General features: G+C 33.9%; 4 protein-coding genes across 5 annotated transcripts; 2 read left to right on the top strand and 2 right to left on the bottom strand.

Moving 5' to 3' along the window:
* Positions 1–22,551: 22,551 nt before the first annotated feature.
* LOC129891916 (probable plastidic glucose transporter 1) lies at positions 22,552–37,041 on the top strand. The gene is made up of 12 exons (XM_055967399.1): positions 22,552–22,801; positions 22,890–23,019; positions 23,613–23,813; positions 26,555–26,654; positions 27,962–28,074; positions 34,471–34,564; positions 34,648–34,804; positions 35,509–35,655; positions 35,758–35,831; positions 36,231–36,319; positions 36,400–36,514; positions 36,642–37,041. Exons 1-12 carry the CDS (start codon positions 22,603–22,605, stop codon positions 36,843–36,845), a joined length of 1,623 nt encoding a protein of 540 aa, XP_055823374.1. The 5' UTR covers positions 22,552–22,602; the 3' UTR covers positions 36,846–37,041.
* Positions 37,042–49,692: 12,651 nt separating this feature from the next.
* On the top strand, positions 49,693–55,221 carry LOC129893277 (nucleobase-ascorbate transporter 1). Of its 2 annotated transcripts, XM_055968784.1 has the most exons (14): positions 49,694–49,931; positions 50,957–51,054; positions 51,198–51,374; positions 51,766–51,866; positions 51,949–52,024; positions 52,552–52,611; positions 52,691–52,878; positions 52,964–53,060; positions 53,427–53,513; positions 53,754–53,812; positions 53,898–53,989; positions 54,159–54,236; positions 54,312–54,472; positions 54,617–55,221. In XM_055968784.1, the coding sequence occupies exons 1-14, from the start codon at positions 49,850–49,852 to the stop codon at positions 54,827–54,829; spliced, it is 1,569 nt and encodes a 522-aa protein (XP_055824759.1). In that variant the 5' UTR covers positions 49,694–49,849; the 3' UTR covers positions 54,830–55,221. The 2 variants fall into 2 exon arrangements, with proteins under 2 accessions (XP_055824760.1, XP_055824759.1); XM_055968785.1 differs by lacking the exon at positions 54,617–55,221 and having other exon boundaries at positions 49,693–49,931; positions 54,159–54,232; positions 54,312–54,437.
* Positions 55,222–57,420: 2,199 nt separating this feature from the next.
* Positions 57,421–58,070, bottom strand: LOC129892611 (transcription factor MYB15-like). Its single transcript, XM_055968195.1, has one exon. It carries the CDS (start codon positions 58,044–58,046, stop codon positions 57,543–57,545), a length of 504 nt encoding a protein of 167 aa, XP_055824170.1. The 5' UTR covers positions 58,047–58,070; the 3' UTR covers positions 57,421–57,542.
* A 748-nt stretch (positions 58,071–58,818) lies between these two features.
* Positions 58,819–60,294, bottom strand: LOC129892689 (probable glutathione S-transferase parA). Its single transcript, XM_055968272.1, has 2 exons — positions 59,902–60,294; positions 58,819–59,175 (listed from the first exon to the last, which is right to left on the bottom strand). Exons 1-2 carry the CDS (start codon positions 60,223–60,225, stop codon positions 58,819–58,821), a joined length of 681 nt encoding a protein of 226 aa, XP_055824247.1. The 5' UTR covers positions 60,226–60,294.
* Positions 60,295–72,089: the final 11,795 nt, after the last annotated feature.

Raw genomic sequence — 72,089 nt, 5'->3', positions numbered from 1 at the left:
GTAACGGTTTGTTACTTGAATTTTGTTGGGTTTGAAAATGGAAGCTACAATATTTATGATCCCCAAATTTTATTTTTCACCGTCTATGATCCACATGTCAATCTTTGTTTTTGTTGATGAATGTTTCTTTTTTATTTTTTAATAGTTTTTCAATTTTAGTTTGTAACGTGATAATATACCGATACATTTAACGTATTTTAAGTTTAAGTGTATGAAATTTAAAAATATTATTTACTTTTTAAACTTTGTATAGGGAAACAAATTGAAACTAGTGAGTAGAATAGAATAGGAGTAGCCAACTTTAACTTTTTTTCTCAACGTGATTCTTGTCCCTGATTTTTGGGGTAGACCTCATTCCATTGTCATTTTCTTGAAAATAAGTACTGCACTTTCCTTGTACTACTGCGTAGTTGTTGGTTCAAAAAAGGAAAAATGCCAAAGAAGTTGGGGTTTCGTGATTAAAATTAGAGAAGAAAATTCATCTATTATACTCTTTAGAATGAGTTTGTTTGGTAGTTGGTTAAAACTATCTAGTAATATAGAGTTTAACTATTTCTATTTAGTTATCCTAATTCACGAGTCTTCTTTTCGAATTAAATTTCACATGCCTCATTATCACAATTCACATGTCATGTTCCGAGGTTCATGTGTGCGACTTATGTGTCAGAGTATTTACGACCCTCTAAAGCCCAAAGTTAGCTTCTTGTACACGATTGTCTCCGGGCTATTTTTGTTATGGTAAGGGTGGTAAATTGAGTCTCCTGCCATTATTTCAACATGTTCATACTCTTTTCATTAAACCAATGATGTTGATATCAATTGTTAGTTAAATTCAGTCAAGATATTTTTAGCATGACGTAATATTATTCATTTTAAGCTAAACCTATACTGTTTTTTAAAAGACCACACACTATTAATTAAAAATATCCTCATAACTTGTAATATACTAGCTTCATAATCTTTTCAACTACTAATAAGGAACTTTATTTGCACACTCGATAATTTTTTTTACTGTCAATTAGTAGTTCTTTGTGTTGTTAGTCTGACGTTTAAAGTTGCAAGAGGTCATCGAAATAATGTGTTAAAAGGTTGACTTTCATTTGCATTACATATTGGTGAAAAAACACTGCATTACATATGGCTTAATTTGCTCATATACATATGACCAAGAGCCGAACACATGTAGTCTATGGCTAAGGAGAATTCATAACTTTCAACATAGAGTATAAACATATATATGTAAAAAAAAATATAATTTGAATAAATATTATTCTATTTATTTTAATTTGTTTATCCTACTTCTTCTTTTTTGTCTATTTAAGAAAGATGTCTTCTTTTTCTTTTTGACAACTCTTTAAATTAACTTTTCACATGGCATATTTAAGAGGATAAAATTAAAGAATATTTTGATCTTTAATTTAAAATCACAAAATTTAAATCTTTTTTACTTTATTAAACTTCATGTTAAATTAAAATATGTCAAACATATTAAAATGAAAAAAAAAGAATAACCTCTTCGTTGAATTTATGCATGAATTGGGAGGGTAAAGAAAAGGAAAATAAATTGGAAGAAACATTCTATATATGTGCAAGCAAAATACATAAATGTATGTGGAACAATAATGTTATATGTACTTTGACCTTTTGTCAACAAAGTGAAAATCTACAGGCAAATGTTACTCGTTGGAAAGTTTTTAGTTGTAGTCCCCGCTTTGAATAATTTGACTGCTGCCGACACAATATTTGTACATATATTTATAAAGTATTCCTCCGTTTCAGCTTGATACAGAGTTTGAGAAAAAAAAAAAGATTTTGAATCTTAGGTTCTTAAATTAAAGATGTAGTAAATGTATCAAAATGTCTTTTAATGATCTTGTGATATTAAACATGTTAATTATGTAGAAAGTTGAAATTAAGAAGTTGCTAAAAAAGAAAGAACTACACTTTTTTGAAATGAATAAAAAAAAATAGGTCAAACAAATTAAAATAAAAACATGGGGTATTATTTATTTGAAACAGACTAAAAAAAATAGATTTCTACTCATTTTTTAGGAATCGGAAGACATGCTTCTGTTTTTAAAGAATTGACAACCTTGCATGTCGTCAATGTAGTATGTAATTTAAATTACTATCACTTACATATGGTAAAAATAAATATCTTTCTTACCAGAGAATCCATCATCAAATATATCTATATATGAGAAAAAATATTTTTTATATTTGATTTTGCAGGGGGGCGAATCTAGGAGGAGGTGAGAATATTCACTCAAACCTACTTTAACAAAAAAATACACAAGATTAGATATTATCTTAATTCAAGTACTACCTTGCTGGATCCGCTATATTCTTCCTTGACCCTCCAACAACCAACTAAAATAGTAGGGATTAGATTAATTAAACTAAAAAAATATTTAAAACGTTTAGAATCACGCATATACAGTACCCAAATAAAAAATTATGATACTATTTTATCTATATTTAAAACAGTTTCCTTGTATTTTTCATAACACTAATTAACTGTATGTGTTTTGTATGTATGCATCACGTTAATTAATAAATATATATTTAAAAAGATCATTATGAGCATGTTATATTAGTAAATATAAAACTTTTTAAAGAAGATAGCGTAAAGTTTTTAAGGTAAAAAATGTACTAAAAGATTAACATGATAATTGAAAAAACAATAATAATAATATATATATATATATATATATATATATATATATATATAATAGTTACATGTAATTCTATTCCGAACGAATGTCTTCTCATCTTTGTGTGTTACTTTCTTACTGTCTTTGAATTAGATATATAAAATTAATTGTTGACATGAAATTTAAGTATAATTACTAAAAAAAATTAAATTACTTGTAGTAAGGTCCATGTGAATATTTCAACGATCAATACGACTAATTCAAATCGAATATAAATTATGAATGACATTACTCACCAGTAAGATATTGAAAATTTATTGCAGCTTTTGGTAAATCATCAATTGTCGCAATCAACTCTTTTTTGAATTTTTTCAAAAAGACAGAGGTCATGAGTTATGCCATGAACCACGACAACATAAATCAAAATCATATTATTAACAAAAATAAAAAATCTAGTTAAACAAATACAAAACACAAAAAAAAATAAAGAATGCGAGATATAATACAGAGGTAAAAACTTCAAAATAAAAATAAAGCAAATCACCTAACCATAAACCATATTCAAGATTTTCTTATTTTTTATTTTCATTTTTATAAAGGTCATATATATAGATTCTATCCCTCAAAACAATGATTTACTTCTCTCTCTAAAACATCTATCTACCAAAAAGCTCTCATGGAAGGGCATTGTAGTCATAATCTCGAAATGGAGTGGGACCCACCTCCCAACATCGAAAAATTTCGTTCGAAAGACAGGATTGAAGATCTTGTCGATACGAATCTAATGCAAGTTACTACATTCCAAAATTCCAACTGCAGCTCATCCAATTTGAAAAATCCTAAAGCGATGGATGTTCATATTACTGAGGAAGAACTGCACCGTGCACAAAAAATCATTTTATTGCACAATTCAGGATTGATTCGAGTACAAAGGAATGCAAAATCGAATTTAGCAACACAAGGACTAGATGTGGTCCAAAAATCTCAGAATTTCATTGCCCCTATTGACAGCACTCAGCAGACGATTTCTTCAAGCATCGCAGCACACACGCACGAATTGCGCCTCCAAATTCGAGCAGATTCCGGCCATGTTCGTGATGGCGCAGTAGCAGGGGTTTGCTCTCCATGCCAAGATGAATCTTTGGGAATAAGTTTCGCCGGAGGAACCATTGCCGGCGAACATAGTGATGGCGGCACCGGAGCTCCGGTGACCCAAATCGAACAAGATGAATGCCAATATGTTCTACAAGATGCTGCGCATCTTCCCACCCATGAGCGCCATCTCAGTTCCTCACCAAAAGCTTCGAATATCTCCAGGAACACTGACAGTACATTTCTCGCCGAAGCTCCGACGAACTTTCCGGCACAACATCAACCCCAAAAGAAGCACAATGGGGGTACGCATCATCCTATCCAGGTAGGGAACTTCGAATCTTCCCCAAATTATTCAAATTCAAAAAGTCGTCAAGACGACTGTGGTGGTGCCGGAGCTCCGGCGATCCAATTGACTGGCGACCAATGCCAAAAGGCTCATCAACGTGTTATACAGCTTCCAAGCTATCAAGGGTGCCTCGAATCATTGCCAAAAAGCTCAAATTCAAAATGTCGTCGAGACACTCCTCAAGCTGAAGAACACTGTAACATGTATGTTCAAGCTGAAACTGTGGATGGTGTGTTGGTTCATGACCAATACCAGCAGAAAAGGGGTAAAGTGCACACATTGGAATGCATTGAGGATCATGATCATGTCCCAAAAGGAGGTGTTGATCAGCAATGCAACAGTAGTCCTACAGTGGCTCCTCCAGCTAAGGTCTCTACTGTTAGAACTTCTGATATGCAACTCTCTGTGTCCAAGAACTCTGAGGAAATGCAGGCTCCAGTTCAATATGTTGGTCTTGTGAATAAACACAATGCACAGGGGAATACTTCCACTGGATATGTGCAAAAACAACCTGCACAGTTGAGTGCGGGACCCAATGTGAATCTGCAACCAGTTCAATATGTTATAAATGATCAACCCCCTAGTACTCAAACAGTTGTTGCAGAGATAAATAAACAAAAGAGTAAGGGCCAAGTCCAAGAAGACCATGCTACTGTTCAGCAGCAGACCCATAAACAAACCAAACATACTCCTTACATTCCCAATAACCAACATTTGATAATTTCTAACAACTTTGAACCTGTAAAAAATAAGTCTGGTAGAACTGAACCTAGTAGACCCCATGTGAATAGAACTAGCCTTGCTGTCCCTAATCATATTAATCATGTGGTGCCTCAGGCCTGGGCTATTGGAAATAATCCTGCCACCAAAACCACCACCCAAATAAGAAATCCCAATCCTAATAATCCCATTCCACCAAATCCTGTGGTCACACATACTCTAGCAACTAGGCTTAGAGCCCAAGAACATGTTTAGAATGCTCCAATACATATCTCACCTCCTGAAATCACAACCAAACAAGGATACCCTGCAGTGTTGTTTACAGAGGAAGACTTCATGGTTAACCTAGCAGGTAGATGTAAATACACTCTAGTTGGAAAATTTACACATACCATGCCTAGAATGAAAGTAATTAGAAAGGAGTTTATCCTCCAAACAGAGCTTAAAGAAGGAGTGAAACTGACTCATTTCAACTCTAGACATTTATACATTGATTTGGAAAATGAGTTTGATCACTCCACAGTTTGGTCAAAAGGTAAAATGTATATCCAAGGCCAACTTATGAGATTGCAACTGTGGACTCCAACATTTAAACCAGAAGAGGAAACTCTTTTGGTTCCAGTATGGGCAATCATACCTGAACTGCCTTGGCACTGCTACTGTATGGAAGTGGTCACACCTCTGTTTTCTCCAGTTGGGAAAGTGTTGTTCTTAGACTTGGCAACATACAAGAAAACCAGAGGTAGTGTGGCTAAGGTAAAGGTTCAAGTTGACCTTACCAAGCAAAGACCCCAACATGTCTGCATGGGTTATGAAAAAGATGTGAATGGCAAGGGAAGATGGCAACCTATTCAATATGAAGGAGTGCCTGAGTATTGCCAGCACTGCAAGCACCAGGGTCACAACCATACTACCTGTACTGTGAAGAGAAGAGAAGAGGAAAATAGACAAAAGAATTCTCAAGCAGGAACTGCAGCAGCCAAGTCTAAAGACCATGAACATCCACAAGCTGACAGGATTCAAGTCCAGAACAACCATTCAGCAGCTAATATACCACCTCAACCACAAAATGCCAATGCTAATAGGGAGGAAAATGGTTGGCAAATTCAAAAAAGAAAGCAAAATAAAGGACTCAATACTGTTCAGCAGAACCAGGGCATCAAAACCACAGCAGCACAAGCCAAAGGTAAATATGTGCCAGTGCAACAGAACAACACAAGCTCAGGTAAGTTTTCTAACCCTAAAGCTATTTCCATTATCTCCAATACTTATACTGATCTTGTTCCACAAGATCATCCCACTAACTCAAATGCAGGACCACAAAGTACTCAAAAAGGTAATGTTATCTCTGAAGTTCAGAGACAACCCCATAGAAATGATGCTACCACCTCCCAACATCCAAAGAATCAAGGAACTCATGGTAATGAGATCACCAGGCATGCTACTAATTCAATTATCAATGTGGAAGCCAATGAAATCAATGCTACAAACCCAGGTATTGACTTAATGTTCCCACACCCCCATGGCTCCCCCACTACTTTATTGAATGTTTTATCTGCTGATGCTGCTGAAGTAGTTGAAGGAGGTAAGGAAGGGGGAAGTCAAGAGATCCCTACTAACCTACAGGAAGGGGGTACCAAGGGGAGGGAATCTAATTTGATTGACCATAGGCAAGACTATGAAACCCCTGCAACCACTCTTCAAGCTACTCCATTGCTCAGTCAACAAACAGATGTGCAACATACTACAGAGCAAAGTTTGCAAGTCAAGGTGCCAGATAAAGGGGATACTGAACAAAATCAGTGTGCAACACCTCATTCATTGAATAACAAATCTACTCTATCACTGAGTAAAAAGAAAAGGGAGGCACTGAAAAAGAGAAAGACTATACGACCACAGCTTGAGACTCAGCCAAGAGTAAATTATGTCCTGGTTGAAAACCAAACAGGGATTCAGGTGCCTTCTATAGAGCATTGTGAACTTAATCAGAAAACCATATCCGATGATTCTCAAGAAGAGTACTCAGTTACTGATCATGCCATACCTCTGCAAATTCATGATGTATCCAATGAGAGGCAGATGCTGAGTAAAGAAGGCAGTTCAGAAGACTTATCTGATGAATATAGGGTCACTCACTCTGAAGATGAGAAAGACCCTAACCAGGGGGAGGATGAACAACAAAAAAACCAACTGGAGGCATTCAGATCCACTATGACAGCCTCATTGCATAAGGAAAATCAGCAAGAAAAGGAGAAGAATGTGCCACCATCCAAAAGTAAGCAAGAAAGGAAGAAGAGTAAACAAAGTTCCATCAGCAATTCAGATAATGTTGCTGTCAAAAGCAACATCAACACAAGGTCTAAATCCCACAAGTTATTATGATTAGTACACTTTGTTGGAATGCAAGGAGTATTGATACTCAAGGTGCCTTAGACAGACTTCAAAGGTTGAAAAACTACCACAAGCTCTCTATGATTGCAGTGCTGGAACCTTTCTCCAACAAATCACAACTCCACTTCTACAGAATTCAGTTGGGAATGGATAATGCCATGTCCAACTCCAACAACAAAATATGGCTATTTTGGAACAAAGACTGTGTGTGCAATCTTGTAGATCAGGATGAACAGCAGCTTACCTGTAAGATCAGCCATGTAGCTTGGCCTAAACAATATCTCATTACCTTTGTATATGCCAAATGCAAAGACTACATGAGAAGAGAACTATGGGACAAGATGCTTCAATTCTCTGATAGGGAAGAACCTTGGTGCACCATTGGAGACTTCAATGTAATTACTCATGTTGAAGAGAAGATGGGGGGCCAACCTTACAACATGAACAAGAGTTTTGAGTTCATTAGTGTCATAGAAGCTTGTGGACTCACTGATCTTGGTTTTCATGGACAACAATTCACATGGTGCAACAAGAGAGATGCAGATGCCAGAATATGGAAGAGACTTGACAGGGCCATGGTCAATGATGCTTGGTTGGAGGTTATGCCAGTGAGCACTCTTAATCACCTGGCCTCTACAGGTTCTGATCACTGTCCTCTCCTGCTGGAATGTACTAAAAGACAAAGTTATGCTATCAAATATTTCAAGTTCTTACACTGTTGGGTTGATAATGAAAACTTCCTTGATACTGTAAGATCTTGCTGGGAAAGACCTGTGGATGGAAATTCAATGAGGATCTTCCATCAAAAACTGAAAAGAGTCTCTAATACCCTTAGCTACTGGTCTAGAAATCAATATGGTGATATATTTGCTTCAGTCAAACAGTTTGAGGAACAAGTGATGCAAGCTGAAGAAAATATCATCAATGACAATTCTGAAGATAATAGAGCCAAGCTAAATCAGATAAATGCCCAGTACATCAGGTATTTGAAGATAGAGCAGTCCATCTTGAAACAGAAAACTCAATTGCACTGGTTTAAAGATGGAGATGCCAATACCAATTACTTTCATGCCATCATCAGAGGGAGAAGAAGAAGGCTGTTCATCCATCAGATCAGTGATGAACAAGGAAACTCTATCCAGGGTGATGACAATATTGCAAGTGCAGCTTGTGCACACTTTGAGAGAATCTTTACTGCTGAGGAGAAACAAATCAATGAAGATGTGATTAAATGCATCCCAAAGATAGTTACTGATCAGCAGAATGAACTACTACATTCCATACCTACAAAGGAGGAGCTAAAGGAGGTAGTATTTTCTATGAGTCCTACTTCAGCTGCAGGGCCAGATGGCATGAGTGGCAAGTTCTTTCAATCATGCTGGGATATCATTAGTGATGATCTTCTGAAGCTAGTGCAACACTTCTTCAATGGTCACTGTATTCCCAGGTACATATCTCATGCATGTTTGGTTCTACTTCCTAAAACTGAACACCCCAACAAACTGTCAGAGTACAGGCCCATCTCCCTCAGCAATTTCACTAGCAAGATCATATCCAAACTACTCTATCTCAGACTTGCTCCCATTCTACCTCAGCTCATTTCAGACAATCAGTCAGGATTTGTTAAAGGTAGGAGCATATCAGAAAATATAATGCTGGCACAGGAAATTATTCACAACATTAAGAGACCCAATGTAGGGGAAAATGTAGTGATCAAGTTGGATATGGCTAAGGCATATGACAGGGTCTCTTGGTCCTTCACTTGTATGGTCATGAGAAGGATGGGATTTGGAGAAGTCATTATTGATATGGTGTGGAGGATCATGTCTAACAACTGGTATTCAGTCATCATCAATGGGGCAATACATGGATTTTTTCATTCCACAAGAGGTCTCAAGCAAGGAGACCCCTTGTCACCTGCCTTATTCATTATAGGAGCAGAAGTACTATCCAGGATGCTGAATAATCTTAACCAACACTACCTATATACTGGATTCCACATGGAAAGAAAGGGCCCCCAAGTGAACCACTTGAGCTTTGCAGATGATGTGATCATCTTCACTGCTACCAACAACTTGTCCATGATTCTTATTACCAAGACTTTGAAGGTTTATGAAACAACTTCAGGCCAGTTAATCAACAAGGACAAGAGCCAGTTCATGCTTCCTCTTAATACCAATCCAGATGTTATTGATAGGATAAGCAAGATCACAGGCTTCAAGTGTACACATGGTCCCATTACTTACCTGGGCTGTCCACTCTACATTGGAAGGCAGAGAATCATTTACTATACAAGTATGGTGTCCAAAGTTCTAAGCAAAATCAGAGGATGGCAGACTAAAGTGTTGAGCTATAGAGGTAGAGCAACATTGGTGAAATCAGTGCTGCAATCACTACCAATCCACTTGTTGTCTGCAATCAGACCTACTGCTACCACTATGAATCAGATCAGAGGCCTCATAGCTGACTTTTTCTGGGGGTGGGACAAGGAGAAGAAGAAATATCACTGGGCATCATGGGAGACCCTCAGCTATCCTGTGGAGGAAGGGGGTATTGGTATGAAGAAAATACAAGATGTGTGCTTAGATTTGCAATACAAACAATGGTGGACCTTCAGGTCTAAGAAGACTTTATGGGGAGAATTTCTGAAGGCTAAGTACTGCCAGAGGGCTCATCCTGTGATAAAAAAATGGCACACAGGTCAGTCTATTATGTGAAAGCACATGATGGCTAATAAAATTGATATTGAGCCACATATACACTGGCACATCAACTCAGGTACAAGCAGTTTCTGGTGGGATGATTGGCTGGGTAGTGGCCCCCTAGCTTATCATAACAACCATCTACCTAGACTCAACAATACTAGAGTATCTGAATATATTGAGAATGGGGAGTGGAATGTGCAGAAAATCAGAAAATATGCCCCTCCTCAGCTGGTGCAGCAGATACTAGATACTGAGATAGACTATCACCCTAACACAGCTGATCAAGCCTGCTGGAAGTTGACTTCACATGGCAACTTCACTTCTAAATCAGCCTGGGAACTAGTTAGGAAGAAAAGAGCCAAGACCCTGACTGATGGGTGCACTTGGCACACTAACATTCCCTTCAAAGTGTCTTTTCTACTATGGAGAGCTCTGAGACAGAAACTCCCTACTAATGATAATCTTGTCCAATTTGGAGTAGTACCAGCAGCATGTTCTTGTTGTTACAGACCAGGATTGGATAATGTAGATCACATATTTGCTTCAGGAAATTTTGCCAAGCATATTTGGCAACACTTCTCTAGCTCATGGGGGATAATGCAAGGGACCTGCCCCATGAGAAGCATCCTGATGAAGTGGTGGACTGCCAAGTCCAATAATGAGGTTCATAAGATCATGTTGCAGGCCACTCCTATCTTTGTTTGTTGGCATATATGGAAGAATAGATGTGCAAGTAAATATGGAGGAAAGAAATCTAGTACTATTAGAGTTAAATTCTCCATAGTCAAGGACCTATACATGCTGATAAACACTGCTTACCCTTACATTAAGTGGCCTTAGAGCTGGAAGGAACTGGTTCCTATGATAGAACAGTGCCAACAAGACATGAGAGTGACCAAAGTTATGTGGATCAGACCTCCATCTTCCATTGTGAAACTGAATACTGATGGGAGTGCATTAGACAACCCTGGAAAAATTGGAGCAGGGGGAATATTAAGAGATCATAATGGTAACTTAATATATGCCTTTGCTACTCCATTGGAAATGGGTACTAATAACCAGGCAGAGGTGCAGGCAGCAGCTATTGGCCTCAATTGGTGTCTCCAACATGGATATAATAGAGTGATATTGGAAGTTGACTCAGAACTATTGACTAAGTGGCTGAAACAAGACCTCAAACCACCCTGGAGCATTCACAGATATGTTACAAAGCTACAATCTTTGGTCCAACAAGTGGAACTCTTTCAGTGCAAACATATCTTCAGAGAAGCAAACCATCCTGCAGATACCTTATCAAAATGCAGCCACAGGTTCAATGATACACAACACTTCTACAACCTCCAGCAGCTACCACAGGAAACAAAGGGCTACATCAAGATGGACAAGCTCGGAATGACAAGTTTTAGAAGGAAAACTCTAAAAAAGATCAAACTATCTTCTTGACTGAACTATTTCTCAAATGTGTAATAGACTATCTATTTGTAATTTGTTTTACTCTTTATTCCACCTAGTTATCACCTATTGTAAGGGGAGAGTCTCCCTTGTTTATTACTTCAGTAGAAATAATAACACAATGCTAGAAGTAAAAGATAGAGTAGGAGTGCCCTCTTGTGTGGAAGCCTTGTGCAGGTACTCTACACATCTGCACCCTCCAAGAACAAGAACTTCCACCTATCACAACACTCAAGAGCATACAGCAACAACAACCCAGACCAGCAACACAACATCACACACATGGATCCACACTCAACAGCCATCAAAAAGGAAGCTTAAGTTCCAATTCTGTTTACTGTTGGGTGTCTCATTGTTCAGGTATTATGCAACTTTGAGCCATGTGGTGGTGTTGCAGTAGCTGAGCCTGGAATTCATGCAACACCTACCATCTACATACATACAACAACTCCACAACAGCACATGGAGCAACTACAGTACATCAACAGCAGGTGGAGGCTCATTCAACTCTAAGAGTTCCCTTCTTGTTGGTTTTAATTTTGCAGGAACAATGTTTAAGGACCAACAACCCACCATAGACCTGCATCAACTCAACAACATCAATTGCAAAAGCTCCATTAAATCAGCAGAAGTGAATGTCACTAATCATCATCAGCAGCAACCTAACAGCAACAGCAGAAGCCAGAGGCAACCACCAACACTCAACAAATACATTATGCAACACCAAAAGAACTCCAAATTAGGCAAGATTACAGCAAATACACCTCCTGTAGAGCCCAAGAAGTTTCAACTCAAATGGATAAGTAGAGACGTTAGTCGAGCGACCTTGAAAAAGTTGGCCGGCTTAAGTCTCATGATAGAGCAAGTCTCAATTTGGAACTTCCAACTTGTGGAAAAGTCCTCCAAAAGTTGCAGGACAACATAAAATACAGTAATTGCAAAGACCAAGAAGTTTCAACTCCAACGAACAATCAAAGACGTTAGTCGAGCGACCTTGAAAAAGTTAGCCGATTTAAGGTTTGTGCATGTTTGTTTTTGGTCTTGCTGGCTTGGTTCTATGCATTTGCAGATAGCTGGAGGTACACTAAAACATGTAACACTTGGAGACATGTTCACAAGCCACAACACACAACAACTCCAACAACATGCAGCATACAAGGAGAAACTACATGCCCACAATGGACATTCAGAACTACAGCACAGTTTTTGCTGTGTAGAAGTCTTGGAGGTACTTTTCTTCTGGTTCTTTTACTTGTGCAGGTACAATACACAATTGAAATCTCCAAGAACAAGGTCTCCAGCATACAACAACTCACTAGAACATAAAGCAACATCAACACATACCTGCAACAGATGGGCTACAGCAGCAGCAACAGCAATACTATATTTTTGTTCCCTGTTGTGTGTCTCTTTGTGCAGGTACAACTGCTTCAACACCAGTAAGAACATGAGGAGCTACAGTCTCAACAATTGGTCCATCCACAGCACCTATACCTTAACCACAGCAACTTGGGGATTTCCATTTCTGTTTGTGCCTATTGGTTTTTTGTTTGGTTGGCTTGGTTTTATGCATTTGCAGGTAGCTGGAGATACATTAAATCAAGTAACATTTGTGGATACAAGACACAATACACAACACCTCCAACAATATGCAGCACCCAAGGAGATTGCAGACTTGCAGGAATCAGCAGAATTACAACTCTTAATGGGGCTCTCTATTGCAGGATACCTCCTACAATGCATGCAAGTAATAAAGAAACCAACTAGAGCTCCATTATAAACTGTCTTTTGCTGGCTACTACAATCACAGCAACACTGGAGTACAACAACCTGGAAGCCCTCAAGATCATGCACACTGCTACTGCAAGATGCTACTTACTTGCTGAGATGCAATCTAGGGACACAAAATGCAGCCAAGCACTTGGACATCCCAGCTGCATCTCCAACATTGTGGATGTACTGCTTCAGCATTTGTGCCTCATTAGTTTTTGATTGCAGTTGGATCTCCAAGCAGCAGTTCAGCCACAGCTGCACCACTTACATCCGCTATATACAGCAACTCAGGACCATATCATCCTCAACAACAACTCCAAAGATGCTGACTGATACAGCTCCAAAGCTGCTGACTGTTACACTTCTTTCCATTTTTCATCCTCCATAGCTGCTATAATCATGATCTTGAAGTTGATGCATCCTTCCATCTGGACTCACTTGGTACGACAAGACGAGAAAGGGCAAAGATGAAAAGAGCTTCTTCACCCCATGCGAGATAGAAGGTTCATATACTTGTTCTTCTTCAACTTAGCTATGTATGGTACGTAGCATAGTTGAATAGGACTAGTGTAGGTTACTTTCTTGTCTTCTCATGGAAGGGGAGAGTCTCCCTCATTTATGCTTTCTTAGTCGACTTGTATTGGGAGGAGTCCTCTCATAGGTTTACTGCTTTCTAGTTATAGATAGCTCCTTTTGCTACGGGGATGAGTTAGCCGACCTTAATAGGTTAGCCGACTTATGAACCAACATAGGATCGGAGGTAAGGTTTATGTCCCCCTCCTTGTATTTTTCTGTTTTATTTTTATGTTAAGGCTTGGGGGTGATGCTCAACCCCTTACTGTGCACGAGAGGTGGGAGCCTCGTGTAGGGTCTGTTCCCATAAAAAAAAATCCCTCAGAACACATGGCAAATTAGGATTCTTCTTGCCGTGGTCTACTATAATTACTTTTTCATACAAATAAAAAAATAATTAATACACAATATTTAGTTGATTTAAAAATTCTAAATATTAGGAAAAGAAAAAATGAATTACTATTCTTAAATATATTAAAGAATTCAATATTTTTATTACATATATATCTTAAGAATACTATTTAAAACCCAATAAAAAGTGATTAAATTTTTCTTTTAGAAAAATAATAATTTCGTAAGTGTTTTCTAATTAAAAGGAATGAAAAGTGATCATAGACATACAGTTTAAACAAGGAAGAATTTAATATATAAAACCTAATTGATTTTGAAGTCATATTCTTCCATATATTTTAGGAGTTTAGTAAAAGAAAACTACTTATTTTTTCTTCTCATATATTTTAGGAGTCTACTCAATATTATAAAAATAATTAAATAGTAATTTGAAAAAAATGATAAAAAGAAAATTTTGTCTAAAACGGAATTCTGAAGGACAAAAAATTCAATCAACATTTTAAGGATTTTTGTGCTTTTAATATAGTATAGATAGATAGATAAGTCACTTCATCCTAAAATTCATATCCCATATTCAATTAGTACTATAGTACGACATAAACTAAGATTAAAATAAAAATAAATACGATACTACTTTTGTTATTTGTTAGTCAACCTTAGATTTGGAGAAAAGAATGTGTTTTCCGATAATTAGGACGAAGATTTAGGTATTTGAAACCACATTAGAGAATGAACCTTCAATTTTATTATTTTAACAAAATTGGACCCTTTGGTCAAAACTATAGAAGAATGGTGGACCTACTTTGATACAAAAGGGAAAAAATAAAGTTTTGATTGCAATAATCAATTAGAGATTTGGTAGTTACTACCATTATGCTGTAACTGTCTTTAGTTAATTAGGCCATGATGCATATGTTACTCTAGCAGACCAAATGATAACATGAGAAACCAAAAATAACCTCTGCTTTGATTTCAAATTTAAACTATAATACACGTAGTATTCCTTTTTCTTTAACAAGCCAAAAAAGAAAAGGCACATTTATTTTATTATTCTAATAAGAATGATTCGATGCTTAATATTAGTGCAGGCTTCTTAAATATAAAAGAAAAAGAACTCATGTTTCTTCTTTCGGTTTGCAGCTAATAAAGTAGTACACACTGCGGACATATTCAAACTCACCTTGAGTTACCATCCAAATTAGTAATTTAAAATTTAAAATACTAAAATATTATAATTAAAAATTTGAAACAATAAGGTGAGGATACTTTTAACCTTCTTCTACCACTATACTTGAAAGAATCTCATGTCAGGAAAAAAAATAGTTAACAACTTATTTATGTTATCGGATATTCAATATAGTAAAATAGAAATACTTTTAAAATGAAAAGAAAAGACAGTATTCATGTCCAAATTTAATCCACTCACTATATTCGAGATTCTGAATTATTTACCATGATAAAATGGATGAATTATTAAATTAAAAAAGTAGTGGTACCTCAAACTTCAATAACTTCAGCAACTCAAAGTCAGCAACGAAATCACAAAAAGACTCAAACTTTGTTTGTAAGAAAAAATATATACAGAAAAGAGAGAAAACTCGATGCAAAAAACTGAGAGAAAGCATCTCTATTTATAGCCAGCAACGGGTGCAACTCACCTATTCAGAACAGTCTCAACTGTTTAGAACATGTATAGTGTCGTTTGGCAAAAAAAATGTATGTTCGGAAGGAACAGGTCCTTTTCGGATTCAGGAATTTCAAATTAATTCCGTGATTTAAATTAATTCTATGAATTAATTAATAAATAATTCAGAGAATTAATATTAAGAAAAATGAAATTAATTAATAAGATTGATAAATAATTTTTGTCTAAAAAACTATCGATCAATCACATTTAAAGGCGAGCGACGACGACGGTGCGAGCGACTCATTCTACTTAACTCATTAAGGAGTCGTTGGGAACAAGTTATCCATGATTAATTATCTTGGGATAAAGTGGGATAATTTATCCCATCATGTGTATGGGATAACTTATCACATCACTATAGGATAAACGGTGGAATGAACTATCTCAAACTTGTCAGCCAAACAAGACATCAAAATTTTATCCTTGGACTAATTTTTTATCCCAAAATTATTTATATTAATCTCTTACACCAAACGATCCTTAAGAGCTAAAAGAAGTGTTTCCTAATATAAAAAAACAAAAAAATTCCTTTTTTCGACTTTTTATTTTTCTTTACTTAATTCCTCACATTTTTTTCAATTCTCATTAAAAAATATATTTTTACCTTATATAATAACTTAACGAAGGAGATTCAGTTCAACCCCTTTCCTTCTACGCACAAATTAGATACTCTTTCTGTTCCAATTTAGTTTGAATTTCAGTTAAAGCCATTGATCGCCAAGTGTCTCCAACAAAATAGTGATGCTGGTAGAAATGCCTTGGGAGAAAATTAGAAGAAGATGGGGGTCAACTCGTTTTAGTGACACATATCCATATCCACCGTAATTCCGTAAATTCAGGGGCCAAAAAGCTTTTTCTATTTTCCAAGGAGGAAAAAATGGAGTATGTGTTTGACAATTATATAGGGTAGTAATTTGTCTACATGCGTACTGCATTATTATATAGGGTAATTTTCCAAGGATAAAGTGAGTTTTTCTTTTTGACTATTTGATTATTATTTTTGGTTTCATAGGCTTATTTGTCCATAAATAATGTTGTTATTGTCATCTCATCTATTTATTGGATATTGAATGTGAGTCGTTTATGTGGACAGACTTGATCCAATTTATATTTAAGAGCTTAACTTGAAGGAAGTTAGTAAAAAGTTGAGCCACTCTTGTACAACTCTGATGGGGATATGAAATGGGAAAAAACTTTGGATAATTGTTTTGTTGTTTTAGGTTGTAATCCTTTAACTCACGATTATTATGTTGTTGTGTAATGACATGGTATTTTAATAACAATTATGTTGATGTTATTACATAGCATGCAAGACAAGATTACATGGAATAAAACTGAATAAATAAATTGACAAAAAAAAGGATATTTGTGTTTTGTTCTCAAAAATTAAGAATTGTCTTCCTGAAAAAGGTTAAAGCACTGAATTTTCATTAATATTAATTTATTTTGATATTTGTGGTCCAATTAATGAATCTGCGAGCAAAATTTGTTGCTTTATATTTTATTATACATTTATTGAAGATTTTACGCGCTTTAATTATGCCCATTCGATTTGTCACAAATTTAAAGCACTTGAATGTCTTAAAAGATATATAAATAAAATTAAGAATCAATTAGATAAAAATATAAAAACTCTAAAATTCGTGAATATCTATCAAAATAATTTAAAAATTATGTAATGAAAAGGGCATTATAAGACAATTAAGTATTCCTTACCTACCTCAACAAAATGATATAACAGAAAAGAGGAATAAAACACTATTAGACATGATACAATTTAAGATGCCGCAGACAAATTTATCTATCTCCTTATAAAGAAATGTATTATTAACAAAAGCCTACATATTAAATAAAATGACTTTTAAATCAATATCTTTCACTACTTATGAATTATGAACTGACCATAAATCAAACTTAAAATATATAATATAACTTAAGCACCAAAAAATATACTCCAACTTTTCATCATCCAACAAGAGCGAGTTGGAAATTACTATAATGCTCAAATCAATAACGATTTTTACAGATTAAAAAAAGTCAAACTAAAACCAACAAAAGAGTTAATCATTAAAAAAAAATCATAATATTTACGAGGTATATTTTGGTTCCTTTATAATTTAAATAAATATGCCCAAAGTTCTATTATAATATTTGTCATTTGGTTTAATATATTTGACTTGCTCTTAGACTACCAATGGGCTTTACAAGATTATTTTGGTCAACAAATATAGCTAAACAATATTGTTGAAGTTTATTTCAAAACGGTTACGACACTCAAATCACGAAATGAAATTATCATTTGGACATGCGATTTCATCTCGTTATTTGAAATCATAAGATGAAATTAGTGTTTGGACATGAGATTTTATCTCATTATTTAAAATTATGAAATAAAATTTTAAATTCTCCAAAAAAGCTTGATTTTGAAAATTTCATTTCATCATTTCACATTTTTTAAATACAAAAACTGACCCACAAGTTTATATTTTATAAAAAAAAATATATCATTTTATATTGACATAATTTTTTCCAAGAATGCCAAAGGAGTGTTGAAATATTCATGAAATATGAACATGATGGTATAGTTACTTATATGATATTGATTATGTTCAGTTTTACTAAAGAATAATTCGCTATTCGTGTTTATTGAATTAAAGACCGATCAATAAATATTGTATTTTTGTTAGAATAGCCTTGTGGTAGTGTATTATATTTTTGTTATGAACTTTTGCTTATTTGGTAAGATTGTATAGAAAATTATAGCAATTTTAATAGTTTTTCACAACTTGTGATTAGAACTATAATTTGGTTCAAACCGCAAAAATCAATCGAACCGAATATTTTTTTTAATTTTGATTTTAACTTTTCAATTTAATCGGTCAGTTTGGATTTTAAATTTTAAAATTTCGATAATTCAGTTTGGTTATCGATTTTTTGAAGAAAAAAAAATGGTTAACCGAAAAATCAAATTTATGTAATTTGTAACTTTTTCATTTTCCTCATTATTAATTCCTTCATGTCAAACAAGCCCATGTAGGTACCACCAAAATAAAATGGGCTTTTCCACCGAACTCAAAATCAATCATATCATTAATTAATTACTTTTTCACCATTTTTTATTTTTTAAAAATATCCTATTTTCTTTCATAAACAACAAGATTCTAAATACTCTGTACAAAATAGACTTTTGCTGCTTAGTATAGATTCATCTAGTTTTAGTTGCATAGCTTAATATATTTTTCATTTCATCTTTGTTTTTGTTATATCCCAAAAATTATTAAAATATCCCTTGAGGATAGCGCACTCGCATAACATATTCCTAACTTTTTTGGCCAATCCGAGGTTGGAATATCGATCAGGGGGAAAAATCATGTGAAAAGGCTTTTTTGGTCAATCCGAGGTTGGAATATCGATCAAGGGGGAAAATCATGTGAAAAAGTGGTCTCGATTAAATTTTAGGTCAACCGGGTCAAAATATAATTTTTTGGAACAAAAACAGCCTAACCAGAAGAGTGCGCGATAGGTCCGAGTCGCGGACCTGCCCCCACCTAATTTATTTTCTAACTTTGTTCATAAAACGCATTTGGCAAGTGCGTTCTATGTGTTGCGGGGTCAAATGCGATTTATGTGTATTTTTTTTTGCAAGTTTTTCAGTTTTAGTAAGGGAAATTTCGGTCTTTTCTCCACCCCTCCTATACTTAACCATGACTAATATAGGTCATTTTTTGACCTTATAAAGGTTTCTAAACCCATTCCTTATACTTTTACGCATTCAAGCAAAAGAAACTAGGCTAAGGATAGGAGAAAGGGTTAGGGTTCAAGGATTTCAAGCTAGAATCTTGCCAGTTTGATTGTCTGTCTTTATCTCAGGTATATAAGGCTAACCACAACGTTGTATTGAGTTCATCCACGTACCCTACATCTAATTCTATCGATTGTTGAGAATGAGTTAAGTCTAACCCAGTTTCTTGAATTTCGAATGGGTTAATTCTTCTCCTATTGAGTTCCGTATAATTTTATATTGAGGTTATTGTTGTTTTCTATCTCTCAATTGATTGGAACTGTTGTTCATGGCTACTTTTCCGTGAACCCTAATTGATTTGATAATTATGACTTTTACATACATATTTCGAGTAAGAGTGATGACTTCTATGCATTGATGAAGATAGTGATTTATATTATAGAGTTTAAATGAGTATGAAAGTCAAACATGATTGATTGAAATCGAGAAAGAATTTTGATGGAATATGAATGATTTTGAAAGCATATTTTACTAAAAGAACTTGATGATTTGAGCATGAGTATTGATTTCAAATGAATTTGAGTTTTTATATGAATTGAGTTCTTGAGTCATTCATGATTTTATTGGATCTTAAAGCATGATTTGTGAAAGTCTTAAATAAGCATGAGTTGAATTTGAAAGGTTCTTAAAATTATATTATTTTGAACATGAGTATTTCGAGTATAAATGATTGTTTGAGATAATATTTTGAGGAGATTTGACTAAGGTTGATAGAATGTTTGTTTTTTAAATGAAAAAGCACGATGATTTGAGATGAGACTGAATTTTGAAAAGGATCCTTTGAATATTTTATTCGATAGATATGAGCATCATTTATTTTGGAAGTAGTATTAAGCACCGATTTGGGTAAGAGTATAGTTACAACTCAAATCTCATAAACTACGTAGCCAGCGTAGGATAGAGGGTTAAACTTCTTAAGTTTCAAAACGATGGACTTTGATTGATTGTGAATCCAATGATACTGATTCGTTCCTTACCCCGACAAAGTATGGGACGGGTGTGGCAACATCAGTGCTTCATTTTACATTACTCGCTCATATGGTGTTGGTTGTTAGTTAGAAAAACTCCTTAATAATAATACAAAATGAATGATTTGATTTGATTGAGATTGCATACAATTGAGTCGATTTGAAAAACCACTATTGAGTCGATTGAAAGACATTGCATATTTTTGAATTTACATCTTTATTGAGTTGAGTTATTTTTCAGAGTTGAGTCCCTTGAGCTGAGTTGAATATCTTTGAGTAAGTTTCCTTTCAGATATATTATATACTCGTACATTCCATGTACTGACATCATTTGGCCTGCATCGTTTCATGATATAGACACAGACATTAGAGATCCTCAACAGGCGGATCGTTGAAGATCATTTCTACTCTCAGCTTTTAGTGAGTTCTTCTTGTATTCGGAGGCACTCTTGAGTTATTATCTTTTATTTTGAGTATTTTTTTGGGGGTAGCCATGAACTTGTCGTTGACACCTTTTTGATAATGATAGAGGCTTCAAGATAGATATGTGATAGTGTCGAGTAGATGTTTTAGTTTTCAAAACTATCCTTATGATATGGAGTTGATTTGAGATTTATTTTAAATACATTATTCTTCTCAAAATGTTGATTTGGTTAGCCCACTTGAATGTCTTTTAAATTCATGTTGAGTCTTCCACTGAGTGATTGAATATGTGATCGGACCAAATGTCTTTTCTTGGGGATTAGAAATGGTCTTCGAGTGTTGGGCACGCCTAGGATACCCTCTTGGGGCGTGATAGTTTTTTTGTGTTTTTTTTCTATTTTTTCATAATTTGTCAATCTTAGAATTTTCTAATATGATAAGTGCAAATCGAAAAACCAAACTAAATTAATTTCAATTCGATTTCAATTTTTATTTTTACTAAATCGAACACCAAAAAATCAAACTGAACTTTCCAAACCGAATCGAACCGACTGAATGCCCACCCCTATTTGCGAGGTTTTTTATGTTTACGATCAAACAATACAACTTAAAAATCCAAATTGCATGTGCAAACAAAACTTCAACTTCATGTCATATGATTTCAAATCACCGTTTCATCTCACATGGCCAAACGGGCCCTAAACTATTTCAGTTTTTTTTTATTTCATACTTCAACTATTATTATATATTACTCTCTGTACTTTGATTACTTTATTTTATCTGTATCGCTTTCGTTATTTGCGTTCACATAACGCTTTGTACTTCTTGTACTTTTTAGCAGTATGCAACCTCCTTTTATGCTTCTATTGAGCCAGAGGGTCTCTCGAAAATAACCGTCCTACTTTGGTAGGAGTAAGGTCTGCGTACACTTTACCCTCCCTAGATCCACGTTGTGGAATTTCACTGGATTGTTGTTGTTGCTGGTGTTTCATACTTCAACTATTGAGAGTGTGAGTTTTTACATGAACTAACACAATGAAAGTGTAAGTTTCCTATATGAACTATCATCAATAGTTAGCAAAACACACCTCGACTAATTTTTGATGATATGTGTAACTCTCTCTTTTGTTTAAAAATTTTACTACACGACACTCCACGTGAAAAAATAGTTTCACTACGACACTTCTAAGTAAATTAACATTGGATTAAGAGTTAAGGTCAAAGGTTAAAATAATCACCGTGTAAATTCATTTATTCCAATCATGACATTCTTTATCTTTTTCTTCACCTTCTTATTCGTGGTATTGTCTCTGACATGACATCGATATCTCCGACTTGAAAGAAAAAATTTAAGATTTTAAAGAAATCAATTAAAAAATATCTTTAAACAAATATTTGGTCTAATCAATTTCTAAATGTGATTTGATAACTATTGAATGATAATTCAGATAGATATGAAACTCCATAAAGTGAAATAATTTATATGTGTTTTTGACCTTTTTAACGCAATAAATAAATGAAATTGGGCTTTGTCCTAAAATCACCCTCTGTTCACTTGACCCGGATTCGAACCCGTTAGTGCCACCTGACCCGTGAGATATTTCCAATGATTAACTCAACTCTCTGGTTTTGCCCCAATGCAACAACAAGAAGCTTCATCCAATGCAGCGGGCACTAGCAGTACACTCACTTCAATGCTTCTCCACATCTCAATTCGATCGAAAACATCACTATTTTCACCCTTTACGAAGAAACAAACAAAACCTTTTTTCCAATTCAACCTCTTTTTCAGTTTCCAGAGAGGTGAAAGTTTCTGCTAGAAGCAAAAAGAAACCCCCAGATATAAAATCTGAGATTGGAGGTCTTATTCACTCTTTTGTCTTTATATTCTATTTGGGTTTCGTTCTTCAAGATTGAATTGAATAAAAAGTTCAGTTTTTTTTCATCAGGTGATGACGATGAGCTGTTACAAGAAAATGTTATTGCTGATGCTGATGGAGGGGATTTGGGGTGGTTACCTGCCTTTCCTCACGTTTTGACTGCTTCAATGTCTAATTTCCTATTCGGTTATCACATTGGGTAATTACAATACTTTTTCTTGTTCCTTAGATACTCGCTCTATTTCAATTTGTTTGTTTTAATTTCTATTTTAGTCCGTTTCAAATAGAATGTTTTTTTTCATTTTCTTGACAACTGCTTAGTTCTATTCTAACTTTAAAGCATGTGATGTCCAAGATCACGAGATTAACGAGATTAAAGAGTATTTTGGTACATTGTACTATCTTTTTGTTTAAGACCACAACATTCAAAATTATTTATTCTCTTAAACTTCTTGTCTAATCAAAACTAGAAAAACAAATTGAAATGGAGGGAGTATTAAAAAAAACACTTTTGCACTTGAAAATATTGCTTAAGCTTGAACTAATTTGAACGAATTGCTTAAATGATGTTTACATTTGCATATTATCGCTGAAAAAAGCATCTGATTTGGGCTCTTAAATGTTTTATTTTAGCTAAACAAACTTCGACTGTTGATCATTGTAACTTATATAGTGAATTAAGTTTTAAAAACTTTAGCATTTTCTTTCCATGGTAGCTGGCAAACTTCTGAAGTAATTTGTATGTTTTCTAGTCTTTTGCAACTAATTTTCAGTTTTTGCTGTATACTGTAGAGTAATGAATGGTCCTATTGTATCAATTGCCAAAGAGCTTGGGTTTGAGGGAAATTCATTCCTTGAAGGACTTGTGGTGAGCATATTTATTGGTGGTGCATTCATCGGAAGCGTAGCCTGTGGTTCCCTCGTTGATAAACTTGGTTGTCGTCGCACTTTTCAAATTGACACAGTACCACTTATTCTTGGGGCAATTGTAAGGTAATTCATTTATACCATGCATCTTGGCTTTATTATGTATCTTTATTTTTTCAATTGAAAGGTCCAAAATGCTCTTCTTACTCCGAAAGAATTATGTAGTTCCAAGTATGATCAACCTTCCTAATATTTAGGCTTATTTTGGACATTGATTCATATTCCATTTGAAAAAATATATTTACATTTACTAATGGTTTAGGAAGTACATAAAAAAAACATTTCAGATTTAAAAATATAATAAGGTTGCTCCCTTTGTGTCAATCTATATTTTCTCTTCAACTGCTATAGTAATTGTGATAAGAATTAAATTTCATTATAGTTTAATAGAAGCTGGTCTTAGAATTGAGAGTAGCTTATCTTTTATAAAAACAAATTCTTGAAAATTGAGATAAAGTTATGCTTATCAAGAATTTGATCCTCTTATATAAAAGTAGTACTCCTATGTCTAGCAAAAGAGTGAAAGGTATTAGAAAATATAGACAAATATTTCCTTCTATGAAATTCAGCATAATGTTGGGATAACAAAAAAGAATAGGACAATGAGTACAACAACAAATGTGCCTTCGCAAACAAGTTGGGTTCGGTCATATGAATTTCTCACTGACAATGTTTCTTCAATTAAAATTACAGAATATACCCAGTGACATCCCACCAAGTGGGGTTTGGGGAGGGTAGAGTGTACGCAAACCTTACCACTACCTCGTGGAGGTAGAAAGGTTGTTTCCAAAAGATTGTCAGCTCAAGTATATCAAATCCAATTAAAAGAAGAAGAAATCAATGAAGAAAGCATAGCCGTTAATAAGAAAACTAGTGTAAAGTCTACAAGAAAAAAACAATAAGAACAATAAAATAATGCAATAATTGGAACACAATAAACAACATATGGCAAGAACTACAAGAGTATGACTAGTCCTACGACATACACTAACAAGCCTAAACCTACACACGGGAAGACAATACTCCACCTCTACTAATCTTCAACTCTAATACGCGACATCCACTTCTTCCTATCTAGAGTCATGTCCTCGGTAATATGAATCTGCGCCATGTCCTGTCTAATCACCTCTCCCTAATACTTTTTCGGCCTAAATCTACCCCTTCAGATACCCCCTACAACCAATCTCTCGCACCTCCTTACTGGGGCGTCAGCACACCTCCTCTGCACATGCGTAAACCATCTCTTAGTTTTCTATTGGCATAAAAAGCTCTACTAGGGCTAAAAGGACTCCTAAAAAGCATAAGACCCAAGGTAAACATCCTAACATGACTAAAATATATCCCCAACTAATTGGTATCGCATCTATAAATCTTATTCTTCTATGTGCCTCACTCATCTTTCCTTAAGTTTCTATAGTTTCCATGAGATCATATAGCTCGTCCCCTTTTAATACATTCATTTACCATGGTATCACACCTACAAACTGGTACGTTGACGCATTACATGTACAAATCATCTCAAACAATCTTCTCTCATTTTATCCTCAATGTGTGTTCTTGCACCTATTGCTCTGATCATTTTTAATCTTGTATGAACCGCACATCCATCTTAACATCTATATCTTTTGTGATACTTGTCTTATGGATGTGTTGGACTTTACCAGCCCAACTCTCACTTACATATCATATTGTTGGTCTTATAACTATTCTATAAAATTTACCTTTCACTTTGGTAGGAATCCGTCTATACATAATATCTTTACAACTCTTCCTTATTTCAACCATCCAATTTTGATTCAATGTGAATCATTTTCATCTATCAGTCCATTCTTCTGGAACAACGAGCCTAGATTTCTGAACTATTTGAATTTTGGCAACATAACCTCATCTAATGTCACCTCAACTTGAATCTTTTTATGCAGACCTAACTTGTAGTACATATATTTTGTCTTACTTCTATTCTCCTAAAATCCATTGTGGTTGTTTGGTTCTTGAGATAAGGGATAATAATCTCAGGAGAAAATGTAGAATCATTTAATTCCGGGTTTGTGTCCGATATAAGTAATTTCGGGATTAGTTATACAACAATTTTGTTATTATTTTATGCCACATTCAATGTGGGATATGTTATAGTTACTCCTGGGATAAGACACCAAACGTCAAAAGTTTCCTTCTTCAAAAAAGCTTAAGAAGGCTAAGGTTAAAATTAAAAATAAAAGTTTTTCCAAATTTATCTCCAAAAACATGTTTTATATAAACCCTGTATACCCCATTTTTAAGCCAATGAACCAAACACCTATTAAAAAAAAATATCCGCTAAATAATCCCGTTATTATTTATTTTCATATCATAGTCCCCAGTATAACTTGTTTTGCGAAGCAAACACCCCTTACAATCTAGAGTGCTTCTCCATAATTTAAGCTTTTGGTGGACACCCTCGCTAGCTTCATCAATTAGTGCAATACTATAAGCAAATAGCATACAATGTGGACCTCATCTTGTATTGTGCTGGTTAGGTCATCCATGACTAGGATACAATTTGACAATGAGTAGTTACAGAAAAACATTTTAACGGGAAATTAGGTTGACTCTCCAAATAATAATTATCTCATGTGAAATAGAACTGACAAATGGTAAGATTTTTCATTACGTAAGAAGATAAGATGTTTCAACAGTTGCTAACAGGGCTGCACCCTCATTCAATTGTTAAGCCTTTTTGTCTATGCCTAACAACTGGTGTTTCAATAATAATTTGCTTGTGTTTCAATAATTGCCATTTATTATGTCTGGTGTCCTTCAATTGACAGTGCACAAGCTCAGTCCATTGAAGAAATGCTCTTGGGAAGATTCCTTGTTGGCCTTGGAATTGGTGTTAATACAGTACTAGTTCCAATTTATATTTCTGAGGTAATGCCTCTAACTTATAATTTCTTTATCTAGGACCTCATTCTGGAATTTACTAAAAAGTTCTGCTTTAGCATCCATGCTAACAATCTGACTTTTCTGTTCATTTCTGGGGTGCGGGGGGGGGGGGGGGGGGGAGGGGGGGCTAAGTCTGATTGTTGCAACTAGGGGAAAATCAGAATAAACTACTTAATATGTGGTTTGGGCTACTTTTGTCTTTCCAGCAGTGTTCTATTCTGGACGGCAAAAGGCGAAAAGGGTTTGCCTCGCCACAAGGCAAGGCAAGCGGCGAGGAGCTTGTCTTTTTGAAGTGCGACGCCAATTAATACCAAAAAAATTAAAATATTTGATTGCATATATAAATTATCAAAATCTCAATATCAATAACATATTAGCTAATATTTCAATTCAAAACACTGAAAATAGATAGTAGATACTAAAAGTCTAGAACTTGAATAAGAAGAAAAAAGAACAAAAATCAAAACAGTAAGAAAAAAACAGAGGTAGAAATAACTCTTCAAGTCTGAAGAAGAAGGAAGAAAAAGAAACACAGGAAGAAATCTGAAGAAAAAAGAAGAAAATACTAGTTGGAGAAATCTAGTCGAGTCTACTGGTTGGAGTTGCAAGTCAAGTCTAAGAGTGCAACTGTGCAAATTTGGAAAGAAAACCCTAAAATTACCTTTTAACTTTTAAAACCCTAAATGGGTCGCCTTTTTTTTAAGAAAATACAAAAGGTGACGCCTTTCTCGCCATGGCATCGCCTTTTGAAGATCGCCTTGCCACAAAGCTAATAGGCGATGAAGGGTCGCCTCGCCTCTCGCCATTGGCGACAAGGTGATCGCCTTTCACAACACTGCTTTCCAGATTGGAAAACGTGTGCTTGTGTTAAGCTAGGATGAGATTTGCTTATGTATGTGTCATAACTTAGCCTTTTTTCGGGAAAAGAAGAAAAAAGCGAAAGTTTCTTAAGGTAAAAATTGGAATTTTAGATATCTTCCATTAGAGAAGCTAAAAGATCCTGGAAAATCGCTGCAGCAGAGAGATGATAGTTTTGGTTTGCAAGTTTTGTGCTCTCTTTCCCTGAATCTTTTTGGGGAGTGATGATTTCTTCCCTTCTTCTTGGTCATGAGCTATCCTTTACTGATGACGGTAAAGCTTTTTGAGAATGACCCTTTGATTTGGGAAGTGTTTGTGGGACTCTTTTGCTTGATAATACATATCTATTGATCACTCAGATATCTGTAGGGAGTCAAAGATACATTAAAGAGACATTTTCTTTCTCAGATAAATCATCAATGTTTGTGTTGTAGGTTGCTCCAACGAATTATAGGGGCTCCCTGGGGTCGTTATGCCAAATTGGTACATGCGCTGGTATTATTGCATCACTTTATCTGGCAATTCCCTCAGAAAATGATCCCCACTGGTGCGTACTCGTAATTATCTTTTTCTAGCCCACTACCTTCCATAACTAACCCCATGCTGCAAGCATTGTACAGAACTTTGTTGGAATATATTTGAATTAACTATGTTGGTTGTTGCAAGATCTCCTAAATTGTAAGTGTGATGGTACTCTGTATCTTTACTGGAAACTAGATCCATCTTTTATGTTAAATTTAAGGCTTCTTAAAAATAATTTAACTCCTTGGAGGCCAGATCTTGTTGTTGCATCAAAATAGATAAATGTTGACTAATCTGTCTATTCTTTATCTATGCATTTGATACCTTTCAGTTTTTGAAGTGTATATTACCTTTACATTTCAACTTCTAATCATCCTAGCTTATGTCATGTGGATGAACAGAACCTTTGCTGTCGTCTAGCAATGAACTAGTTGATACTCCTCACTCTTTCATTTTATTTTCTAATGCTTTTAGGGGTCATTTAGTTTGAGGAGTAAGAAAAGCCAATCTTGCTATAAAACTCTATAGCATTTGGTTTCTTGTAAGACCTATGTTGCTCGTACTTGGGTGTCGGATACGGGCAAGGATCTAGAGGTTGGATTCAGCATGATCTGAATTTTAGCACTTTTGGGTACGGATACGGGTGTGGGGATTCGGCAAAATATAATTCAAAAATTCTAAGAGTATAGCTACAAAAACATGCGCAGATTATGAGAGATATTCTGTGGAAGAACTTGCATGTAGTTTGTAGAAGGCATGTGATTCAATCATCCATTCAGGCAATTAGAGTGCTAGGCTGGATTCTCCAAGATGGACAATATTTCATCCATTCTCCTACAATTTACACAAGAAAGTAGCACTAAATATTAAAAACATATTAAAGTAAAGCAAGGATAATTAAAAGAATTTGACATAAAGCATAAGAAAATTTATCTTTTTTTTGAAAGTTGCACAATTCTTGATCTTACTCCACATCTTTGCCTCTTCAGTAATCAAGATACAGAATATTACTTGTAAAGTAAATGAGGGTAAAATAAGCCAACTTAAACAAAGTAATATCTGTAATCTTATTAGTTTAAGACATCAACAGAGAGAAATGTTCAAAAAGACTTATAAATAGAATCAAGTCATGTTCAAAAAGACTAATGCACGCTTGTCATGTTCAAAAAGACTTGCACACACTTCAAGTCATGTTCAAAAAGACTTGCACACACTTCAAGTCATGTTCAAAAAGACTTGCACACACTTCAAGTCATGTTCAAAAAGACTAATACACACTTCAAGTCATGTTCAAAAAGACAGAACAGAGAGTCAAGTCATATTCAAATTAGCTTTCTTTTTCAATATCTTCAACTTCCTCCAAATTTTCAAATTGTTCTCCACAGACCACCGCTTTTTATTGAGGTTCATCTATCGATAGCTCAAATAAACCTTAAGCTTGTTATTTTTCTGTATTCGGAAATAATTCTAAGACCTTAAATAGAAACAGAAAAGAAGAAGAAAAAATCTGAGGCCACTTATTTTACTGTGTGTTTTTAAGGAACTTAATCACCTCACAACACCCAAGTTTTAGGATTATTTCCTCCCAGGATAGAACAAATTTACCTTCACTTGTAGTGGCACTTCAAACACCAGTGATCCACGAACTCAAATTAGGGTTGTTCAAAATCAAACTATAACCGATAATCCAACCACAAAATAGGTTTATTGGTATCAGATTAATGGTTGAAATTTTTTAGTTAATGGCTTAACAGTTCGGACAACGATTTACTCATTTCCCTTATCAGTTTAGTTGTTAACTCGTTAAAAATAATTAAATTACATTTATACCCCATAGATATAAAGTACTTTTGAAATCTAAAGGCTAAAGCAGCATAATTGAATCTCAATTTGCTAATTTTACTTCCCTCAAAGTCTCCTAGATACTCACCAGTCGTCTGCTCCAAGCCTTTTCAGCATATGATGGCATCTCATGATGGTGGAATACAAAGAATGCTTGATGAGTCGCCTTTGATTGCGGAGAAACTCAATAGGCTCAAAAAGAGTGTTAAGCTCCTCAATTTCAATGAGTCCAAAGAAGTGGTGACCAATATAATGGATAGGATTTCTATTTTATAGTGATTAAGACAGGGATTGGAGTGAAAAGAAAAATTCTTCTTCTTTTTGGGGACAAAACAACGTATTTATAAAATGAACAATATATCTATTTTGTATAAGTGCATTAGTAATATGCTGCTGAACATGTTACTATCTTCAAAAAAAATGAACGCTGTTGAACATGTTACCATCTTCAAAAAAATAATAATACGTTGTTGAACATGAAATGGAAAACTTTTTTCAACGTTTCATTTAAGATTTTAATTAGCTTGATACCTTGTTGATTAACCGCTAAACTCACTGATAACCGGTAAACTCATACCAAACCAACCGTATGTTATTGGTTAGGTTAGCAAATTAGTATATTTTAAAACTGATAAGATGAACCATTAAGCACAATATCAATATGCAGTTGCCCAATAAACATCCCTAACTTAATTTTTTTTTTCCAACCGAGAAATCCGTCTGTAGCCCAGCCTTTGGACCAACCATAGCCTTCTAAATTCGGTGGATAATGGGCTAGCCCCTCTACCCTTCTCCACTTAAATACCAGGCTTTGCTTTGCATAGTGTGGGGCTTGAACCTGTAACCTAAGCCACAAATCCTCCACCCTTTGCCACTTGAGCTAGGCCTTCTATGCATCCCTAACTTAAATGTTGGCAACAAATCATAGTCAATACTTGCCTTTCTCAGCAAAAGGAATCATAGTCAATACTTACTTTTTATGTGGAAGTAATGCAAAAGAAGAATGAAAGAGTGCATAAATTCGCGTAAGGAAAATCTGAGGAAATGACCAAGTATTTATAGCCAACAAGATGATTCAAACGAAGAGGTGCAACTCAAAAGTTGCAACGTTACTGGTGGTTGTTTATGAGAAATGGCTTTAGTAGTTCTTTATGGAAAACTAACGGGAAAAATAAAACACAACAACAAAAACATACCCAGTGTAATCCTACAAATGGTGTTTGGGGAGGGTGGTGTGTACGTAGTTTTATCCCTAACTTGTGAAGGTAGAGAGATTGTTTCTGATAGATTCTCGAGTAAAATAAAACAGAGGAAAAAAATTTAAATGGTCATTACAAAAACTGACAAAAGAATTATTAATATTTTATATTAGAATTATGTCCAAAAAGTAATCAATTAGATTATTTGACCAAAGCCAAGCGATGACGACGGAGCGAGGGCATGCCATCTTCCCAGCTTTTTAAACTATAGCAAGAATCTTTTATAAACCCAATAAATGTTTGTTTTTCTTCCAATATGGGACAACATTCCTTTGAATATTTTCAAATATTTTCATTTCCCTCCATTTTTCATTCACACCACACATACAAAAAACCCAACAAGATCATCAAGGGCAATGAGACTATGACCGAGAAGAAACCATCATGGCGGTAACTCTATTTAAGAGACTAGAGATCCCAAGATTTAGGTTCAAGGAGAATAAACAAAGTTATGCATGACGGTTCAATATTGTCAAATAAAATTTTGGTCCATTCTCGTGATCAGACAATATTCAATAACAAGGATAAGGCGCTAAGACTTTTTAATAGTTTCTAAATTTGATGTGAAATTTTTAAATAGTGTATCTACAGGATTACACGTTTAGGAATCACCTATGTAAGTGTGAATGTTAGCTGCTTCAGAGAATATTGTAAGGATTAATTGTGTGACTCATGTTGTGTAGGTATACACCAAAACAGGACATTCTAAGATATCAAATTTATTGAATGACTGAGTGTATCCAATATATGTTCACTCTAAAAAGTTAAAAGGTAAACCTACTTATCCAGATGTGATTAATCTTTAATTGCGAATCACACAGTTTATCTTGCATGTTTCCATCATATAGTCATTCCCCATTATTCATGTGGGGGATGCCCCTCGTCTATTGGACCTAAAATGCCCTTGACATCCACCTTTAGGTCCAAAAATGACCTTTTCTTTAACGGAAAAAGGCATGAGGTCATGTTTGTACCATTTCCAACAGTTCGAGGGCATTTTAGGCCCTTTTCCGTAATTAAAATTCTGTTAAATAAATTTTGATTTATAATAATTTTAAATAATTAAATTGTAATCAATAGATGACCGCTACATGTTTAAAAAAATTATTCAAATTATTTAAGTAAAATTATGTTAAAAAAAGTGTCATTTTTGGAACTAAAGGTGGATGATTATCATATAAAATTTTGAAAATTAATGCCCTTGTCATCCACCTTTAAGTCCAAAAATGACTTTCTTTAACATAATTTTAATGAAATAATTTGAATAATTTTTTTAAACACGTGGCGGCCATCTATTGGTTACAATTCAATTATTTAAAATTAATTATAAATTAAAATTTATTTAATAGAAATTTAATTAAATAATTTGAAATTTTTTTAAATACGTGACGGTGATCTATTAGTTACAATTTACAACAACAACAACAACCCAGTGAAATCCCACAACATGGGGTCTGGGGAGGATAGAATGTACGCAGACCTTACTCCTACCAAGGTAGGACGGTTGTTTCCTGGAGACCCTCGGCTCAGTAAAAGCATAAATGCATAAAAATGTTAGATAAGAATAGAAAATTAAAAGCTTTATGAGAAAAACAACAAACAAATAACGAATAGATAACAAATAAATACAAATAATTAATTTTAATCATTTAAAATTAATTATAAATCAAAATTTATTTAACAGAATTTTAATCACGGAAAAGGACCTGAAATGCCCTCGAACTATTGGAAATGGTACAAAAATGCCCCTCATACCCTTTTTCGTTAAAGAAAAGGCCATTTTGGACCTAAAGGTGGATATCAAGGGCATTTTAGGCCCAATAGATGGATGAGGGACATTTTTGTACTATTTTCAATAGTTCGAGGGCATTTTAGGCTCTTTTCCGTTTTTTTATGTGGTGTGAATTGGAAATGGAGGGAAATGAAAATATTTGAATAGATTCCTTTGAAGGAACTTTGACTCATATTGGAAGAGGAACAAACATTTATTGGGTTTAAACATAAAACACTTCTACTTTAGCTTAAAGAGTTGGAAAGATGGCATGCTCTCACGTCATCGTCGCTCATTCGGCTTGGGGTTTGATCAAATGATCTGATTGATGGATCAATTTTTTGGGCCAACAATAGTTAAATAGTTTATATTAATTTTTTTCTTCCCGTTTTTCTAATGGTCATTTTATTTTTCCCATTAGTTTTTCATAAACAACCACTAAGTCGTTTTTTGCAAACAGCTACCAGAAAGGTTATAAGTTGCACCTCTTCGTTTTACTCAACTTGTTGGCTATAAATACTTGGCTGTTTCCTCAGATTTTCCTTGCGAAAATTCTGAATCCTCTCCTTCTGCATTGCTGTCAAATAAAAAGTAAGTATTAACTGTAATTTGTTGTCGCCATTTGGGTTTTCTGGTCACTGGTCTTTGAAGTGCCGCTACACCAGTGAAGGTAAATCCGTTCTATCATGAGAGGAAATAATCCTAAACATTGGGGACGGTAAGGGGTTTAAGTTCCTTAAGGACACACTGTGAACAGTGGTTTCATTTTTTTTCTTCTTTTCTGTTTCTGCTTTACACTATTTTACAGCCTTAGAATTATTTTTGGATATAGTAAGATTACATTTAAACGACTTGTTTCAATCAAGTTGAGGTGTTTGACTGAAACCCCGTAGAGTAGAAGGCCAGGATGTCAAATCGATGCAAGTATGAGTCTTTATTAAGCTATTCGACCTATTATTTTATATGGGATTACATGGGAGTAAGAATACATGTATCATCAATTTAGCACTATGTCGATTAGAGTATCTAAAGACTAAAATGCCCTTAAACTACGCAATCTCTACAACAGTCCATGTATTATTACTTGTAGCATAAAAATTTGTACGTTGTTATTCACCACATGAAAATTTGTTCATTATATGCAATTCTTACATTAGAATCCAAGCATAATCAGACTCTAGACCCTTTCTCAAAAAAAAAAAAAATCAGACTCTGGACCCTTTCTCAAAAAAAAATAATCAGACTCTGGACCAATCAACCCCTTAGTTTCTGTCCTTTTAATGGTTTCTTACCAGAAGTAGGCAAGATATAATGCAACAAACATTGAAATTAATGTTTCACATGCTATGTAGAGGAGGCAGAATCTTTAGTAGACATGCTAGGTTCATTATAAACTTAGATTGACATAGTTGGGATGTTGTTCTCTTGTAAATATGGCTTGCAGTGCCTTAGTGCTGTTTCTCGTATATTAATGCACTTGTTACCATTCTCCCCCAAAAAAGGAATTTCATGCTTCATATGTTAGATGCTTTGATCCAAACATTGGCAGGTGGAGGACACTGCTCTATATTGCTAGTGTTCCAGGATTCATTCTCGCTCTTGGTATGCAATTTGCTGTTGAGAGCCCTCGCTGGCTATGCAAGGTATCAATTTTTATTTATGGCATGTTTGTATTAATTCCTGTTGCTATGTACTGCTGCTAATTTTGCTATGGAGATATATGTAGGCTGGGAGACTCGATGAGGCAAAAAAAGTTATCAATAACTTATGGGGTTCATCAGAAGTAGATAAAGCTATCAAAGAATTTGAGTCTGTCATAAAGAATGATGGGGGTGACTTGAACAGCAGTTGGCTGGAGCTCCTAGAGGAACCACACTCTAGAGGTTGTATGAAGGTGGTCTTTTTGTTAATACATGATCCTTTATTAGGTTTAAGGTGGTTGTTTAGATTTCATATATTAAGTTTACATGTGCTAACTTTGATCCGTTCAGGTGCCTAACATCTCCATACATAGCAAACCAGTTTCTTTCTTTGTTTGATTCAAGTAAATGGATTTGACTTTGATGGTTTTCACTTAACGGGTTGTATTCTGGGGGTTCGAGGGGAATATCATGAAAATATGCTTGAAATTTAAAACTGCACATTTCCGGGATAATATTGTAAGTCTTCTCTCCTATAGTGCATATCTGGAGCTCCGCGGGATTGCTCTTAATTTGAGTTAACTGGCAACATTTAACAGCTGCCTTCACTTTGTAGAATTGAACACTTTTGAACATTTTTAAAAATGACTTCTGGCATTTGATTGGATTATCATCTACCAACTCAATGAAAGTTGTAATGTTCTTTGATTATTTTCCAAGACTACCCTTTACAAATTTTTGGCTACTCTATAACTTGTTTGGCTGGAAGCCCATGGTTAATATCTTCCACTGTTGTCTTAAGTTTTTTCCTGGCATGCTGGATACTCATACATCTTGGTGTAAAATGTACCATAATCTGATTAGTGCTTATGTTATGCATTGTACGAGCATGCACATAAAAATGTCAATCCTCCAAATTAGGCTTCAACTTTGTTCTTTTCCTGCAGTTGCTACCATTGGAGGTGCCTTGTTTGTACTTCAACAGCTTGCTGGTATAAATGGAGTTCTCTACTTTTCATCCTTGACTTTCAAAGATGTTGGAATCTCAAGCAGTGCTTTAGCAAGCTTATTTGTGGGACTGACCAACTTTGCAGGTATGTAATGGGTCCTTATGACTTGAGACGCACTTTGCAAGACTTGCGAAATTTCACGTCGGTCCAAGATAATGTTTAGTTGTCGCTATGTGCTTCTTGCAGGTGCAATATTTGCTTTATACTTGATGGATAAGCAGGGGAGGCAGAGGCTTCTAATTGGAAGCTACACTGGAATGGTGAGTAAAAAAGTATTTTTCTCTCCTAAAGTAAAAGTTTAGCATAATTTTTCATTGCAATTGTTATATCTCTTAGACCTATATGCATCAAGTGCTTTTAAGAGCAATATTTATGGGGCTTGGAATTTATCTTGCTTATCCTCATGTTTTGAGCCACTTGGTATGGTTGGATATCTTGCGTATAAAGGATTATAGACATCAAGCTTGTTATGCATGGGGAGATAGCTAGGTGACCGAAAGATAAGAGTCTCCCTGAAGGGGCATGTTTCTGGTTCCCCAATTTCTTCTCCTCACTCCCCTTCTGGCACAATAACAGAGAAAAGGAAAGAAAAAAAATAGAACGCTTGGAGGTCATTTTTAAAATAGTCAACTCACTTCTATTGGATCTGTCTTTTACAGGCTTTATCAATGTTTCTGATTGTCTATGCTATCAGCCTTCCAATGGACGTTGAAATAAGTAACAACTTATCAATAATGGGAACAATCATGTATGCATCCATGCAAAAACTGCTCAGAAAATACTACTTGAAATTCCCTGCTCGCTCTTTAACATTTTACTCTGATATAGGTATATATTCACCTTTGCTGTTGGAGCTGGGCCAGTAACTGGTCTTATAATACCAGAGCTTAGCAGCAGCAGGACACGGGGGAAGATAATGGGCTTTAGTTTCTCCGTTCATTGGGTATGTATCAAGATCATGTGTATCATTTCAGTGCTTCAGACCAATTAGCTGCAAACTATTGAGGATTTAGATCGTGTGAACGAAATTTGTTTCTATTGATCTAGACTTGTTGATGGTGAATGAACAGGTCTTCAACTTCTTGGTGGGTCTGTTTTTTCTGGAACTCGTTGAGAAATTTGGTGTTGCTCCAGTTTATGGAAGCTTTGGTGCTGTTTCATTGTTGGCAGCAGCCTTTGCTTACTTTTTCATAGTTGAGACTAAAGGCCGATCCCTTGAAGAGATTGAAATGTCCCTAAATCCCAAATTTCATGGCAAAAGTAATTCAGAATAATCTGATCTCATGCTAAAGAAAGATTGGAGATTTTGCTCATTTCACTTTGACCATGTCGATGCTTTGATTGGTTTGTGGAGCTTAAATTCAAGCGACATTTGTACATGACACTATTTTGTGTGGGATTTTATTTCATTTTATACTAAAACTCAAATCAAAATTGTAAATGATATTTGTAATATCACTCTTTTTTTAACTTTGTTCTGCTAACTGGACTAACCTATATAGAGTCGTGGACATACTGAGATTGATTCATTTCATCGATGAAATGAGTCAAGTTACCTAACATGACACACTATATACATCAGCAAAGATCACTACACGTTTGAACTGGACTTTTTATTCGAAGGGTTTTTGTTATTGAACCTTCACGTTATTGAGACTTTAGTTTGTATTAGTAGAATTTTATTATGAAATTTCCCCTAATGCTTTAGTTTCCACTGTATACTATATGTCTAAAAGTTCGATATAGAAGCTTGAAGATGAGATGATTGCACCAGAACTATTTTCCAGAGCAATTGTTTGAATTGCCAAAATACATTTTAGGGTTACTATTTATTAAGACCACTAAAATTAAAGTGTTTTTGTTTTTGAGGATTTTGCAGTGAGATTTCTTTTAAGTGGTGGGGTCATAATATCTGCCTCAATAAGATGAGTTGATTTGATTTCAGAGTGTGCTTTCTTCATTTATTGTCTGTGTTAACCTTTTTTTGTGTCTTCACCTTGTTTGTCTTATTTGGTTGAATACAGAATTTTGTACCTTCTTTTATGACTATACTTTGTACTTCTTGACAGAAATTTGATACTTCACTAAGACTAAAACTATCCCATCCAAGAAAAAAAAAATGTATATGATATCTGAGGTCACATTTCATCATAATTCAAGTTGAGTTTGGGAATCAATATCAATTGAAGTTATTTATATATGGGAGGATCATTGAATATTAGTTGAATTTCTATATTCAAAAAATGAAATGGACGTGTTATTTGCTAGTAGTATGTTGGCAGTAGAGAGTGCAGTATTTTTTTTTCCACCCGGTGTTCGGAGTCCATGGAGCTCCGACTAAATTCGAATCATAGACTGTAGGGCCCATTTAGGGGTGACGCTCCCAATAAGATTTTTTCCGTACTCAAGGTTTGAACCGGATACCTCTGATTAAGGGTGAAACAGTCCCACCATTGCATCACAACTCATGTTGGTGAGAGTGCAGTATCATTTACTCCTTGATCGAGTGAAACTTATTCCATACTCACAAATAGGTTAGGTTGGTTCGAGTTTTTTTAATTATCAGGTTTTTAAATCAGTAAATCAAATCAACAAAAGTCAAATTTTTCAATCTCGATTTTTTTCAAAAAAAAAAATTTCTCTATAAAATCTTCGTAGAACAAAACATGTAACTTGTGCTTCAAAGTTCATTAATCAAAACATATAACTTATCTGTTTATCTTTCCAGAATCTTTAAAAGTTCGAATCCTTTTGTAGGAATTTGTTTTCTTTTTCTATCTTCCTTTTCACACTATCCATTCTTTTATCTTAAAAAGTCTCATCTTTTTTTTTTCTCCTAATTTATTACGTCTAAATGATGTAGGACGTCACAGTTTCTATTGCAGAATAATTCCTCATATGAATTTCGTACATACAATTGTTGCCTTTTAAGCAAATTGATAGTGATATTGAACCAATTACGGAGTAATCCATCTAATTTATATTAAGTGAATTATTGAGATATGACATAATATATTTTAGGACATAAATAAAATGTTACTTTCTACTATTGTCTTTTTGATTATTTCCAAACTATTCTCCTAAAAAATATAAAATACTCTTTTCATTCCCTTTTAGTTGTCATAGTTTTCTTTTGAAAGTCAAACGAAATGAATTTTACTAACATTTTAAGATGTATTTTTTTAAAATCATATATATGAAAAAAATTGCAATTTATAGTATTTTTCATATAGTATTTGAATAGCTAAATTTTAGTTTTGAAAGTTAATCAAAACTCTCGAAAGACGTGACATGACAATTAAAAAGGAACTGAGGGAGTAGTTAAGAATTTTGAAGGGTAAAAATGAAAAAAAATCTCAATCATTTTTTTGAACTTTGAACAATTCACTTATTTTGAACTATGAAAAAATAAATCTCAATGATTCACTTAATATAAACTAGAAGAGTGCTTTAGAAAAAAAAATCCATTAAAAGCCTACTCTTTTGTGTTTGAGAGATAAAACACATGGTCTAGAGCTTGTGAATCACTCGATTGTCCGACTAATTTAAATTTTCATCAATAGATCCACTAAAAATAAAATATTTTTTATCAAGAAATTTTTCATTTTCGAGGCTTGAACCGGAGAAACTTTCCAGTTACTCTCCATCATTACAGCCTAAAGTCCTTCCCGGATGAGTTGACACACCCTTAGATTTAAGATTAGTCACAAATGTTGAACTACGCTCATATATTTACTTAGGGGGAATTTATATAGATATAATATATTAAGAAAATATTTACTATTTATAGTAATGATATTTGTTTTATTAAATATTTATTATATAGTTTTAATACATATTCAAAAAATTTTATAAAACACATATAATACAAGTTTTATTCATGAATAATACATTTATTATACATTTATAATAAATTGTATCAATTTCTTACCAAACAAGCATAATACATTTTAAAACACTTATAATACATTTATATTACATGCATAATTCATTTTTAATGTATAATATATTATTATAGTATTATTATAAATGATAATAAATAATATTATATTTCGATCCCGAAAAAAGGAGCCGAAAGCTAACAGCCATTTTTCATGACTTTTTGGTATTAATAATTGACTATCATATGCTATTTTTGCATTATAATTCTCAAGTATTACAGGGTATGTATTTAAAATTGACTTTTCTCTGCAAAAAGCAAATAAAACAGCATCTTTTTTTCTTCTTTTTTTTGTCCCCAAAATAACTCTCTTCTTGTTAAGAAAGAAACCAACCTTGTGCGGGGGCGTATCTAAATTATCGGTCTATCGGATATGAATTTTTGACAATTCAGTAATTTAGCAGAAATTTTATATTTATATGGAGAATTTTTTAAAATATATAAGAAATGGGAACCCTAACTATTAGAAATATCACTATTTTCCAACTGAATTTTGTACTGAAAAATATTTAGTGGCTATTTATTGATTTTTTTATTAAATCAGTGTGAAAAGGAAAAAAACAGTGTATTTCATATGGTAAAATTAGAAAAAAAATTACTATTTCAATGAAAATCCATTTCCATGCAATTTTTTTAATGAGTTGGTTCGATGGAAAATTAGTGAAAAAATTATTTTTTATAGCATAAATTTCTCATTGATTTGTGCTAGAAAAAACTTTTGTATCTTGTAGTTGTCAATAACAAAACAAGTCACTTTGGTTGAACCACTTGAGCCTAGTGGGCCTTTAGTCAGGGGCATAGCCAGCTTATGGTTAAGTCCAACTTTCTTTGACGGAAAATTATATTATTTATGCATTATTAAAATTATTTTTTATATATAGTAGATGTTGAATTCCCTTCGACTAGTTCATGTGTTTATACTTTTTTAAATTTTAAACCCCTTAGTAAAAATTCTGACTTCACCTATATTTTTAATATGAGGGTTCAATTTCTCTTGGACACATAATTTTTTCCCTTTTTAAAATTTAAAATTATTTAAAAAATCATAAACTTCAAATGTTGCCGATCTATTTTTCTCTGTGTAGATCACTTCTCCTCATCTAATGAAACCCCTTAGTAAAAATTCTGACTTCACCTATATTTTTAATATGAGGGTTCAATTTCTCTTGGACACATAGTTTTTTCCCTTTTTTAAATTTAAAATTATTTAAAAAATCATAAACTTCAAATGTTGCCGATCTATTTTTCTCTGTGTAGATCACTTCTCCTCATCTAATGAAACCTTTTATTTTCTTGTTTAAGCAAATAATGCTGCTGAATCATTGCATAATAAATTGTACAAATTCAAAAAAAAGAAAGTACAAATTCATTGAGTCAAAGTCCCGAAGTATATATTACCATATGATATATAGTATCATATATACAAGGGAAAGGGGTCAAATATTATTTTTACCATTCAACAATAAGAAATAGGATAAAAATTTGCTCTCCGTTTAGATATACTAGTTTTGATGTATGTGTATTGGATGTGGATGTCAAATCATATAGCTATACTATTTTTTAAAATAATATCAATATTATTAAATTAAAAAATTATGTAAACGATTATAGATGAAATAATAAAATATAAGTTTCATTGAATAATGGATGTAAATTTTATTATGATTAATTACTAATTGTGTGCTTATTGAAAGTCGTGAAATTAATATTCGTAAATACTATATCTATTTATAATACAAAGCTAGTTATAAATAAAGTGATGTGATAACTCTCTATTGCCTCTAGTTACATTTATCCTTTTTCTTATTTTAAAATTAATTGTGATATATAAGAATAAAAAGGGCACTCTTAAAATCTCTTGATTACACCGGTTAAATATACCTTCTCCTCCCTTCCTTATAATTCATTGCTAAGTTATTGTTATATTGTTGGAGTTCCTGATTTTAATATAATATAAATATAAATAAATAAATATAAAATATATAAGATATACTAAATTGAGTGTTTTTAGTTGGGAGTATTGTAGTAATTTAACATTTAAGATACGGGGTGTTCAAATTCCACTTAGCTTAGAAAATTCATAGTTTAGAAATGTGATGAAACCCCTCTATTTATAACCAACAAAAGGTAGTATGGACATGTGTTTATTATGTCTTATCAAAAAAAATCACAACCTTTCGAAATGGTCACAATTCATCGTAAAAGTCAAAACTCTTTGGAAAAGTCACAACTCTTCAATGTGAAAAAATATTTGTTTTTAATATAATATAATACTCTCTCTATTCCATATTAACTGAATTTCTAAGGTAATGCACACATATTAAAACAAACATTCAAATACAAAACTTGAACCATATTTTCCTCTATTAACCTTTTTGTTTAATCAACCTCATAAAGATAATTAAATGTGAAATCATAAATATAAATAGTCTTTTATTGGAGTATAACTTTAAGTAATGTAGTTTAACTCCTAGAAAATTATAAAACTTCATTAATGCAAAGTGTAAACATGGAAAGATTCAAATATTTCTCTTATTCAATTATTTTGAATAATGAAAAAAGCTCTAGAAATTCAGTTAATATGAAATAGATGGAGTATAATATAAATAAAATATAAAATATAGAAGATATATTAAATTGGATGTTTTAAGAAAAAGAAGAATAGAAAACTTAAAAAAAATTATAGTTTAAAAATGTTAGGAAATTCCTCTATTTTATAGCCATGAATAAGTATTTATTATGCCATATCAGAAAAATTATAACTCTTCAAAAAAGTCACGACTCATCGTAAAAGTCATAACCCTTCTAAAAAGTCACAATTCTCCAATGTGAAAAGGTGTTTGTATTTAATATAATATAAAATATACTAAATTGAGTGTTTTAAGTTGAGAATAGTAATTTAAAATTTAAGTGAAATAGTTTATGTTTTTAAGATAGTATATATTTCGTGACAACATAGTTGAACCGTACTTGTCTATTATTTGTGCTTCACTGTATTAGTTGCTTAGTTGGTACATATTTCTTATTTAATGTTCTGCTATAGCTTTAATTGAACTGCTTATCAAATGTCTTCATTAGCCTGATTTGAGATAGTCGAATGTCGTAACGATTTTAAGAGGGATATATTAAACAGCATTTAACTAGACACAATTTAAGGAAAAAAAATTATACAAATTTATGATTTAAATAAGTGATGATGTTAATGTGTCTATAAATCATCTTATTGAGGATAAATTAAAAAAATAAAATTAAAATTATTTTATTTAATAAAAAATGATATTTCCCTTCGTGTCATTTTATATGGTATCATTTGACTTGATACAGTGTTTAGAAAAAAAATTTAAAATCTATAGTCTAAAACAATGCTCGAATATTTTTATGTTTGTAAAATCATTTCATTAAGAATAAAAAAGAGATTTTAAAATTAAGTTATTTCTAATTTTAGTACGATGACATTTTTTTGAGATAAATTAAAAATAAAAAATGTCATATAAAATAAAACAGAGAGAGTAATTTTTTTGGTATATTAGAAAAGAATCTGTATTATATAAATTGAAATAGATGAGTACAAGTATACAATGATGACAAGGAGCAAACAGGAGCAGTATAGTACTTTGGATACATCTCATTAAATCTCCAACAACTACAAACTGAAATTTGCAGTAAATTACATGATCAATTAACATTAATGTCTCATCTTTTATTATCCTTTACCTACCTCTCAAAATATAGCTCTTGAACATAGATATACTATTGGTATCATATAAAATTAGATTTTTTTTAAAAAAAATAAGTAAGAAATAATTAAGAGAAAATTATGAAAGATTTTATTTGTTAAATTCTAAATTAGTATTTTTATAAAAAAAATTCTCTATTTGCATTTTAAAAAAAAATTGTATCTAAATTATGACTCATTTTTAACTGTTTTTAAATTAAAATATTGAAAAAATACATCAATAATACTATGACAGTATATGATATACCGTAATGGTATCATGGATAATTGAGTAATCTCATCAAAGAACTAAAACAAACTTCAATGAAAACACTGCTCAATTACTCTTTGATACCAGCAGAGTATATTATACTTTGATGGTATCAAGGAGGAAAAAATAGTCCTTTAATGAAGACACTGCTCAGTTACTCTTTGATATCGTCAGAGTATATTTATATATACTGTGATAGTATCATAGAGGGAAAAAAAAGGGTGAGAGTCTGCGTCAGCATGATATCAGCGTGCGAATTTAAAATTAAAAAAAAATGAAAGTAATAGGATATTTAAGGGTAAATATTTTACTTTTGGGGGGTATAAGTGTTCTTTTCCCTTTTTATTTTTTGGGGTAATTGACCAAAATGATTCGGTGCTGTTTGGCCCAAATAGTTTTTGGGATAAACTTAAAAAAAACTTGAGAACTAATGTTTGGCCATGTAATTTGTCATTACTTGATAAAAATATTTGGCAAACATCCCGATTTCCTAAGTTCTAGAAAAAAAATAGAACTTGGGCCAAGTTCTAATATTTTTCTACCAACTTACTCCATTAACGTGGCCAACCAACACCATTAAATAACATCTCTATCTACTTTCTCCAGAAAAGAATAGTTTGAGTGACAAGATTGAGAAAAAAAGAACAATTTATTTTTAATACGATTAATGTATTGTTCTTGCACATATTGTTATTTTTGTTGTTGCTGATCGTTATCAATTATGTTATAATTTTTTTTAACGAAACATGTTCATTATAAAATTATAATACAAACTTATGAATATTTTTAATAATTTTTAAAACTTACAGGTACAAAATAATATTTTTGAAACAGTCAAATATTTTTTTAAAAATTTATGGCCAAACGCATGATGAAATTTTACCAAAACTTCACTCAAAAATAACTTACCAAGAATATTTGAGAATTTAAGGCGAAACGCCCGAAAAATGTATGCAAGCTTACAGTATAAAAAAACTTGTTTGGGAAAATATTTGTGTAGAATGATCCTCTAATATATAATTAGAAGGGAAATGATTTTCAACTTTTGTGAAGAGAAATGAAGAGAATCAAATTTGGTGGACCAAAAGCAAAAAAGTGTCATGTCCTAAATTGTAGAGTAGTGTCCGGTTTAAGGTTATGATGGTGTTAATTTTTTTTGTACAAAACAGTTTGATTTTTCAGCTGAATGATATCTCAACTTTGATTCTGGTGGGGTATGCAGCTTTCTGCCTTCAAGATAATATATATCTCAATTTGAATATGTAATCTTTTCTATACTTGAAAAATCATATATTGTCTCTTCATTCTAATTTATTTATTTGATTTTGATTTAATACGTAATTTAAAAAAAATAAAAAAGACTTTTGAATTTTATGGTCATTAACTAAAGATATGTAAATATACCAAAATGCTCTTTAATTTTGTGATTTCAAACATGTCAGGTGGAAAGTTAGAATTAATTAAAGAGTTGCAAAAAAAAGACATTCTTTTTAAACGTATAATGACCCTAAAGGTCATTTTTGAAATTTTTCATAAAAAAACTATTTTACCTCTCCCGATAGTTTCCACGAGTCATATTTAATTGATATCTGATGTCGGTTCCGTAGTTTTTTAAAAAGTTGAGATTTTTAGTAAACTTTGAGTTTTAGAGATTTAGTTACACTCAAAAGTGGTATTTGAGGTCATTCGGAGTTTCGAGTCTCGAAATGAAATTCTATAGATTTCATCAGTTTCGGAACGTTGAAATTGGTCTAGGAGAGTTGAAGGAATCGCATTTGGGGTGGGGTCATATCGTGGATTTGAGGGGTTGAGTCGGAAATAGTTGAGTTTTTGGCCATAGGTTTCACTTTGGTCAACATTTGAGGATCGGATGCTCGGAATTGAATTCTGACGACTCCGTTGGTTTGGAGGGTGATTTTAGGCCTAGGGAGAGTTCCTGTGTATTTTTCGAAAGCCTCGAGGGCGTTTTGGTCTTTTGAAGCATAATATTGGATTAGTTGCGATTTTTTGATTTTTGGGTCAAGGAGACCTTGAAATCGAATTCTAATGGTTCCGTTGAGTACGTAATGTCAATTTTAGTAGGGATACATATATGGTTTGTCTATACGGGATTCCGAACGAATCCCGAAAGTCAATTCGGAGACTTTGAGACTTAGTGAAAGTTGCTGATTTTGTTGCCTTATCTTTGCTTAAGCGAAGGGGGTGTCGCAAAAGCGACATTTGCTTAAGTGAACACCCTGTCGCAAAAGCGAAGGTCTGAGTTTTGTGAAGGGTCGCAAAAGCGACCGAAGTAGTCGCTTTAGCGAAGGGGCGGGGGTCGCAAAAGCAACCCAAATCCCGCAAAAGCGATGGTCCCTTAAGCGAACCCCTGTCGCTTAAGCGACATCTGAGAGAGGTTTTGGTCGGGGTTTAAACTATTTTCTCTATTTTTGAACTTTGGAGCTTGGTCAGCGATTTAAAGAAGGAGTTTTTGTGGGATTTCATTGGGTAAGTTATTTTGACCATACTTCATCATTTTCCATTGATTAATTGATGATTCTAACAGTATTTTGGAATTTGTATGGGTGAAAATGACCCTTTTTCAAGAAGTTGAGAAAAATCTTAAATCATTGATTGTTACTTGATTAGGACTAGGTTTTTGATATTGAGTTCCTAAGACTAAGAGGAACAATTTCATCCAAAAATTTTCGAATTTAAACCCCTATTTTGTGAAGTCGAGTTTTAAGCCTTTGACCCCTTTTTCGCCGAATTTTACATTCTTAGTAGCGTTGGAGTTAGTTTATGATTGTGAATCAATATTTGTATAGATTATGGAGATTCAGAGTATAATCAGAAGGGCAAGACACACGTGGATTGATTGATCGCATCTTGGCTAAGGCAAGTGGACTCTTAAAACTCCGTGAATCTCTTAGAATTCCTGAATATCCCGTTGTATATGTGTTGGGGCGTAATGGGGATGAGGTTGGGTTTAATTGTGATATGAACTAATCTAAAATGAAACGATGGGGTTAATAAAATACTATGTATGAGATTGTTGAGTATTGAAACTTGCATGCCGTAATCTAGATATCTATGTGTACTTGATGAAATACTTGATAGTCTAATTGTGATTACGTTTTGTCTGAATTGATTATTCCTCATTACTTGTGTGAACATGCTGTTGCATTGGTTCTGAAACACTGTGATGAGAGGTATATGATTGTGAGACCGAGGTCATTTTCGGCGAGATTATAAGATCGGGGTCATTTTCGATCAGAGATTATGAGAGCGAGGTCATTTTCGATCAAAGATTATGAGATCGAGGTCATTTTCTGTCAGATATTATGAGACCGAGGTCATTTCTAGTCAGAGATTATGTGGCCGAGGTCATTTCTGGTCGGAGCTTATTGTACCGAGGTCTTTGCCGGCAATTGCACACATGCATGATCATTGAGTGTGCATATACATATTCTGCATATCTGTGTTGACAATTTGATGCCTATTTGTGACATTTTGAGTATTTGTACGATATATCTGTGATATTGAGCTGTGATCTGAACCTTATTGAACTGTATAGTATGAACTGTTAGATCCGGCTGATTTCTGTGCAAGTTGTAGTCTGAAGGTTCGGTTGGGTTGGAAACAGAGTTCGTGTATTCTTTTAGATTTACTTAGTTTTTCTAGTTAGCTTGTTGGGTACCGCGTTGTTTGGTACTCACCTTTGCTTCTATACTTGTGTAGGTTTCGGGCCTAGACTTTGATCACCGTCTCTTTTCTTGATCATTTGAGGCTTCTGGGAGTTGAGAGAGGTAGCCATTTATATCCAGCGAACTCTCGTACTTTCTGTATTTTTATGCTTTACTCTATTTGAGAGTTGAAGACATATTGAGATTTGTACTTTCATTTCAGTTTTACTTTCTTTAGCGGCTTGTACGTGTGACAACCAATCTTTGGAGGGTATTAAGTGAAAGTCTTCCACTTTTGACTATTATTTATGTATTTAGATTGTTTTCGCTTTATTTTTATCAAAATGTTGTGTTTTAGGCTGACTTGTCCGATAAAAAAGAACAGGTGCCATCACACTCGGAATCGAATCGTGACAAAACGAACTACAAAAAAGTGAGAAAAATAAATTAATACAGAGGAGTGAGGACTAAAATTGGGTATTAAAGTTAGTAGCTTATATCAATAGTATAATGTTGGAGATGAGACTGACTGGTACTTTCATGAGTTTTATTTGTAAAAGCTTAGAAGAAAGTATTTTTATATTTTTGTTTTTCCCATATTATACTCATGCATGCACCCCACGACTGATTTTCATAAGTTTAAAAAATAAATAAAAACCACTAATTAAGATAATTATAATGGAAATAACTTAGCATACCCAAGAATTACCTTTCATTTTCTACTAATATAATATTTCAGTAACTGAAAGTGTAGTCATCTAATACTTGATTACACAAGTTGAAAGACATTTTAAAATTTATTATGTGCAAACAACTTCTTATCTAATTCTACGCACAGAAACCAAGAAGTTAGATTAATGATTTTCCATTTTCTCAAAGATGAAAAAGCATATAAGATACCTTAATGAATACTTACTAATATAGATTATCATTATAACTTTATAACTTCCCCACCATTTTTGTATTCTTTTACTATATCCTTTGCCTTCTTTGTTTCCCACAAAAAAAGTTTTTGTCCTTCCAATACCTATCTGCTAAATAATTAATTTTCCACTTACTAGTGTACTTGATGAGATTTATTGATTCTAATCCCCTAATTAGAGTTGATTTTGCTTAATTCATCTAAAATGTGTAGAAAGATTATATATAATGAATGGGTTTGAGGCTTTGAGCCTTCAAAATACTGATCGATGGGTTATGTGCAAGACATATGACTTTTTTTCATCAAAACAATCAACAGTAATTAAGAAGTCATGAGCCATTTAGCTACAGGAATTATTCAAAAAAAATTAAGATAATTTTTTATATTTTTTTAAAGTTTAATATATTTTGATATTTCTTAATGAAAATTTTAGCTCGATTGATCCTAAAGGGTCTTTCAGAAACAACCTCTTTAGCTCCATAATGTAGTAGTAAGGTTTGCGTACATTCTATCCTCCTCAAATCCACTTGTGGGATTTCACTGAATATGCTATTGTTATTGTTGTTATTTGAGTTATTCATGTAATACATGTGTATTCAATTCTTACTGCTTTTTTTTGGCTAAAGTTTCTTACTATTTTCATTCCTCTCTGTTTTCCCATTTACAATGTAATAGGAAAAAATAAATGATGCAAATTACTCTTTATTTTTCGTTTCAAAATGACAATATAATACATTTCATATTTTTGGTCAATACTGATTCTTTTGGATCTTGGAAAACAAAAAATCAAATATTACTTACTATATCTTTTATCTTATGTTATATGACGATATCTTAATGAAAATAAAATTCTAAATCACATTCAACATGTATTGGTATCATAAAAGGTAAATCGAACGGTTGAAATTAATATTTATGTCAACATTTTTGAAACCAAAATCCATGTCACATGAAGTAAACCTACGTACTTAAATTTGCATTAAGTAATCAATAATGTACTACCTTAATAAGAGAGTCCTAATAACTTAGGAAATTGCATGAATAGTTTTCTCTAACAGAATTTCACATTTAAAATTCAAAAATTAAAGACACACAGAAGAAGATGAAACATGAAATTTACCATTCCATTTTTTCAGTTTTGACTCTTGTGGGACCCAACAACAACAATGGCATTTCTGTAATACATCTAATAATCAGGCCCTTTTTTGTTGAGCAACTTTCAAAAAAAAATAGACTAAAAAAGCTCTTCTTTTTTTTCCCCCCTCAGGTTTCAGGTTAGTAAAAATATACCAACACGTTTGGCCATGGATTATTTTTTTTAAAAAAATTGAACTTTGAAGATTTAAATATATTTTCAGACAAATCCAATCCAATTTTGAAATGTTATTTTACACTTTAAAAATTAAAAACTATTTTTGCACAATTTTCATGGTCAAATGTTCCCTAATAATCTGAGTATATTTTTTAAATAATTTAGTGAGGAACATTTATTCCTTTGTAAATTCTTTAAATTCTTCTTAGTCATTTTTTAATGTATTTTTCTCTTTTCAACTTGTGGGGTTGGGGGGTTACAGTGTTAGTGCTATTGCTGCTGGCTTGTGCTTTACTTTGTTCTTAGTTCTCTGCTTTCTTTCTCTCCTTCACAAATATTCTCTCTTTTTTATTTTATTTTCTTTTTTAGGAGTTTTGAGTGTGTGTTAATATTCTTTCTTCTTTATGTTATATTCTTTGTTTTGATTCTGTGAGGGGGAAAGAAGAGACTCAAATGACAATGGCTGACATTTCCCATCCTCCAATGGAACAACTTCAAGACCTTGAGTACTGCATAGACTCCAATCCTCCATGGGGTATATTTTCTCTCTCTTTTTACTTCATGTTTGCTCAAAACTTGCAGTTTGTGTCTTCATTGATTTTGAGTTTTGTTTGGAATGTGAAAATCAATGCTGGGGACATTCTTGTTTTTGTTTATTTCCATCTTCTCTCTCCTTAGTGGGCTCAGGGGGTCATTTAGAATTGATGAGAGAAAGTTTAACATTTTGAAAGTTGGCAACTTTTGAAACATTTCTTTGGGGTTCTGTGTTTTGTGTGTCATTAAAGGTGATACTTTTATCTGTCTTTACTAATTGTTTGATGGTTCAAAATGATATATATATATATTTTTTGTTGTAAAGATTGTAACTTTGACATTTAAGTCCTGTTTATGAATGCTATCTTGCTTAATCTTGGGCTTTTGATAATTTTTTTTTTTGTATTAAAGATTGTAACTTTGACTTTTACTGCTATCTTGCTCAATCTTGAGCTTTTGGGGTTGACAGAAGGAGTTCACTTTCCTAGCATTTCATAACCATGCCACAGTAAGGCTTCTTTTTTTCTTTAATTAATACCCATTTCAGGTAATTTCCAAATGAACAAAAGATTTTTTTTTTTTTTTTGCTTGGTATTGCAGTGTAAGGCTTGTTATAATGCAGTCCAATTCAAGAATGTTTTAACAAGTATTTGGAGATCTAATGCCTGATGAAACCTTTGCTCAGTTAATCTCTTAACAATTTGTTTCTGGAAGACTGCTGACACATTAGAGCTATTTAACATTGTGACTTTTCTGATTACTCAATTATTGTGTGTTTTACTCGGGGAAACTATTAGTTAGAGAAGTTCAAAATCTTTTATAGGTTGGGGGATCTGTTCTTTTCGTTTCTTTTTGAACAGTCCCACCCCCAAATTGCTTGGATTGAGGCATAGTAGTAGTAGTATTAGTTGTTACATATTATTGTTTCTAACTGTCCTGTCGAGCTAATCATTAGACTACATCAGTGTGAAGCGTCATCACTATCACTTTTGTGTATTTACTAAGGCAACTTTGTCTTATCTGCAGCTGAAACCATCTTGTTAGCCTTTCAAAATTACATATTAGTGCTTGGCACAAGTGTGATGATCCCCTCAGCGCTTGTACCCTTAATGGGTGGATCAGATGTAAGCTGATTCTCTAGTTATCTTATCATATGTATCACAGTCCATGTGCAATAAGGAAAGCACTGATATCTTCGTATTAGCATAAAACAGTGAAATCTCAAGCTCATTTACTCATCAAAAAGATCTGTCATTTCTCTATCCAGGGGGACAAGGCAAAGGTTATACAAACGCTACTCTTTGTGGCTGGAATAAATACTCTTCTCCAAGCACTGTTTGGAACTCGGTTACCCGCTGTTGTTGGAGGTTCCTTTGCATATGTCATTCCAATAGTCTATATAATTAGCGACTCACATCTTCAACGAATTAGCGAGCCACATGTAGTAAGTGTTCCAAACTCAGTCATTTCTCAATCAGATTTGTTCCAATGATCAACAAACTCGTTCGAGCTAAAATATTTGTAGTCTGTAAAATGCTACTATAACATGTTGGTCCTTTTTGTTTTTGGGACTGATATCTACTGGCAAATTCAGCAAGTGAGCTTGTATATGTTTCTTCTTCCTGTACATTGCACACAAATTATACTTTATTTTTATATTTTTTCAAGTGATTGATCTGAAAACAATCCTTATGGCATCATTAATTAAATTATGTACAGCCTAGGGTGTGTTTGTTTTATAAACGTGATCAATTAAGATATATTGATCTTTACTTTAGTTCTTTTTCGATCAATTGGGATATATTTAGATGTTTAAGGATTTAACTGTATTGCAGAGATTTGTACATACAATGCGAGCTATTCAAGGAGCTTTAATTGTTGCAGCTAGCATTCAAATTATTTTGGGATACAGCCAAGTTTGGGGGCTTTTCTCACGGTATGGTACTAATATTTTATTGCTCAGTAAGGCAGAATAAGTACATGGCCATATTCTTGACTGGCTTGCTGTTTGTATACAGATTCTTCAGTCCCCTTGGGATGGCACCTGTTGTGGGATTAGTTGGTTTCGGCCTATTTCAGCGAGGTTTTCCTGCAGTAAGTATTTGTTGCCACTATTATGCTAAGAAGCAACTTGTCTTGAATTTTATGATTTGCTTATATCTTGTCTAAATTTGTTAAATCTTTCTCACCATTGTTGGAACTTGGTTTGATGCTTTTTGAACTTCTATAAGGCTTCTGTTTATTTTTCCTGTACTGGAGCAAAATATCCTGAATTCAATATGGCAATGGGTTTTTCAACTTTTTATAGGTTATTTACTGCTGTTATTTTCTTATTATGCCATGCTAACGTCTGTCTATCCAAAAGATTTAATAAGCTGATTTGTCTGGTTTAAGATTTGCTTCGAGTCTACTTGACCTCTATACAATTTGTATACAAATTATTTCTAGAAAAATTAATCTGCTGTCGTGAAGTCTCAAGTATAATTTTTATTTTCCTTCTCCGGATTTAGATTGTTGGATTTATATGACCCTCGAATTATTATCTCTAGTTCCTCATAAAACAAGCAGTGAGCTGAATCATCTTTTCCCTCTTTTATTGATTTGTTTTCTCATATTTGCAGCTAGGGAATTGCACTGAAATTGGGCTTCCAATGCTATTGTTGGTCATTGGCTTTTCACAAGTAAGTGGTGCTTTAAAATGTTGGAACATTTCTCACTCGTACTCTCAAGTTCACTCAAGTAACACTTGTGTTTTTGCAGTATCTAAAGAATGTTAAACCAATGAGGGATTTCCCAATTTTCGAGCGATTCCCTGTTTTGATTTGTGTTTCCATTATCTGGATATATTCCATTATTCTGACGGCTAGTGGGGCGTACCATGACAAACATGCTTTAACTCAACATAATTGCCGCACTGATAGAGCAAATCTCATTTCTACTGCTCCATGGTGTGTTTAGTGCTTGTTGTTCTTTTAAAATACAATATTGATGTACCCCAATGGTTCTAAACTTCCGTTTGCAATATAATTTCAGGTTCAAGTTCCCATATCCCCTGCAGTGGGGTCCTCCTACTTTTGCAGCAGGGCATTCTTTTGCCATGATGTCTGCAGTTCTTGTTTCAATGGTTGAGGTACTTAACCACCTTGCTTCTTTTCTTCATTCATTTAGCAAATTGAACAGAAATGATTCAGTTGACGAGGATATTTTACAAACTGTTATTGGATTGAGGCATAACTGATCAACCATCAGTATTTAGTTAAAGTTGTCTTTCTGTGCTTCGTGTTTTTCTTTGAAGCTTTCCTTAGATTGGATGTTCTGAACTCCTTTTGTATTTTCTAATCTTTTCAATGCAAATTGTAATGAATGCCTCTAAAGTTGAAATGTGTGAGATCATTGCAATACAATTGCTTTTGTCTTGGTAATTATTTGCACTTGACGAAGATACATTTTTACTGCCATTGGGAAAACAGTATTTTCTGACTCTAACCATGTGCAGTCAACCGGAGCTTATATGGCGGCATCTCGTCTGGCAATTGCTACTCCACCTCCTGCCTATGTACTAAGCCGTGGCATTGGATGGCAGGTAGCTTCTCTTAATTCCTACTTCTTAATTCTTGTGTGCTTCGGCCTTGCTCTTTCTAATTGAGGAGAATTAGACAAGTTTTCTAGGAAGTTTCTAATTGATACTAATATTTTGTCTCCAATAATTTCGTAACTGTAAAAGCAGATTCTCTTTTAAGTTCCTCTTATACCGTTACTAGGGGTTTAATTGACCAAGTTCATTTCTAAAAAAAATATTATTGTTCTAATTATCATTTTGCAGGGAATAGGCATTTTGCTTGATGGACTTTTTGGAACATGCACTGGTTCCACTGTTTCTGTGTAAGAATTCAGGCATCACAATATAGTCCTCTCTGTAGTTTGGGATGATTTGTAGGTAAGAAGTAACCATGGCAATTCATTTCAGAGAAAACGTCGGACTTCTTGGATTGACTCGAGTTGGAAGTCGAAGAGTTGTTCAAATTTCTGCTGGTTTCATGATATTCTTTTCTATGCTAGGTTAGCACATTCACACTCTATCAAGTTATATTTTTTCCGAATATTTTTTATTTATTCCCTTGCTATTTTTCTAGTATTTGATGTTCAATTTCAGAAATATGGAATCAGCAACCAGTTTCTGAGATGTTTTAGACTGCACTTAAAAAAAAAAACTGTTTGCTGTATGCAGGGAAGTTTGGGGCTGTTTTTGCATCGATACCTTTCCCGATATACGCTGCACTATATTGTGTTCTGTTTGGACTTGTAGGTATGCTATTATTTTCAGATAACATAACTTATTTGTGATTTTCTTCGGATAGTAAGGCTGGTTTCTCTTCTGCAGGCTCCGTCGGCTTGTCATTTCTTCAATTCACAAATTTGAATTGTATGAGGAATCTCATAATAACAGGACTATCACTTTTCCTTGGGATATCAATTCCACAATTTTTCAACGAATATTGGTATCCAGCTCGTCACGGTCTTGTTCAAACCAACGCTGGATGGGTGAGTACTATTTAAACCACTCGTATCTTCAATTATATAGGTAAGGTCTGCGTCAAATCTACCTTCCGCAGACCCCACTTGTTGGGATTGCACTGGGTATATTATTGTAAAACTTGTCTGAAATGTTGGCATTTTTCTTTGCAGTTCAATGCATTTGTCAACACCATATTCACGTCGCCTCCAATGGTGGGGCTAATAGTTGCTGTGTTTCTCGATAACACACTGGATGTGGAGAAAGCAAAGAAAGACCGGGGCATGCCTTGGTGGGTGAAGTTCAGAACTTTCAGAGGTGACAACAGAAATGAAGAGTTCTACACGTTGCCATTCAACCTCAACCGGTTCTTTCCTCCTACGTAGCAAGGGTGAAAAGCCTACTTATCTTTTGCAATTAAGTTAACATGATAGATAAAAGTCTCAGAATGGGTCTTCCGGCATCATTTTATTTACAGACTCATGATCACAAGCTAATTTTTGTAACCTGAATTTCTTCGATTTTTTGTGGGCATTCGCTAGCAAGGTTAGAAAGGAAGCTTTGGTGCAACAGTAAAGTTGTCTCTGTTTGACCTATTGATCTCACATTCAATAGTCTGATGTTCAATAGGTCAGTGTGAATGTGGGATACTTTGTGCACCACCTTTTTTATTGGCTAGCTAGCAAGGTCTCAAGTAGGAATCTATAGAGCTTACTGATCAATGTTGTGTAACTATTTTGCACTTTGATGAATAAAGAAAAAAAAAGTTCTCGTTCTCTTTGCTTTTGAGTATGTTATGTTGAGGGATCTATTGCAACAATGATTATTATATGTAATTAATGAGAGACTTTCTTCGAAATGAAGGGTAATTTAGAGCTTATTTGGACGAGCCTCGAATCTTGCTTGATTGGAGAAAGACTTTTGGAACTTGAAAGGTTGAACATGACTTTTGCCCCTATTTTGTGCCATTTTTTGTCAATTTCAATAAACAAAAGTTACATATATGAAGGAGATATTAACCTCGGTTGTTAAACTCTTAATAATATCAACTTGATCACATATAGAGCTATATACTTTATTTATTAAACTCAACCAACTATTGATGCAAAGAATACCAAATTAAAGTTTTCACATTTTGTGTTCATAGAAGGTTCAGTGGCCGGTGCTGTGATAAAATGAAAATGTGCGTACGTCACAAGTGTGACGCTTGACATTCTGTATAAGCTTACATTATAAAATGAAATTGACATATCAATAACACGGATCTTATCACGTTACCTACATTATTGTTAGTTAACTTACGTTAACAGAGTTCAGAAATGAGACGACTCTTTTTTGAACTATATTATAAACATATTTTTCCCTTCATATTAATTATGAGTTTTTCTCTATTGCTCTCATATATCATCATAATATCGTTCATGCTAGATTTTGAAAAAGACTTTTTATGGCGTTTTCATGTTCTGTATGCTGGATAACTATATATAATTTCTAGTTATAAACTTAGTATTTGTATATTACTAGGAAATATGAAATTAGTTATGAAATTTGTGGGTAATCTCTAGCTAATCCATCGCTAAATAGTTTCTAGTTAATTGAATTTTCTTATAATCCGTACCTCAAAACATAGAATTTTTATTGTTTAGCTATAAAATTATGTCCGTCACTAATTTCTTATTTCTAGTAGCGTATTTTGTTCCTTTTTTGATTACTAATCTTGAAAAAAGTTATATCAGGATTAGTAATTAATACCTAATTACTCCTGTCAAAGAGTGGAAGAATAATAATATCATGATTGGTTATTTCGGGATAAAACCATAAAAATGATGAAATATCTTTAAGGTCTATCAATTCTTTTCCTAATAAATAAGGTGGATGATATTTTTAGAAAACAAACAACTTTTTCTTATAAATTATATAATGCATATTATTTTTAACACAATAAATAAATAATCAATAAAAATAATAGTAAATAAATAATCTCAACATAACTTGTAATTTATCGGTATATATACGTTACTAAAATTTATGTGCGTATTCTTACAAGTAATTATATTAACTACTTGTCTTGTAACTTCTTCCTTAATCACATCACAGATTTGACACAAACCTATAAGTTGACTGACCTTCTCCGCAACTACTCACACGTTTGTGAAGTAATTATTACAGTCATAAGAATTTGCTTTATTTGTTTTTGATTATGCATTCAGATGCATGCGCCTAAAATTTTAATTGATTTTTTAATGTGTTTCAATTATATATATATGATTGAGCCCAAATTACATGCATGAAAAAAATTAAAACAGTGCTAAATGAACTAGTTCGATTTGTTATTATTTTGAAAAATTAATAATTGAAGACCATTAAATAATGACTTTTTAAATAAAAATATTTGGCTTTATCTAATTCAAATAAAGAAAGAATTCAGAAACAATAAAATATAAAATTGTATATATAATTCGATTACTGAAAACAAAATTTGTTAATATTAGAGATAATTTGAGCTTTGTCAAGATTTCATAAATACTTACGGAGAACAACTATTATTTTAATCTATAAAAAATAACTTACGTTACTATTCAATATTACTTTATTTTTCTTTTTCTTTCTTGCTATTTTTAGCTTGCCAAAAACGGGTGAAAGATGCTGTAAGATAAATAGACAGCGAAATAAGAAAGCACTTTTGTTCTCATTGGAAAAATGAGAAAAACTCATAAAATTCATTTTTGTTGTTTTGCGTGGAATATATAAAGGAATATTTTACACAGGGTGTTATATGCTCCCTCTATTTCATATTAATTGAATTTTTGAGAGATTTTTCATTATTTAAAATAATTAAATTGTTCAAAGTTGAAGATATATGTTTAAAACTTTTTTCATATTTGTCATTTCATTTATTGAAGTTTTATATTTTCTAGGAGACAAATCACACTACTTGTAAAGTTATATTTATGATTTTACAAAAGGCAATAGAGGAAATATGTGTGCATTGCCTCACAAATTCATTTAATATGAAATGGGGAAGTATTAAACGTCTTAAATATGACATTACATTCTATGTCATCATCTCCTTTGAGATAAATCAACATTATTATTTTTTTACCAATTATAATCATCTAGATCAAAGGATGAAAGAAATTCATGACCTATAAAAGGTGAAGGTGGACACATTAGTCCATAATTATCAACTGATGGAGCTAGAAAATCAATTCTAGTAGTACTATTGTAACTTTCAACTTCAAATGGTTCTGTCCAAAATCTTTCACTTGTAATTTCTTCCAAAGCTAATTCTTCTTGAAAAACATTATATTCCAGTTGATAAGAGGAGAGTTCTTCTTCACTTGGCGATGACTCTTTTAGTGACCATTCTGAACTTTCAAGTACTGTATTTTCATGTAAAGTATTCATACTAGCACTTGCATTTTTATTTTCCACATTACTCTTTCTTCTATTCATCTTATTGTTGCATTTGTTGCTTGATTTGTCACTTGAGTTTGTAGCATAATTAGCACGCTTCTTAAGTGAAGTATGCCAATGATTCTTTATCTCATTGTCTGATCTTCCTGGCAAGTGAACAGCAATTGCAGACCACCTGTAAACCATTCAAAATTAGTATGAAACTAGCTATCTTTGGTAAAATGACAATTAATAAAAAATTTAATCAACAGTATAAATTATATTGTTTTATGTCACCCAAGAAGGTTAAATTATTGTGCACAGCATGACTATCATATTTTTATTGTTAAATTATGTAATATTAGATCAATTTAAGAAAATATGTACATAATAATATCTATTTTCGTAAAAAGATCATGAGCTCACATGCACCATAGTACACACTAAATTCATTCCAGCGTATGCTATATTAAGATATTTGTTTTTAACAACATACTCCTAAAGAAATAAATGACTTGCTGAATACTATAATTCTTCTAAATATAAGTGTCTTCTCTGTTGTTTAGTAATGTTTGTATCAAAAGTAAAAAAAAAAAATATAAAAAAATAATAATTAAGACACAATTTTCAAGTTTAGTAATGCTCAAGAGCTTATTATTCTTAAAGATACTTATTGTATATTAGAATTTGCAATAACGATTACGTTTCAATTTCAAGCAAGTTGGGTAGACTATGAATTTTCATTACAGCGAAGCAAACAAAAACTTTAAATGCAGAGTAGCGATGAACGATAACAAATAGCTATAAAGAGTGATTTTGTGACTAATTGGTGTTTTAAAAAAAAATGAGGATAATGGAAAGGGAAACGAAGGAAGGAATTACAAGGCGAGGAATGGAATCAAACCTCACGAACAAAGTAAAAATTTAAATAGTCAACCAACTGAGCTACTAAGATTCCATGATTAATTGATTTTAGTAACTAGGCTAGGCTGGCTAGGCCAAATTTGTGCTTGAGTTCAAAGACATAAGCATAGATTTTATGATGATGAGGAAGTGAGTTTGAGACATTCTCAATTTGCATGCATCTTTTAGCCCATGCCACCAGTTTTGGACACTCTGCTTCTATACTGAAATTTGCACAAGTCTCGTATGAATAAAACCAACTAGTGAAAGGAACCAAAGCCACATCCACAAAACCCAAATTGTCATCACCACCAAAGTATGTTTTGTCTCCAAGTTCTCCTTCCAATGTCTTCAAGATTTCTATGAATTCCTTCTTTGCTTCCTCTTGATCTTCACCTTTACCACTCCAAACTCTTCTTCCTATGCTATATATCTGCAACATCCATAAGTAATGAAGGAATCAGCAAGTAAAAGATAAATTGTCTTCATCATCAACAACAACAATAACATACTTAGCGTAGTGTTATGACCCGCCACTTGATCTTGAAGAAGGTAGAAGAATCTAAAGTCTTGAAGAGGTTAGTGGAAGACTCTAGATCCTTATAGAAGTTTGTAGAAAAGTCTTGGAAGACTTGGAATTCTCTAGAGTGTGTAGAGAATTCTAGAGAGGGACTTCTTTGTAAATATGGAGGGACTTGTATAGCAATTTTTATTTACACTTGAGCCCCTTAGGAGTAGTATAAATAAAAGGGGCATTCATTTGTAGCAAACCATCAAGCAATCAAGCATTCTTCCAAAGCAATATAAAAGCCTTCTTCATAAAAGCTCTCTTGTCTTTCTTACAATCTAGCATTCCCTTAGCGATCTAGTCTTTAAGGCTTACTTGAACTTGCAAGATCGTGAAAGATTCGTGAGTAAGTTGTCAAGTGCCGCACGGAGGTCTTAGTTGAAGTCTAAGTTCGTGACAGTAGTCTCACAAAGTATGCAGATCTTACCTCTACTTCAAAAGTGGAGAGGCTACTTCTGATGTAACTGAAGTACAACAAATAATAGATAGTAACAATATAATACGATAATCGAGATACAAATCAACATATAGTAACAGAAATTGAAGGACAAGATACTACAGGAGCAATACTACGACTATGAACGGACAAACAGACCTTCTATCTATATAGTCAGCCCAGAATCTGGCTTGGAATCTATCATAAGGGTCAGAAGAAAGTAAAGGATATTTGTCATGCCAAACTTGATCAATGTACTCAAGAATGATAAGAGACTCACAAATGGGCTTGCCATTGTGAATCAAAACAGGGATTTTTTTGTGAACAAAGTTCATCTCCAAAAGCAGAGGACTTTTATCAAATAAGTTTTCCTCCCTCTCTTCATATTGGATCTCTTTTAAGGATAATGCAATTCTTAGCCTCATCCCAAATGAGCTTGCCCAGAAATCAAGTAGAACCACATTGTTGGTGCCTTCCATTTTTTGAATAAATAGTTAAGTTGGCTCGTGAATTTTTCACACAATAATGCTACTACTACTTGTAGCGATATATACTCCATCTATTTCAATTTGGTTGTCTGGTTTTGATTTGATACGGAATTTAACAATTATGTTAAACTAAAAATATGTAGAATATATCAAAATATTCTTTTGATCTTAAACATGTCACTTGAAAAAATTAAAATTAAATAGTTGTCAAAAAATAATTAATATTCTTTTACTCAAAATGAAAATAAGATAAATAAATTAAAACTGATAGAAACATTTATTTAGATATCATCATTGTTTGCGTAGATCTTAGGAAGTGGAAAGTTTGGTTTTGGACACTACAAGTTCTTATTATTAACCAAGAAAGTAGAATAAAATCACAGCAAGCCAATGTGGAAAATATTCTTTCCACTAGAAAAAACTAACCTGTACTCTTTTTATGCTAATTAACAAAAATAATACATTCTTTTGAAAAATTTTAAAATTAGTATATATGATTTCACAATTTCAATTTAAATATTATATTAGGTTTGAAGAAACTCGTGTTGTTTCAGTAATTGGGTTTGAAGTAATTCGGGTGGTTTCAGGCAATATCGAGCCGAATAGGGCTTGGATGTCAATAAAAAATTTTGTTTTTTAAAAAGTATTTAAGGTAGGGATTACTCTCTCATTAGAATGTTCATTGTCGAAGGAATATGTTGCTTATCTATATGTTAATTATGATACTCAGATGGCTTAACAAAAGGATGGGTCCGGGCCTATTAACTCGGTATTATAAAATCATAAATAGTACCAATTCAAACCGTTACAATTACTGGATTGAGTTTTGAACCCGGTCGATTTCGGGTCTTAAAGGTGTACCGACACGGCACGACCCATAGGTCTTGGGCTGGTTCGTACCGGCCTACTTTCGATCCGGTTCGATCCTAAATCGACCTAGTCCGACTGACATCCTTAGCTAAAATGTTATCATCAGTAACATCTTAATAGCTGACCCCATAACTTAACTTGTTTAATTGGGCCCGTTTCTTTTAAGTACTACGTTACCATCAATTACGTTTTTATGATATGTGTCTAATTTCCCTGTTGCTTATTTTGTAATGTAGAATTAGTTGATTGATTAGTCGACTAGTTATAAGGACATGATGAGCTGGCCAGTTAGTTAGAGAATTAGTTAGGCACATGCTGGTCAGGTGATCCCAAAAACAGTTATAACTAACTTTCCCCCCAATTCTATTTCCTTTATTAACTAGATCTGGCAGCAATTGTAATCAGTTATGAGATTTGAAGAATCAATACAACTCTCTCTCTCTCTTTTTTCTCTAAATTCCTCCATAGTTGTGGAGCACGAGTGAACTGTTCAAGGGCAATTCGTGAATTTACCATTTAGGAACACTCATCTATTTCCATAATTGCACTGTGAACTGTAGGAGTTCACATCATTAGTATCAGAGCCAGTCATCACCCTTCGTACCCACCGTGCCACGAAAAGTGCTGCCTGGGAAAGAGCTACCTACTTGTGGTAGAGTGAAAGTTGCTGAGAGTGGAGTCGTCGAGGATGATGGATGCAGAGCATGGTGGTTTGTTATAATCCTAATGCCAAAAGTCCTACATCAATTAAATGGGGAGCTGATGTGGGGTTATATAACCTTGGGCTCTCCCACCTTAATAACTAGCTTTTAGGGTGTGGTTCTCCCTGGATTGTATCATTGGTATCATAGGTGGAAGAGTAGGAAGACCCAAGAGAAGTGGAGGAAGTTGAAACTGCTTTAGTAGATCCTGTGGAGCTCCTGACTATCATGGCTCAAGGGTTAGAAACAGATGTAGATGGGTCTATTATGCCTAGAGTATCAATGCATGCTATGAGTGACATCCATGATTTTAGAACCATGAGGATAACAGTCTCAATAAAGGGCAAGGCAGTGCAGGTCCTCATTGATACTGGGAGTACTCACAATTTCTTGGATCTTAACACTGCCAAGAAATTGGGTTGTGTATTATTTGATATAGCTCATTTTAGTGTCTCAGTTGCTAATGGAAATAAGGTACAGAGTCACTACATTTGCAAGAAAGCAGAATAGAAGATGCCAGGAGTGCCTTTCAGTTCTTACATGCTAATACTACCTATTGGAGGGTGTGAAATGGTACTAGGAATACAATGGTTAATCACACTGGGGGATATAATGTGGAATTTCAAGAAGCTGAAAATGGAATTTAGTACTAATGGAAAGAAGATATCTCTTAGAGGTATTCAACCACCTCGGAAGATGATTCCACCTGCTAGGATGGATAAACTCCTGGCTAAACCTGCTGAAATTTGCATGATGTCAGTAGGTATGTTCTTCCAGGAAGAACAAAAATAGGAGCAAGTTTGTGTTCTATGAGAGGTGAAGTTGAAGGGGTCAAAGAGACACCGGAGTTGGATGAAGTGTTGGACAAGTATGCTGATTTATTTGAAACACATACTGAGCTACCTCCTTCAAGAGATCATGATCATGACATCACCCTCAATGAGGGCACTTCCCCTATCAATATTCGATTATACAGATACCCTGCTGTCCAGAAAAATGAGATAGAAAAATGGTGAATGAAATGTTTGCATCTGGGATCATTAGAGATAGTATCAGACCCTATTCTCCCCCAATTGTTATGGTGAAGAAGAAAGATAGATCATGGAGACTTTGTGTAGATTACAGGGAGCTGAATAATTGTATAGTCAAGGACAAATTTCCAATACCAATCATTGAAGAGCTCTTGGATGAACTACATGGTGCAAGATATTTTTCTAAGCTGGACCTAAGATCTGGATATCACCAAATCAGGATGTTTGAGCCTAACATTCATAAAACTACTTTTAGGACACATCATGATCACTATGAATTCCTAGTCATGCCTTTTGGCTTGACTAATGCCCCTTCCACATTTCAGAGCCTAATGAACAAATTTTTTCATGATCATCTCAGAAAGTTCATTTTAATATTCTTTGATGACATACTAATTTATAGTTCATGTTGGTCTGATCATCTCATTCATCTTGAGATGACTTTTAATATTTTGAGGGATAAAGTGTTTTTTGTGAAGAAGAGTAAATGTGACTTTGGAGTAACAAGGGTAAACTACTTAGGCCATGTGATTTCTGAGAATGGTGTAGCCATGGATAGGCTTAAGGTGGAAGGTGTCCAAGATTGGCCTCAGCCTAAGAACATCAAAGGTCTTAGAGGGTTCCTTGGTTTGACAGGGTATTATATGAGGTTTATTCAAGGGTATGGTGTCATTTCTATACCTCTGCATGACTTGCTTAAGAAGGGGAGTTTTAATTGGACTGAGGAGGCAACTACAACATTTGAAAAATTGAAGCTAGCCTTGACCACAACACCTGTTTTGGCCCTTCCCGACTTCTCTAAGGAGTTCACAGTTGATACTGATGCATCTGGAAATGGTATTGGTGCTGTTCTTGCCCAAGACAACAGACCTATAGCTTTTTTCAGTAAGGGGTTATCTGACAAGAATAAAACATTGTATGTATATGAAAGAGAACTATTGGCACTAGTTACTGCTGTCCAGAAATGGAGACCCTATTTGTTAGGAAGACATTTCAGCATAAAAACAAATCATCATAGCTTGAAGTATCTGTTGGAGCAAAGAATTACAACTCCTAGACAACAAAAATGGCTAGTAAAATTACTTGGTTATGATTACACCATCTTATATAAGAAAGGGAAGGAAAACTTAGCTGTTGATGCCCTTTCAAGAAAATAAGAATTGGTGCACCTATACAGTATTTCAGGGGTTCAATCTGACATATAAGAGGAAGTCAAGAGCTCATGGATCACTGACCCTCATTTGCAGCAGCTTATTCATAACATATAATCAGATAGAAGCCCAAAACCTTATTATTCATACCATTTTGGTATTCTAAGTAGAAAAGAAAAAGTGATGGTGGGGTCAGATTCTAATTTGAGAAGACAACTCATAGCTTACTTTCATGAGAGCTCAGTAGGAGGTGCCTACTCTTGTATTAGTGCAATCTTACACAGGTTAAAGCAAGAATTCTATTGGAAAAGAATGAAACAAGAGGTTTATTTTTTTTGTGAGGGAATGTGACACTTGCCAAAAGTGTAAAGGGGAGAATGTAGCATATCCTGGCTTGATGCAACCCCTCCCAATTCCAGATAGAGTATGGCAAGACATCTCAATGGTTAGTGAAGGCCTTCCCAAGACTAGAGGGAAAGAAGTTATATATATAGTGGTAGACAGATTCAACAAGGCAGCTCACTTTTTACCTCTGCAACATCCATACACTACATTAGATGTAGCTCAGTCATTCATGGATGGTGTTTTTAAACTCCATGGGATGCCTAAGTCCATTGTCTCAGACAGAGACCCAGTCTTCATCAGCAAGTTTTGGAAAGATTTGTTCAAGTTACAGAAAGTTTCATTGCACACCTCCACTGCCTACCACCCCAAACTGATGGATAAACTGAAGTTAGATGTTTAGAGTCTTATCTGAGGTGTATGACCTTTGACAAGCCCAAGGATTGGCCTTAATGGTTACCACTTACTGAATGGTGGTACAACACTTCTTATCATTCTTCTATCTACATGACCCCTGAGGCTGTTTTTGGTCAAAAACCTCCTCCATTGCTTCCTTATTTGCCATTTGATTCTCAATTGGACATGGTAGACAGGACTTTGTAGGCTAGGAAAGGCGAAACCATCGGTGACCCCTAAAGTTGGCACCAACTTTTACTTAGACATTTCAACTACGCTTTGTTCATTTTAGACAACTCAAGTAAGGCTCCGATGTGTCATTTTGACACTTTTTTGACAATCACCAAAATATATTAAATGTGTGTAATACACTTGTCTGACGTGTCAAAAACAACAAATTAAATAAAGACACGTGGCATATATTTAATGCATATATGCACTTTCCAAAATTGCAAAACACTTGTGGCGTTCGAGAAAAAGCAAGGGCAGAGGACCCCACTGCTTTTCCTCCACAAAGAAATTGGACCAAAAAAATAGAATCCAAATTTCAGTCTAACCTTTTTATACTAAAATAAGTTTTTTTTTACGAATAAAATAATAATAATAATGAAAAACACGATATAGTCCTTGTGTTTCAAGGTAGTTTCGCATTTCATTGTCGCACTATCTTCGACTTATATTTCTACAATAATAAACTATATACTTTTATCTCATTTTAAATAAATAATTATCAAATAATGACTTTTGAATAGAAAAAAATGACCAATAATTTAATGACACGTGACATTTTTTTTATCCAAATAATAAAATTTTTTTTTAAAAAAATTAACAACTATTAACCCCACACACCCACCTTCATCTTTTCCAACCCTACCCACCCCAACCCCAACTGCTCCCCCACCCCATCTTCATCTTTTCCAACCCTACCCACCCAACCCCAACTGCTCCCCCACCCCACCGTCATCTTCTCCAACCCCACCCACCCTAACCGCAACCCCAACCCCTCCCCACCAGATCTTCTTCTCCTCCAACACCCACCCAACGCTATCCATATCATCTAAAGAGGAAAAAATGGAGTTATAATGACAAACAAAAATATAAATCAAATTGGATAAAAAAATTCAACGAACCTCCATTTTTTCCGGCAAGATTAATATAAATCTAAAATTATTTTCTTTGAAATTGTTAAAGAATTCAAACTTTAAAGAACCCACAACAAAATTCGAAGTCCAATTAAAAAACAAATGGGCTATTCTCCAATTTCTCATATTTCTAAGAACAACTTCAACAATACAAGTATTAATCTTTGAACCCAACTCATCAAGTTCTTGGTTTTTTGATGAATCAAGAGGCTTAGTGAATATGTGAACAAGTCTATCAACGATTCTTGAATCGTCTGGAGAGATTGAGAGAGGGGAATTTATGGGTTTTGGGCAAATGGGTGTTCAAGAAAATAGAGAAAGATTGTGTTTTGTAAAAGAGATTTGTAAAAGAAGAACACGCAATGAAGAAGAAGAAGAAATGAAGAAGAAAAAGAAGAAGAAATGAAGAAGAAATGATGGCAGAAATGAAGAAGAAATGAACAAAAAAAAAAAATCTTAAAAGAAAAAAACGTTTTTCACGCGTTTAAAATGGGTGCAGCACAGACAATATGTCAAGTCAGCACAAAGTGTCAAAATGACACATCAGAGTCTTACTTGAGGTTTCTAAAATGAAAAAAGCATAGTTGAAGTGTCTAAGTGAAAGTTGGTGCCAACTTTAAGGGGGCCACCGATGAGTTTCGCCGGCTAGGAAAGCTACCATCAGATGTTTATAGTTTCACTTAAGTCAAGCTCAGAACAGGAAGAAAGTTTAGGCTGACAAACACAAGATTGAGAGAACTTACGCAGTTGGTGATTGGGTTTTTGTTAAATTGCAGCCATATAGACAACTCTCTCTGAAGGCTCACTCATTTCAGAAGTTATCTGCTAATTTTTTTGGTCCCTTCCCGATCATTGCTAGGGTGGGCTCAGTGGCTAATACCTTAGCCTTGCCTGCTCATTCTAAGATCCATCCTATATTCCACATATCTCAACTTAAAAGGAAGATTGGTTCCAATGTTGCTTCTGTTGTTCTTTCGTCCGTTCACATTGATTCAGGCCATATTCTTTTGCTTCCGAAGGCTATTCTTGACAGAAGACTTTGTAAGAAGAGAGAAAGGGCTACAACTTAAGTTTTTGTCAAATGGTTGAATACAACACCTGAAGACAGTTCTTGGATGGATCTCTTGGAGTTTACTCAAAAGTTTCCCCATTTCAATCCTTGAGGACAAGGATTGTTTTAAGGGTGGGGTATTGATATGTGCCTAATTTCCCTGTTGCTTATTTTGTAATGTAGAATTAGTTGATTGATTAGTCGACTAGTTATAAGCACATGATGAGCTGGCCAGTTAGTTAGAGAATTAGTTAGGCACATGCTGGTCAGGTGATCCCAAAAACAGTTATAACTAACTTTCCCCCCAATTCTATTTCCTTTATTAACTAGATCTGGCAGCAATTGTAATCAGTTATGAGATTTGAAGAATCAATACAACTCTCTCTCTCTCTCTCTTTTCTCTAAATTCCTCCATACTTGTGGAGCACGAGTGAACTGTTCAAGGGCAATTCGTGAATTTACCATTTAGGAACACTCATCTATTTCCATAATTGCATTGTGAACTGTAGGAGTTCACATCATTTTACTAAAGTGTTACAATCATAGAAAAATATCGCTTTGGTCATCTTTGTAAAGATTTTACCTTTTTTTTTGTGTGGGTTCGCTGCATCTAGGCTTTCGGTCCTCTTCTTCTATTTCTCTAGTCCACCCTTTTTTTGTAATCTTTGTGTATGATCTTGTAATGCTTATCTTTTTTCTTTTTGGTCAAAATAGTTATAGATTAATAATAATACTAACAAGATTGGTTAGTTTGGTCTCTGTATCCCCTTGTCAGGGAAGGCACGTTAGTAGTCTTTGAAAGAAAAGATCAACAATTGCTGCGCCTAATGAAAGGAAAATGTAATCAACAATTGTTGCGCCTAATGAAAGGAAAAGGTCAACAATTGTTGCGCTGCAAAAGAATGCAAAAGGTCAACAATTGTTGCACGGTTGGCAGAAAAGAGGGAAAAAAACGCGTTTCTCTTTTGACAATATTGCAACGCATAAAATTTTACGCATTTTTGATTCCTATAAATAGAGGACCTCTTGCCCTCATTTAGATTCAATTCAAAAAGAGAGTAAGAATACAAAGAGAGTTATACACCAAGATAAATATTTTAGTCTTGAGTGTCCTCTTTAGTAGTTGTTCCTTTTACAAGAGAGAAGTGTTAATTGTTGTTTTTTCCTTGTATTTGAGAGCAGTGTATTCCATATTTTAATAGTGACATCCTTCTACCCCATGGTTTTTTTCCTCTATCTGTTTGAGGGGTTTCCACGTACAATTCTCGTGTCCAATTTATTTTCATATTTATTATCATATCAAACTTTAGTTGTGGTTTTCTCCTTTTATTTGAGAGCAGTGTATTCCATATTTTAATAGTGACATCCTTCTACCACGTGGTTTTTTTCCTCTATCTGTTTGAGGGATTTCCACGTACAATTCTCGTGTTCAATTTATTTTCATATTTATTATCATATCAAACTTTAGTTGTGGTGCTTTCTTTCCCTAACAGTGGTATCAGAGCTCTCGGTTATTCTGTCTATTTTATGCGAAGATACTATTTATAAATAGTAAATTTTTGTGAATAGTAAATTCGGTGAAAAGTACTATTCACATGAATAGTAAATTTCGGTGACGGTACAGTTTGTCACGATTGTTCGTAAAAATATTCAGAAACAATCTAGAGGGTGTGAAGCAAATAACAATATCTAGTACAACAAAATTTGACGTTGAAAAATTTAATGGAACTAATTTCTCATTGTGAAAAATGAAAATAAAAGCGATATTGAGAAAAGACAATTGCTTAGCTGCAATTGAAGGCAGACCCACAGACTTTGTTGATGACAGCAAGTGGAACGACATAGACAACAACGCAGTTGCTGATCTACACTTGGCACTAGCTGATCAAGTTTTGTCTACTGTGGCTGAAAAATGGACGTCGAATGAAATATGGGATACTCTTACAGGATTGTACGAAGCCAAGTCTTTGCATAATAAAATCTTCTTAAAAAGAAGATTGTATACTCTTCGAATGACAGAGTCCATGTCGGTTACTAAATACATCAATACTTTGAATACTCTATTTTCACAACTTACAATAATGGGTTGCAAAATAGAGGGGACTGAACGTGCAGAGCTTCTACTTCAAAGTCTGTCTGACTAGTATGATCAACTCATCATCAACCTGACGAACGATACAGACCGTCTAGTTTTCGATGAAATTGCAGCCGATGTCTTAGAAGAAGAAAATCGATGCAAAAATAAGAAAGACAGACAAAAAAGTTTGCAGCAAGCTGAAGCTTTGATAATGATGAGAGGAAGACCAATGGAATGTGGCCCCAGTGGGAGTCACAATCATGGTAAATCTCAATCAAGAAGTAAGAAGAATATCAAGTGCTACAACTGTGGCAAGAAAGGGCACTTCAAGAAAGATTGTCGGTTCAAGAAGAAGAGTGAACACCCTGAGCCATCAAATGCTCAAGTGAATGTTGCATGTACCTCGGATGATGGCGATATTTTATGTAGTGAAGCAATATCAAATAATGAAGGCAGAAAACATTTCACTGATGTCTGGATCATGGACACAAGAGCAACATGACACATGACTTCTCGGAGAGAATGGTCCATCAATATAATCCTATCTTAGGAGGGTCTGTGTTCATGGGAGACGATCATGCTTTGGATGTTATTGGTATTGGGTCCATCAAAATAAAAATATATGATGGCACGATACGCACCATCCAGGAGATACGACATGTAAAAGACTTGAGGAAGAATTTATTATCTTTGGAATAATTAGATGATAATCGATGTTCATATAAGACTCATGGTGGAGTCATGAAAATATCCAAAAGAGCGCTTGTAGTGATGAAAGCAGAAAAACTTGCTGCAAATCTATATATGCTTAAAGGTGAAACACACCAAGAAGGAGAAGCATCAACCGCGTCAGCAAGTTCATTTGAAGAATCAACGATGATATGGCATCATAAATTTGGCCATATGTCGGAACGAGGTTTGAAGATTCTTGCTGAGTAAAAGCTTCTTCTAGGGCTCAAAAAGGTTTCACTACCCTTTTGTGAGCATTGAGTTACCAGTAAGCAAAATAGACTGAAGTTTAGCAGTTCTTCTGCTAAAAGCAAGGAAATATTAGATTTGGTCCATTTTGATGTCTGGCCAGCACCGGTAGAGTCCCTAGAGTGAAATATTTTATGTCATTTATTGACAATTACTCCAGGAGAAACTGGGTGTATCCAATCAAGAGGAAGACAAATGTTTTTTCAGTTTTCAAATAGTTCAAAACGCGGGTGGAATTTGAATCTGAGAAAAAGATCAAGTGTTTGAGGATAGATAATGGAGGAGAATACACTGGTGATGAATTTGATAACTTCTGTAAACAAGAAGGTATTAAACGACAGTACACGGTGGCATATACTCCACACAAAAACCGAGTAGCAGAGTGGATGAACAGAACCTTGTTGTAACGAACAAGAGTTATGTTGGCAACTGCAGGGTTGGAAAAACAATTCTAGGCAAAAGTAGTCAAAACCGCCTGTTATGTGATCAATCGGTCACCATCAACCGCAATTGATCTAAAAACGCCAATGGAGATATGGACAGGAAAACCAGTTTATTATTTTTGCTTACATATATTCGGAAGTTCTGCTATGTTATGTACAACACCCAAGAAAAATCAAAGTTGGACCTAAAATCTAGGAAATGCATTTTCTTAGGGTATGCTGATGGAGTCAAGGGGTATCGCTTGTGGGATCCCACAACCCGCAAGGTGGTAATCAGCAGGGATATTGTATTTGTTGAAAATAAGATACAAGCAAAAGAAGGTAGCAGTTCAAAAGAAAAATCGGAGACTACTACAGTTGAAGTTGAAGAAACAAAAGAAGTTCTAATTTCTTCTGAAGCAGCACCAGAGCACGAAGAATAAGCGCAAGCTGAGTTCGAAACTCCACAAGTTCGACAGTCAATTAGGGAGAGAAGAGAACCATCTTGGCACTCAGATTATTCTATGGAGAGCAATGTTGCATACTGTCTATTAACAGAAGATGGAGAGCCTTCAACTTTTCACGAGGCTATGAAAGGCCAAGAATCATCTTTGTGGATGGCAGCAATGCAAGAAGAAATTGAAGCTCTTCATAAAAATAAAATATGGGATCTTGTTCAATTACCACAAGGAAGGAAGACCATTGGAAACAAATGGGTCTACAAGATCAAACGCAATGGTATTGATCAAGTAGAGAAGTATCGTGCAAGATTGGTGGTGAAAGAATTCGCTCAGAAAGAAGGTATAGACTTCAATGAGATATTTTCTTCGATGGTTCGACTCACAACAATTCGAGTGGTCCTGGCGATGGTGCTACATTTGACTTGTACTTGGAGCAGTTAGATGTCAAAACTGCATTTCTTCATGGAGAACTTGAAGAAGAAATTTACATGCTTTAACCAGAAGGTTTTGAAGAACAGGGAAAAGAGAACTTGGTTTGCAAGTTAAACAAATATCTATATGGTCTCAAACAGGCGCCGAGGTGTTGGTATAAGAGATTTGATTCCTTCATTATAGGCCTTGGATACAACAGACCTAGTTCAGATCCTTGTGTTTATTATAAAAGATTTGGTGATGAAGATTTTGTTATTTTGCTGTTGTATGTTGATGACATGTTGGTAGTAGGCCCCAACAAAGATCGTCTTATAAATTTAAAGGCACAGTTAGCTAGGGAGTTTGAAATAAAGGACTTGGGACCAGCAAACAAGATTCTAGGAATGCAAATTCACCGAGACAGAAATAATAGGAAAATTTGGCTTTCTCAAAAGAACTACTTGAAGAAAATCTTGAGACGCTTCAAGATGCAAGATTGTAAGTCAATTTCTACCCCACTTCCTATTAATTTCAAGGTATCCTTAAGTATGAGTCCTAGCAATGAAGCAGAGAGGATGGAGATGTCTCGAGTACCGTATGCATCAGCAGTGGGAAGTTTAATGTTCGCCATGGTATGTACAAGACCTGACATTGCACAAGCAGTGAGAGTGGTTAGTCGATACATGGCTAATCCTGGTAGAGAGCATTGGAATATTGTTAAAAGGATCCTGAGATACATCAAGGGTACCTCAGATGTTGCAATGTGTTATGGAGGATCAGACTTTACTGTTAAAGGTTATGTTGATTCAGATTATGCAGGTG

Source organism: Solanum dulcamara, chromosome 6 (genome assembly GCF_947179165.1).
Source record: "Solanum dulcamara chromosome 6, daSolDulc1.2, whole genome shotgun sequence".
Classification (NCBI taxonomy): domain Eukaryota; kingdom Viridiplantae; phylum Streptophyta; class Magnoliopsida; order Solanales; family Solanaceae; genus Solanum; species Solanum dulcamara.
Note: the sequence above shows the minus strand (reverse complement) of the source record. Positions and strands in the feature narration are given on the sequence as shown.

Bases quoted from the DNA above. Each gene is read 5' to 3' on its own strand.
- LOC129892611 (XM_055968195.1), bottom strand. From the start codon at position 58,046: ATGGTTTACAGGTGGTCTGCAATTGCTGTTCACTTGCCAGGAAGATCA.
- LOC129891916 (XM_055967399.1), top strand. From the start codon at position 22,603: ATGCAGCGGGCACTAGCAGTACACTCACTTCAATGCTTCTCCACATCT. The intron at 26,655-27,961 runs GTAATGCCTCTA...TTTGTGTTGTAG, and splicing joins TTCCAATTTATATTTCTGAG to GTTGCTCCAACGAATTATAG. The intron at 28,075-34,470 runs GTGCGTACTCGT...AAACATTGGCAG, and splicing joins TCAGAAAATGATCCCCACTG to GTGGAGGACACTGCTCTATA.
- LOC129893277 (XM_055968784.1), top strand. From the start codon at position 49,850: ATGACAATGGCTGACATTTCCCATCCTCCAATGGAACAACTTCAAGAC. The intron at 54,237-54,311 runs GTATGCTATTAT...TCTCTTCTGCAG, and splicing joins TGTTCTGTTTGGACTTGTAG to GCTCCGTCGGCTTGTCATTT. The intron at 54,473-54,616 runs GTGAGTACTATT...TTTTCTTTGCAG, and splicing joins TTCAAACCAACGCTGGATGG to TTCAATGCATTTGTCAACAC.
- LOC129892689 (XM_055968272.1), bottom strand. From the start codon at position 60,225: ATGGAAGGCACCAACAATGTGGTTCTACTTGATTTCTGGGCAAGCTCA. The intron at 59,176-59,901 runs GTTTGTCCGTTC...TGGATGTTGCAG, and splicing joins ACTATATAGATAGAAGGTCT to ATATATAGCATAGGAAGAAG.